General features: G+C 33.3%; 2 protein-coding genes across 3 annotated transcripts; one reads left to right on the forward strand and one right to left on the reverse strand.

Annotated features, from left to right (window-relative positions):
- Positions 1–14,211: 14,211 nt before the first annotated feature.
- Positions 14,212–27,106, forward strand: LOC145634883 (CSC1-like protein ERD4). 2 transcript variants are annotated; one of them, XM_081686217.1, is made up of 6 exons: positions 14,212–14,595; positions 22,270–22,433; positions 22,559–22,834; positions 23,968–24,812; positions 24,952–25,207; positions 26,639–27,106. In XM_081686217.1, the coding sequence occupies exons 1-6, from the start codon at positions 14,334–14,336 to the stop codon at positions 26,981–26,983; spliced, it is 2,148 nt and encodes a 715-aa protein (XP_081542343.1). In that variant the 5' UTR covers positions 14,212–14,333; the 3' UTR covers positions 26,984–27,106. The 2 variants fall into 2 exon arrangements, with proteins under 2 accessions (XP_081542343.1, XP_081542344.1); XM_081686218.1 differs by lacking the exon at positions 14,212–14,595 and adding an exon at positions 15,590–15,860.
- A 23,395-nt stretch (positions 27,107–50,501) lies between these two features.
- On the reverse strand, positions 50,502–52,657 carry LOC145636938 (protein FAR1-RELATED SEQUENCE 5-like). Its single transcript, XM_081688470.1, has 3 exons — positions 52,138–52,657; positions 51,913–52,062; positions 50,502–51,568 (listed from the first exon to the last, which is right to left on the reverse strand). Exons 1-3 carry the CDS (start codon positions 52,655–52,657, stop codon positions 50,502–50,504), a joined length of 1,737 nt encoding a protein of 578 aa, XP_081544596.1.
- Positions 52,658–72,089: the final 19,432 nt, after the last annotated feature.

Genomic DNA, 72,089 nt, shown 5'->3' on the forward strand with positions numbered 1-72,089 from the left:
AATAGTAGTGTAGTTGGATAGGGCTTGACAAGAGCTTTCCAACGATATATTATAAGCCCAATTCCGATGAATATTGAGGAAGTTATGGCCAATTTACTAAACTGGGCCCGGTTTGAGCCTTATATGCGGCCCAATGATCTAGGGGAGGGCCTAATATAGATTTATCATTCCTAATGAAATTAGGAATGGTTTTACTCTTCTAGATTCTTCTATAAGGTTCTTTTCATTCCTAATTCAATTAGCATTGATAAATTGACTTTTGTTGACGTTTAGAGTTTTAATTAGAATCAAAGAACATATTTTGAGGAAAATACGATTTTATCCTCCTGTACGCCAATTTTTATCTGATTTTAAGATAACGCGTGGATTTCTGAGTCAGCGCCAAACGCCAGCTGTAGCGCCTAACGCTACGATTGGCGCCTGGCGCTAGCGCCAATCTTAGCATCTGGCGCTAAGGTCAGCGTTTGGCGCCAACTCGGTTTTTTGCGTCAGAACTCTGTTTTTGATATTTTATCTTTGGCTGATTTTCTTTATAAATAACGTCGTAAAAACTCCGTTTTGATCATCAACATTCATCAACAATCACCTACATTCATCGATTCTCTCTATTTTCACCAACTCTCATCAAGATTCTCTTGATTACTCTCTTTCTCTTTCTTTTCTAAACTAGCTTCTCTCAAATACAAAATTCCGCATTCATTAGATCTAGATACACCTAGCCATATTCGAAGTTGCATTCGCCCTTGACGTGAAAGAAAGAAATACGAGGCATCAAAGTAAGTGCTTTAATGGTTTTTATTGATATTATGATGTTATTATATATTCCTAGTATCATGTTTAGGGTAAAGAATAAGTTCCTTAAATTAAATATGATTGTTACGATGCCTTTTATGTTCTTCCTAATATTTATGATTGTTAGTATCATGTTAGGGTTAAATATTTTATTTTTATTGCTTAGTGACATGTTAGGGTTTGTTATTAATCTTATTAGTATCATGCCTAGGATCTTGCTAATATTATGCTTTAACATGATTATTATGATTATTTTTATGATTTATGATTATAATTATTATTTTGTTTATTATTTTTATCTTTATGTTGCTTGTTATTCATTGTTATTGCTTGATCACACCTTTTTATGCACGTTTAAAGGGAATTTGTACTTGTAATGACGCTTAATAAGATATTTAATAATCTTGTTTAGGGTTAATTTGATTATAATTCAAGTGATCGCCAATAATAGTTTTATTTGTGCATTAATATTCAACCAACATAGATTAATATTCAACCATCCCTGCCTTTTAGGTATGCAGTTTTAGGAGATGAATTATTGGTAAACGAGCGATTTTATCAAAAGAATTTTAACATGAGAAGTAGAATATATAAGGTTAGGTATAAAGTGTAAAAATCATTTTGAATAATTTATCTGTTTACATTATATAATCTCTGAAAGGAATGGTGTCCTTCGAACAAGTGTATTATTCTGATAACGGGTTCAGAATTATTAGAAAGCTAATATATTCAGTAAGGTCAAGTGATCGGAATGCCTGGGTGAAGGTCGCTTCCGATCAGTAATATTAATATAATTAATATTACAGCTTAATCTTGACTGAACCCTTTGGGTCACACCCAAGAAAAATATACGAACCGACTCGACGAATTAATTCGGAATAAATTAATTCGTTGCCCGAGTGATAAATATTTAGACGTCGGTAATTCGATCTTGGAGCGTCGAAACCGATCGTCGGAAGTCGAGTCAAAAATAATAAAAAGACGAGACGCGCAAAATAATAATAAATTGGCCATATTCCCAAAATACCCCGAGCATCCGAATGTTAGGGGAAAAAATGTCCAAGCATAGGTGGCTAGCAAGCGCACCAAGCCGAGCCTAGCATGGCTAGCTAGGTGCGTGCTAGCGCACCGTGCTAGCAGCCACGCACAATAGCAGCTAGCAGTCCAGTGCACGTGGTGCGTGCAGCAGCTAGCTGCCGCAAGCTAGGCGTGCTAGCAGCGCACGCACTAGCAGCCACGCACAGCAGCAAGCCCGCACCAAGTGCGTGGCTTGCGCGCACAGCAGCGGCCCGCATCTTGGTGCGGGGCTAGGCTCGTGGCTGGGCTCGTTGCTGGGCCATAGGGCCGGTCACTATGGGGAAGCTTGAGGAATATGGGAGCAAGTGGGTAAGGACATGTGGCACAAGGAGAGTATTGAGTAGGGAGCAAGTATGGTCCCCTACTCTCCATGTGGTCCTCACCAACCCATTTCACATGCTAATGCCACTTGTAGATTTATTATTAGTTTGCAATTTTAATTTAATTTAGCTTTAAATTAATTTGTGGAATTTCATGATCCCACATTGATGGGATAGAAATTCCCACTCATACTTTCCTCTATAAATACCAACCTTGGGATTTGGAGTAAAGTGCTTGAGTGGGAGTTAGAAAGAGCATTCCATATTTTGGAAAAGCTCTTAAACTCCATTAACACTTGGGTTTTGGTCGGATCTTGCTAACTCCAAGGTAGCTGACCTAAAAAGCCGTGTTCGTCCTTTGTGGGTGGATACCGTTAGAGGCACGGCATTTGCGGTGCTCAAGGCTTTCAAGTAAGAGCCCGTTTTGAGAGGGCGAAGCTCGCTTCAAGGGTATGATTCGTTCTTCCTTTTCTTGTGTTTATTTATTTATGCTTTATGGTTTTATTAATTACGAGTGGTTCCTTGGGTCGGGGTTGTTTCCGCGGTGAGTCGGACTCACCAAACCCCAACAGCGGTATCGGAGCCCCGCTCGTTTATTTTTATAATCATGTTTTTCAAGGTTTATTTTGGCTTATTTTTCTAGTTTAAGGTACTAATTAGATTAGTAGCTCGGTTTTATTTATTTTAATCCCGTTTTAATGTTGAATTTGGCCCAGAACCTGTATTTTCGCCCAAAAATAGTGAATTTTGGGTGGAAAAGGTGTTCTGGAAAGGTTTTTATCCCGTTGGGACTGCGATTTTAGCCAAATTCTGACCAGAAATGCCTTTTTTGAGGGATTTTTCGTTTTTTGACGAAAAATTTTAAGTCGTTTCTAACCTTGAAATTAATGGCATAACTTGTTGATTATGTGGTTGATTATTCGCATTATTTTCTGCATTTTAAAGTCCCCTTAAAGCACACTTACTTGGTAGTAATTGATGCTTAAAGGTTGATTTATTTTCACATAATTGCAAACTAATTGCTTTTTAGTGTGAAAATTTTTGTTTTGAGGCTTCCTAAGTGTTGAAGGTTCAATCTTTATTTGTGATAAGTGATTGAAACTTTAAAAACCACTAAATTCCATGTTATTTTGTGTTAAACTTTGTTGTTTTAATTATTTAGAGTTGATTGGAAACATAAAGTTTCAATTTTTGTGATAGAAATTTGGTTATCTTCATGTTGGAAGATATAATTTTCAAGGATTCACAAAATTTAGATGTTGGAATTTTCATTTGAACATTAAAGTTCATATTTTTCCAACTTCCCCTTACTTTGTCAAATTCTCAAGTTTAATTTAAATTGATTAAATTAAAAGTGAGAAATTACCTCAACTTTGTTATTGCACCAAGCTAAACCAATTTAATTAAGAATGGTTCTTGGAATTATTTTGGATATTTGCACTTTGAAATTTTATTAAGTTAGACTTATTTAAAATTTTATTTTTTTTTTGCTCATTGAGTAAGTTCTAAAAATAATTTAGAATTAATTAATTATGTCTCGCGAAATGGGATCAAATCCCGAGGCCATGGCACGCAAAACGAGGCAAAGAACCACCCTTGGCTGCCAAGGTGGCTGCCCCGCCTTGCGTGCGGCCACACGCGCGGCAGCAGCACACAGCTGCAACAGCCACGCACCAGTAGCCATGGCTGTGCGTGCGCGTGCGTGCGGCAGTGGCAGCAGCCTATGGCTGCTTGCCGCGGGCCGTGTGTGCGGAGTTTTTTGTGTGTGCATATGCTTGGTGCGGTGAGGTGAATAGCCGTAGTATGCTTGGTTTGCATGAGCCGCGATTATTCGAGTTTCCTTGGCAAAACGCTTAAAGCGAAAGCCACTTGAAATGCGGTTGGCTTAATATTGCTTTTTTTGCCATTTTATTTATTTTAATTAATTTTGTTTATTTTAATTAAAATTTTGGGAGGCTAGGCCTCGGTTTTGAGCGGCATTGGCAAAATTTTATTTTGACAAGTTTGGGTGCTACCGACTTAATTAATTGGATTAATTAAGGGAAATGCGGAATTTAGTGGGAGCTTCAATTATTAATGACGTCAATTACATAATCGGTTAAACAACTTTGACTAGTTTTAATTAGGCGTGTTAATCGGATTAACCACCTAGATTAGTTACTAGTGCGCGCATTGTTTAAATGCATTTTACTTGTTTGATATTGTAAATTGCATGGGCCATTCACAAATAGTGAATGGATGAATGGAATATATATTCTCTCTCACAGGTTTTATGAAATGGCAACTAATGGGACCCGATTAGGATAGAAAATACGGACTACGTGCCGTTATGTATTTTTGTAAATCCAAATACGGTCTACGCACCGTTAAGTATTTTTGTACCTTAATATTTAGGTTACTCCTAGTCGTAGACACTAGTATTTGCATAGTTTGGTTAAGTCTTGAAGACGGCATATCTTGGAAGACAAAGCCTTGAATTGCAAATGAAGACCTTTTGAAGATTTGAAGAATTCAAGGTGTCATGCTAGTTGCCAATATGCATCTATAATTTCGCTTTATATTTTATGCTTATATGCATGTGAATTATTCGATAGATGCATGTTTAGCTTTTCTTTATGTTGCGATGATTAGTTAAGTTCACTTAAATCAACCAACATAGAAATCATAGGTCCCTAATAATATTGAGTCAAACTTGCCTTTCTAAAACAACACTTACCAACCGAACGAGGGTGATGGTAGGCTACGCCAAAGCGAGGTGCCATCACTTCTCCAAGGCTCATAAGGCACACCAGGTGTGCAAGTTGGTTTTGGTTTAACTCATCGGTATGAGTGAGGAATCCTCACATACCGTGGCAAAAGAGATACATCGTCAAAGATGCATTAGATGCGACGATTGTCTAACCAAGAGTGGCTTAGAGCCATTAGCAAGGCAATGCTTACCCTAGAAGATTGAGTGTTAAGACAAGCCAAAGCATGCTTAACCACTCTTTGTTTCTTCGGATCTTGGAATCGCCTTATTTTCATAAAATAGGGACAATTTTACGTGTAAATAAGACGTTAAATAAGTATTGAAAATTTGCATGAATAAAATTCAATTTGAATGGTTTTTCATTAAAATTCTTTCAATTGTAGAATCATGTCTTCAACCTCAAACAACAAGTTTTCATTACGCTCAATTCTCGACAAGGAGAAGTTGAGTGGTACCAATTTCCTTGATTGGCAAAGGAATTTGTGCATCGTTCTTATGCAAGAACAGAAAGAGTATGTCCTTGATGAGGAAATGCCCGAGGCTCCCAATGAGGAGGTAACTCAAGCAGCCCTTAACCGATGGCAAGTAGCCGATCGGGATGTCAAGTGCGTAATGCTAGCCACTATGTCTCCTGAACTTCAGAAAACCTTCTTCGAGAAGGAATCGGCCTATGAGATCATTTCTGAGTTACAAAATATGGTTCAAGAACAGGCTCGAACTGAAAGATTTGAAACCCACAGGCAGATCCTTGAGACTAAGCTCAAGAAAGGAGATCCAGTCAGCCCACATGTGCTCAAAATGATCGAATTATTTGAGAACATGGGAAGGCTTGATGCGGGGTATTCAACTGAAATGGCTATTGACATCATTCTCCATTCCCTTCACAAAGGCTATGACCAGTTCAAGATGAACTACAACATGCATAACATGGAGAAAACCCTCACCGAGCTTCATGGGATGTTAAAGCAAGCTGAGCAGACGCTCAAGGATGAGGGAAGGCATGATATGCTAATGATTAAGAAGGGAAAGCCATTCAAAAGGGCGGGCAAAAAGAAGAAGGGCTTCAGGGGGAAAGGAAAGAAGAAATTTCCGCCTAAGCCGAAATCTACCAAAGACAACAAGGAGAAAAAGGTAGCATCTTCTAAGTCTGATTCCGAATGCTTCTATTGTAAGAAGAAGGGACATTGGAAGAGAAACTGCCTCAAATTCAAGACAGATAAGAAGAACGGAACTGTTGCTTCTACATCAGGTATTTACGTTATAGAATTTAACTTCACTAGCTCGGCTTCATGGGTATTAGATACCGGATGTGGCTCACACCTTTGTTCCGATTCACAGGCACTAAGGAACACTAGGAGGCTAGAGAAGGGAGAGATCGAGCTCCGGGTAGGAAATGGAGCAAGGATTGGTGCTATATCCGCAGGATCTCTTAGTTTGTCTTTGCCCACAGGGCTAGTTTTGGAACTTGACAATGTTTATTGTGTTCCCAACATTACCAAAAACATCATTTCAATTTCGGCGTTGGACGCCAAAGGTTTTGAATTTCGAGTTAAGGACCAATCATGTTCATTTTATCTCGATAATGTTTTATATGGTACGGCACATTCAGAAAATGGTCTTTATGTGTTATCTCTAGACAAAGAAATTTATAACGTTAATAATCCTGCAAAGAAAGCTAAGACTACATCGTCTAGTCAAACTTACTTGTGGCATTGTCGTCTTGGCCACATTAACATCAAACGCATCAAGAAGCTTCTTCAAGAAGGTATTCTTGACTCATTTGATTTAAAATCCTTTGAGAATTGCGAAGGATGTTTATTAGGCAAGATGATAAAGCAACCATTCTCCAAGTTGGGAGAAAGGGCCGGTGACTTGTTGGGACTAATACACACCGATGTATGTGGGCCAATGAGTACACCCGCAAGGAGTGGTTATCGGTATTTCATAACCTTGACGGACGACTATAGTAGATATGGTTATGTCTATCTAATGTCGCACAAATCTGAATCGTTTGATAAATTCAAGGAATTTCAGAACGAAGTTGAAAACCAACTCGGCAAGAAAATCACAGCGCTTCGATCGGATCGAGGTGGCGAATATCTAAGCAAAGAATTCGATGACCATCTGAAAGAACATGGAATACTTTCAGAGTTGACACCTCCGGGAACTCCTCAATGGAATGGAGTATCTGAAAGGAGGAATCGAACCCTGTTAGACATGGTCCGATCGACTATGGGTCTTAGTGAACTTCCAATCTCTTTCTAGGGACATGCACTTTTAACTGCAACACTTACATTGAATCGTGCTCCGTCAAAGGCAGTGGAAAAGACTCCATATGAATTATGGACAAATAAACCTCCAAGGTTGTCTTTTCTCAAGATTTGTGGATGCGAAGCATATGTCAAGAAACTCATTTTTGACAAACTTCATCCAAAATCTGACAAGGTTTACTTTGTGGGATATCCAAAAGAAACCAAAGGGTATTACTTCTACAACAAATCCGAGAACAAAGTGTTTGTTGCTCGTGATGGTGTCTTTTTGGATAAGGAGCATCTCTCCAAAATGACAAGTGGGAGGAAAATCGAACTCGACGAAGTTCGAGAGGACGAGCAACAAGGACAAGTTAACAATCAAAGTGCTCACGAAGCATCTGTTGACATTGGTCAAAGTCAAAATATGCAAAGTCAAACCGACAATGCAAATGCTCAGTCCATTACCCTACGTAGGTCAACTCGGCCAAGATCTCAATCTTACAGATATCTCGGTGTTGTATTAACCGAAGATCAGGACATCCTAGTAGTGGATGGAGATGAGCCGGCAACCTACAAGCAAGCTATGACGAGCCCCGACTCTGCAAAATGGCAAGAGGCCATGAAATCCGAAATGGACTCCATGTTTGAAAATCAAGTATGGGACTTGGTTGATTTACCCGTAGGTTACAGACCTATCTGATGTAAATGGATTTTCAAGATGAAAACCGACAAAGATGGAAATGTATTCATTTACAAAGCAAGGCTGGTAGCAAAAGGTTACAGGCAAATTCACGGCGTTGATTATGATGAAACCTTTTCTCCAGTAGCTATGCTTAAGTCCGTTCGAATTCTTCTAGCGATTGCTGCATATTACAATTATGAAATATGGCAGATGGACGTCAAAACTGCCTTCCTCAATGGAATTTTGGAAGAAACTGTGTACATGACACAACTTGAAGGTTTTGTCGACCAGAACAATCCTAAGAAGGTATGCAAGCTTAAGAAGTCCATTTATGGATTAAAACAAGAAAGCAGAGGTTAGAATCTGCGATTTGATGAAGCCATCAGTAAGTTTGGTTTTATCAAGAATCCAGATGAGTCTTGTGTTTACAAGAAGGTCAGTGGGAGTGACATCGCCTTCCTAGTCTTATATGTCGATGACATTTTGCTCATTGGAAATAGCATTCCGTTGTTAGAGTCTGTAAAGGCTTGGCTCGGGAAATGTTTTTCAATGAAAGACTTGGGAGAGGCTCAGTACATACTAGGCATCAAGATCTATAGGGATAGATCAAAGAGGATGATAGGAATGAGTCAAAGTACTTACATCGATAAGGTACTAGCTCGATTCCAAATGGAAGGAGCCAATAGAGGGCACCTACCCATGTCACATGGCATAAACTTAAGCAAGAAGCAGTGTCCAAAGACACCTGATGAGCGAGAAAGGATGAGTCGTATTCCATATGCTTCGCTTATTGGATCGATCATGTATGCCATGATATGTACTAGGACGGATGTATCGTATGCCTTGAGTGCTACGAGCCGATACCAATCAGACCCAGGAGAGGCGCATTGGACTGCGGCTAAGAATATTCTGAAGTACCTGAAAAGGAACAAGGATAAATTCCTGGTCTATGGCGGTAAAGATGAATTGGTTGTTGAGGGATACACCAACGTAAGCTTCCAGACAGACAGAGACGACTCCAAGTCACAATCCGGATACATATTCTGTCTCAATGGAGGAGCGTTTAGTTGGAAGAGTGCAAAGCAAAGCACAACCGCTGATTCTACAACTGAAGCCGAGTACTTGGCAGCGTCTGAGGCAGCCAAGGAGGCAGTTTGGATTCGTAAGTTCATTGATGAACTTGGTGTTGTACCCTCCATCAAGGGTCCAATAGACCTCCATTGTGACAATAATGGAGCTATTGCTCAGGCTAGAGAGCCACGAGAACATCATAAGGTAAAACATGTTAAGAGGCGATTTCACATGATTCGAGAATGGAAGACATAGGGTGAAATAAGAATTTGCAAAGTGGGAACGGATGACAATGTAGCCGATCCACTTACTAAACCCTTGTCTCAAGTGAAGCACAACAAACACATTGAGGCAATGGGAATGAAGCATGTCGTGAACTGGCTTTGATTTCCATATTATAGTGTTTTAATTAAATTTTGGACAATGTTAATGTAAAGCACTATGATGAACCATTCAGCTTTTGGAGTAATTAAAAATTTTCATGCAATTTAATTCACTCTTTCTCTATTTAATTATGGTTTAGAATTAAATAATGAGTCCATTCGATTTTAATAAATATTAAAAATAGGGTATCAAGTCAATGGCTTGGATAAAGAAACATCTATTAAGTGAACATTGAATATTTTAATCGAAAATTATCCCTAATCAAGGTCATATTTTTTGTGGACGATTAATGACCATTAGAGATTAGTGTGTAGTATGATTTATAGCACCATGTCTTGTGCTATGAGGATATAAATCATTTTCACAGGTATTGGTTTAGAACCATACTGGATCGACCTATGAGAATACTTTAAGAGATTTAAAAATCGTCATAAGTATTTTTCTCATTATTACTACCGGAACTCTTTTCCTTGACCATGAGTAGTGGGAGGTCTCTTGTTTGAGTACTAGTCCGCTTTGGTATCCGCCAAACGTCTGCCGTAACTGGGGATTATAACGACAGATATCGGGCGGCTAGGTCCTCTTAGTAAGAGAAGCTACATTACAAGATTGGAAATGTCCCCCTACTAACAATAGGGAACATGTCTTGTTGTTTACAAGGCCTCTCGAAGAGCGAGACTGTGAAAATGCATGGCCGTGCTCAGATGGATTTTAGAAATCATCTGCTTATTGACAGTCAAACTCGGATTTCGAGAAACACTTCTGGACGTAACAGAGATGACGAGTAATCTTACTTTGTAGTTCATGAAGAGACATAGGAAAGGGGCTATATACTAAATGCACACTTGTCCGGAAGGACAAGTGGGAGATTGAAAGGAATGGTGTCCTTCGAACAAGTGTATTATTCTGATAACGGGTTCAGAATTATTAGAAAGCTAATATATTCAGTAAGGTCAAGTGATCGGAATGCCTGGGTGGAGGCCGCTTCCGATCAGTAATATTAATATAATTAATATTACAGCTTAATCTTGACTGAACCCTTCGGGTCACACCCAAGAAAAATATACGAACCGACTCGACGAATTAATTCGGAAGAAATTAATTCGTCGCCCGAGTGTTAAATATTTAGACGTCGGTAATTTGAGCTTGGAGCGTCGAAACCGATCGTCGGAAATCGAGTCAAAAATAATTAAAAGACGAGACGCGCAAAATAATAATAAATCGACCATATTCCCAAAATACCCCGAGCATCCGAATGCTAGGGGCAAAAATGTCCAAGCATAGGTGGCTAGCAAGCGCACCAAGCCGAGCCTAGCATGGTTGGCTAGGTGCGTGCTAGCGCACCGTGCTAGCAGCCACGCACAGCAGCAGCTAGCAGCCGCGTGCACATGGTGCGTGCAGCAGCTAGCTGCCGCAAGCTAGGCGTGCTAGCAGCGCACGCACTAGCAGCCACGCACAGCAGCAAGCCCGCACCAAGTGCGTGGCTTTCGCGCACAGCAGCAGGCCGCATCTTAGTGCGGGGCTGGGCTCGTTGCTGGGCCATAGGGCCGGTCACTATGGGGAAGCTTGAGGAATATGGGAGCTAGTGGGTAAGGACATGTGGCACAAGGACAGTATTGAGTGGGGAGCAAGTATGGTCCCCTACTCTCCATGTGGTCCTCACCAACCCATTTCACATGGTAATGCCACTTGTAGATTTATTATTAATTTGCAATTTTAATTTAATTTAGCTTTAAATTAATTTGTGGAATTCATGATCCCACATTGATGGGATAGAAATTCCCACTCATACTTTCCTCTATAAATACCAACCTTGGGATTTGGAGTAAAGTGCTTGAGTGGGAGTTAGAAAGAGCATTCCATATTTTGGGAAAAACTCTTAAACTCCATTAACACTTGGGTTTTGGTCGGACCTTGCTAACTCCAAGGTAGCGGACCTAAAAAGTCGTGTTCGTCCTTTGTGGGTGGATACCGTTGGAGGCACGGCATTTGCGGTGCTCAAGGCTTTCAAGTAAGAGCCCGTTATGAGAGGGTGAAGCTCGCTTCAAGGGTATGATTCGTTCTTCCTTTTCTTGTGTTTATTTATTTATGCTTTATGGTTTTATTAATTACGAGTGGTTCCTTGGGTCGGGGTTGTTTCCGCGGTGAGTCGGACTCACCAAACCCCAACAATCTCGACCTCTAAACACGTGGCATAAGGCTATGTTACAAGTAATAAAAATGGAGGAAGTATTTGACTATCCGTATTTCTTTGCCCCATTGAAGTTTTCATGGTTCAAGCTAAGACTTCTTAAAACGAATATAATTTTATTTTCATGTGCGTAAAAATTAAAAATTGAACAATGAGATGAATCCAACTAAATCATACGTGACTATATAATTCATTATAGATTAGATCAATAATAATTAATGGTCAAAGTTTAAAACTTTAACCCATATTTTAGCAATAGGGAAAAAAGTTAGGGAACTAGGGAGTATCTTTTAATACATTGCTGGATCGATACAATGAAAATTGTCATAATGTTAACATTTTGAATTTTATATTAATGAAAAAATATAAAAACTATTAATTTTTCTTTTGTTATATTAATATTGCACTACTTGCCTTTTTAATTTTTTTTTTCATTAATTTGGAAAATTGGTAAAAATAATCCTACATTTTCCTGTTCATTCAAAATAATTCCAAATATAGATTATTTATAATTAATTCAAACTTTGGGCCGAGGATTATTCACTTTTATTATTGGTCACAACCGGTCTCCCAATATGCATTAATAGGTTGAGAGGACATGTGTCACCACGTAATTAGTTGAAAAATAATAAATTAATGAAATAATTGGTTGAACAAAAAAACTAAAAAAATAGCCCCACCTTCTCTACCATCGCCACCCATGACATCCCATCCCCCACCCCTGCAAACGGTTTAGCGGTTGGGGAAGGGTTTTTAAGGATTTCGAGGGAAGGGAGGGGATTTTGGGGTAAGGGCAAGGGCAACAATATAGGGTAGGGGGGAAGGGTGGTACCGACGCAGGAGGGAAGGGGGGTTGGAGTTGTGTGGGTTGGGTTGTTTTTTTCAACCAATCACGTGGTGACACATTTTCCTTAAACAAAAACAAAATGCATCGTTTACAGGTTCTGTTCATTTGGGACCAATTAAAGCGAGTGACTATCAAAATTCGGATTATTTTTAAAAAATTCATAGCTGCATTATTTTGAGCAAACAGGTAAAAGATGATATTATTTTTACCAAATTTTCCTATTAATATTGTACTATACCAATATTTGGAAAACAAATAAACACATTTATTCACACACAAAAAAATCCCGGTTTAACACTTGTTTATTTAGTTTATGCTTACAAATTACAATCATATAGATAATTTTGTATTTTCCTTTCCATCTCTTCCTTCATCTCGCTACTAAAAAGAAAAAAAAAAATGTGCCCTCCCTTGTGGTGTAGACGTGTAATACTAAAAAAAAAAAAAAAAAAAAAAAAAAAAAAAAAAAAAAAAAAAAAAAAACCAACAGATGAGCTAGTTAAAGTTGAAATATTGTGAAACGTATAACTCCTTGTTCCTCAATAACTGGTACAGTCAAACTTGACACATATGTCAATATAATAGTTTAATCTTAGATATATATGATTAAATTAAATTCTTAAAAAAAGTTAATGTTATGAAATTTATATTAATGTCTATCTATCATTATTTTATGATAAAATTTGATTTTTATATGTGATTAAAAAATGAGGGTTCCTTGTCAAAAAAAAAAAGGGTTATATTAAGTATATAAATAGTGAAATAGGGTAAACCACGCTAATGTATTTTGGAATAATATGAGTAGTTAACTTAAGGTTATTTTGACTTTTGATACAATCAAAATAACCTACTTTGATTTTTAATACTTATCTAATTTTTTTTTTTTCCCTTTTGCTACCACAAAAAATCTATAACAATAGATTTTGGTACCACTTAGTTGTTTTATATATTGTTTTGCATGCTAAAAAAATTATGTATTACACCTTTCATTTTTAAATACTTGCTCAATTTCATTATGTGCGGAGTTTTAGGAGAATTTGGAGAAAGTAATAAAATATGAAGGTAATGGGGTAAGTGGAAGAATAAAAAAATGTAAAAAGTAAAATTAGTTGAGAGAATTAGAGGAAAGAATATGAAATTAATAAACATTTTTTATGTTGGGTCCACTAAGTGAGAGAAATGAATCAAATATTGTAAAAGCTTTTTAAATAAGAAAACGGAGCATGTATTAAAAAATGGCCAGAAATAAAAAGTGAAGCAAGTATTTAAAAACGAAGGGAGTACGTATTTGCCTAAGATTTTAGGGATTAGCCCTAAAGGATACAAATTGAGCTCGAAATTGGCAGAAAAATAACATTAAGGTCTCGTTATATGTGTTTAAAATGCATTGCTGGTTTGCCTGTCAATAATTGTTTTACCTACGAAAATTGTTCGAGTAAGATTTTGGGGGGTCATTTTAGCATTTAAAGGTCTAAATTAAGCTCGAAATTCAGCAAAAAATCACGTAAATCTTTAATTTTGGATTTATGGTGGTAGCAAAATAAAATAAAATTTTAAAAAGGTATCAAAAATTAAGTGAGGGTATTTTAATGGTATCAAAAGTCAAATTTCTTTAATTAAGTATAGATAAAAAAAATAAGCGGAAAATAACAAAATGGATTATTTGTGGACGCGGAAAATAATTAAGATAACAAAGTATGTCGGCACATATCATTATCACATTTGATATACAAATACGAATGAGGTGGTGGACTCAAGTAGGCCATCATCACCTTTTGGTAGTTTGGCCAAAAGTGTGAGGATCTTAAAATGAGTTTATATTGGCTCTAAAGACCTTCCTTTCCTTTCCTTTTCTCTTCTCTATCTACAACTACTACACTGAACTACTAGAAACAACAAATAAATCTATCAAAATTACAAAACATTGCAAATCCCAATAATTATATTGTTCCAGTGTAAAAAAAAAATATGGAATTGCGGTCATTTCTTACATCTTTTGGAACTTCTTTCATAATATTTGTGGTTTTGATGTTTCTTTTCACTTGGCTCTCAAGAAAACCTGGTAACCAAGTTATATATTACCCGAATCGAATTCTTAATGGTATGGATCCTAGTTCGAAGACCCGAAACCCAATTTATTGGATTAAAGAAGCTTTTTTTTCCTCCGAAGATGATATTATCTCTGCTTCTGGTGTTGATACTGCTGTTTATTTCGTCTTCCTTTCCACAGGTATTGATTTTCTCTGTTTTTTACTCTGTTTCATAAAATATATGAAGTAAATATTATCATTTGTACACTTTAAATAAAGCTGCTCTTCAAATAAATAAATAAATAAAGCTTGTCAAATGTCAACTGTTGGAAATTTTGATTAGCTTCGATTAGTGGGCTTTTAATACTGTATTTGATTAATGAACACAAAAACAAGCTAATTGAATATAATGAGTCTCTAATCTAAGATACATTTTTTTTTTTTTTGAACCATATCGATATACTCATATACATTTAAGTAATCATGTCTAGCGGCAAAAATGGAAAAAACTCGTATATTGCACATTAAAAGATTCATGTTCTGATCTAGCAAGATGAACATTGAATATTAAAAGATACGTGCATCAATTGTACACTAGTAGGTCCATCGATTTTCTCATCAATCTAATGATAATGATATTTATTTGTGATTACATTGTCGTTTAAAAAAAAAAAAATTGTGCTGTTAAAAAAGAATGTTGTTGCATGAGATATATAAGCATATCTCAAAATAAGATAAGGAAGTCCCATCTCCAAGTATCAAGCACATGGTAGGAATCATTCCAATGAACATTGTGGCCATATATAATTATTTGTTTTTAATAAAGAATGTTTAGCTTATTCGTCAATATTAGAGATTTGACCAATCTAAACAACTAATTTAGGTATTTGGTAAAAAACTTATTGAAAGATTATTTTGATATCAAAAAGCACTTTTAGGAAAAGCTTATTATAAAAGCTTCTTAAATTAGTTTTTATGAAATTAGTTTGTTAAACAACTAGTGTTTAAGATATTAAATAAACTTAAATAACTAATAATTAACAATTATTTATGAACTATTTTTTATATAGTCACCACTCAGCTATTTATTACCAGCTACTCAAACTAGCTAATATAATTAGCTAGTCAAATAAGTTAATATAGGGCCAAAATCTATAACAATGCTTTATATATTTTTTTAGTGTTTAGAGAGCCACAAGGGGGGTGATGAGTTTCGATCCCAGTATCACCTGAAATCGGGAGGGAAGCTCTAACCACTTGTCAGAAAACCTAGGTTGTTTTCATTTATAAAATCCCCAATTATCCCTCCTAGAATATACACAAGTATTACCACAAAAATACGGAAAGTTCGTGAGGCTTAGTAGAGCACGAATTGATCCAAGGTTGATCGATTGGGTGGTATTGGAAGGCGAAGGGACGAATTTGACGGTGGATTCGAGCAGCGGTTGTTTGTTTTCTTGGCTCAGTTAATAAGTTCTTTTTAATTTACTCCTCATCTTTTATTTTTGTGATTAATTTGGTTGCTTCTACTTGGTGAATTAGATGTAATTTGATATTTAATTTCCTGATTTATGTTTCGTCGTTAAACGATGAGTATAATCGTATTTCAATATTCAAGTTGGTATTTAATTGATTCACATATTCTTCCTTGTTTTTATATGAACGTTTAATTTATTTATGCTAGTAATAGTATAAAATTGCTAGTATGAAGTAATTAGACTATGCTAAATTTATTACTTGATGCGGCATTATTTGATAATTTAGAGTGAATGACTCGATATTACTAGTTTGAGCGGCTCAATCGTAGTTTTGTTGAGTTTGTGGGTTGATCTAATAAATCAAGTTTATTGGGGTAGAAAGTGTATTAGTAAGATTATGATTTCTAGTGAGCTATACATGTCAAATCGACTGCAGTGGTAATTTGACTACCTAAATATTAAGTTGAATATTGAAGGAGATTATATGAAAGGAAGTTGGGAATTAAGTTATGTTGTTTTAATCTATGATCGAATTGGTTGCACAATGGTGGTTTGCTTGTCGTCTATTTTTAAACAATAGATTAGTATATTATTTTTATCTTGTTTGGCTTAGTTACTCGTTCGATTAAACCCCCCAATCTCATGTATATAGTGTGAATAATACTCTTTTAAGTATATAGTTTATGTTTCGAGTTGATTTTGGGTTTATAAAGTTAATTAATCTCCTCGTGGATTCGACCCTTACTTACCCTTTCTACTAGTTGTTAATATTTTTAAAGGTTTAATTTAGATAATTTATTAATTAATTTTATACGGTAAGCGGCTACCCTCACACTCACAATGCTTTATATATTAGTGATGATATACTCCATCTTATCCTCAAAACAGCTAGTCTGGGACTAAATAAATTGATACCGCTTGTCTCAAGCAATGTGGCCCACCCTTTTTTTTTTTTTCTTCAAACCTCAAATACGTCTTAAATAAAATATACAAACTCAAATACGGTTGTCGGCTTGAACCTCAAATACTTCGTATATGTGTTCCATAAGTTCTTTATAAACTTCTAAAAAAAAGGGGTGGGGGGGAGGGCTTTACCTTCCTGTTTACGATTTGATTTTTGTTACTAATTGTAAATCATAATGATTAAGGCAGTGTAATTTTCAATTGAGTTTTACTTATATTATAGGAAAAATGTAAACTAATAATCCCACCTTTAGTCGGTCTTTCACAAACAATCCCACCTTTTGAGATTCCAGAAATAATCCCACCTTTGATAGGGATCTTCCACTAACAATCCCTTTGACCTACAACCTGTTAAACAAGTTAAAAAAAAATTCCCTTTGTTTTTAAAACTTAATCTCTTCTACGACCACCAGCCACCACCGTGGTCACCCCAACCCTCACCCTTTACTGCCACCTCCACCCATTAGGCCACTACGAAACCTCCAACCACGCCGGAATACCATCACCACCCCCAAAACCCGAGCCTCACTCAAATTACACCACCCACAACCTCGAAAACACCACTTACTGCCCCCGAAAACACCATCCACAGCCCCAAAAACACCATCGAAAGCCCCCCAAAACACCACCCACAGCCCCCCAAAACACCACCCACAGCCCCGAAAACACCACCCACAACCCCAAAAACACCACTGACTGCCCCGAAAACACCATCCATAGCCCCGAAAACACCCACAGCCCCGAAAACACCACTGACAGCCCCAAAATAAACACCATCCACAGCCCCCCAAAACCACTAACACCCCCGAAAACACCGCCCACAGCCCCAAAAACACCACCCACAACCCCAAAAACACCACTGACTGCCCTGAAAACACCATCCACAGCCCCGAAAACACCCACAGCCCCGAAAACACCATTGACAGCCCCAAAATAAACACCATCCACAGCCCCCAAAACCACTAACACCCCCGAAAACACCGCCCACAGCCCCAAAAACACCAATGATAACCCCGAAAACACCACCCACAGCCCCAAATAACTCCTCTTGGCCCTAAAAACTCAACCCTTAGCCTGAAAAACTCCACAAAAACCACCCCATGAAACCCACTGATACAAAACCCACCACCCCCACAAAACCCACGCCTACAGCCCCACAAAACCCAAGTACCACCCCGGCGAAATCCCACCCCCACGAAAAATCTCAAAACTCCGTGTGTTCGAATTACATCATCGTTGAACTCCGGGATTGTGCGAAATTGATGGTTGTGGAAGGGGTGTGCGACTGGTGCTGTTTTCAGGGTGGTGGCTGCCGGAGAATGCAAGGGAGGGGATGGGGAGAGGAGTGCAGTAGCAGGCTGGGCTAGTGGCGGGGCTGGGGGTTTTCTTCTTTATTTTTTTTTAATTAGATTTGTTTTTTTTAATTATTAAAAATCGGACTAAACCTATTAAATACCTACACGTGTCTTTTAACTTAAGAAAATCGGTTACCAAATCAATCCAACCGGTCAGGGATTGTTAATGGAAGATAGGGGCAAAAGGTGGGATTATTTCTGGAATTTCAAAAGGTGGGATTGTTTGTGGAAGACCGACTAAAGGTGGGATTATTAGTTTACATTTTTCCTATATTATATTATCTTAATTAATTTATGTGAACTAATTTGAACTAATACTCCATCGGTTTTTTAACACATTTTGATTTTTGCACTATTCATAAACTATACTTTTAACTAGCTTTGTGGATTTTGATTCATCAAAATTTAAACTAAGTGATTCTTCTTAACTTAATTGTTTACACTGAGCAGAAAATCATATAACTAATATATAAAGCTAAACTTTTAGCCAGGTGACGAGATAGCGACACTTGGCGTTCCAATTTTTCGCCAAGTGTCGCACCACGCAGGATTGAGTTATATAGAATTAAATTGTAAGATAAAAAAGTTAGTTTAGAATTCTATTTTCAATCAAATTTGGATAGAATTTTAAGATAAAATTTTAAATTAGAGTTTTATTTTCGATAAATTACCAATATTTCATATGTACAAGTTGAATTATAATTTTATTCAAAAAATAATTAGATTTTAACTCTCATAAATTATCAAATAAATTTATTATTTGTATCATAATATTTTTTTTGGAGCGAAGGAATTAGTTCAAAATGTACCACATCCATCATTTATAATATACTTCACAATCTAATGTAATTTTATTACTGTGTGTAGACCTGTCAATCGGGTCGGGTCACGAGTCATTTCGGACATGGTCATTATTTCCGGTTACGGGTCAAAAAATGTTTTTCACCAATATTATTATTAGTAGTCCTACTACATTACACATCAATTCTTAAGTAATTTTGTATCAATGATATGTTTTAAAATTTGACATATAGATTAAAAATTTATCTTAAAATTCAATAAACAACCCGGGCATCGCACGGGCACAAAACTAGTCTATAAATAAACTAAAGTAGCAACCGTTGACGTCATCTTTTCCCCAAAACCGTTGACGTCGACTTATTATGAAAAATTTTCCCGCCCAATTGTATGGCTTATTTTAGAAAAAAATAATAAAAAAAATTATCATTTAAAGTTACAGCAATAAACTGTTATTTCCTAAAATAATGGGATTTGAATTAGTATAATTTTTTTTGTATTTATCCCAAGTTAGGCCCTGTTCTCTTCACCTTAAAAAAATAATATTGAGTAAAAATAATTTCAGTTCAGTAAAAATAATTCCAGTTCAGTAAAATTCAGTTTTCTTAAAGAAGAAATATAATAGAAAATCAGTAAAAAATAATTTCAGTTCAGTAAAAATAATTTCAGTTCAGTAAAATTAAGTTTAGTTCAATAAAAATAAGTTCATTTCAGTAAAAATAATTTCAGTTCAGCAAAATTAAGGTGAATCAAACAAGGTCTTACTATACATTTTACATAAATCAATAATTTAAATTACAAGTAATAAAATAAACTGACTACTATTTTCCTAAAAGGTAGGGATATTAACGGATACTTGTTTTTCTACTTCTAATTCAAATTAATGATTGACTTGCTTTTAAATAATGATTAATTATATTGTTGGGGTTGCTTCTTAATACAAGAATTTTGATTTTTTCAAATCAGAATATTTTCTTAATACAATTTTTTTTTTTTTTTTTTTTTTTTTTTTTTTTTTTTTTTTTAATAAAAAAAAAATAAAAATCATCCACCTTAATATTTTGACATACTATTGAACATGTTGTTGATGATACTTTTTTTTTTCTTTAAAGATTGATAAATTGAACTTTGTAGTATTTCTCTGTATTCGATAATTTGGGTGTTGTTTCATTTAATTTTAAGTTGTCCACTATAGGTCAATTATATTGAAAGAGTTGATTGTATTATTAGTAATATATCACTTAGGGTCTGTTCTCATTGACTGAACTCAGCTAAACTGAATATTTTATAAGAGATGAAAATTAGGAGCTGAACTGAACTGAGCTGAACTGAATTGAACTGAATTTCAACGTATGAGAACAGACCCTTAATATAACAACATAGGCTTATGATATTATCTATGGCAAAAATGTGGAAATATTAAAGTAAAATTAATATTAATTATCCGATTGATGTGTGATTTTGTCATGCATTACAAACTTAATACGGAGTACTATTTTAAGTAATATATTAATTAGTTATCTAATGCCTTACTCGAGAAGATTATTTGTAGAGTATATGCGAGTTCAACACTACGGAGTACAATTTTATTTGTAAAAACCGTGCATCGCACGGGGCTAATCTAGTAAATTAACAAATTTTCTCCCTCAACATAATGTGACAATGTGTCAATGTGAGAACCTTGCAGATATATGCCTTTTATAAAATCAATAAAATGGTGTTTTTTTTTCCAATCCAATGTTTACAAACAAATTATATGTCCTTCAGCAATGAATATAATATTACCATAATTATATAAATCAAACTAGTATAATTCTCATCACGATTCAAACCTTAAAGTGATGAGATACAATATGAAAGCTTTTTAGAAATTTACTCATGAATATTTTGTTGAAGTATATATGATTCCAAAAACATATACATGTAGATGTCTCATATTGAGATATGAGAAAAGAATGGAGAGTTAAATACTTTAAAAGGCAAATGGGCTACTTCTCATATTGTAACATGGTTTTCCTATGAAACCACCTTAGACTTATAAGTGAACTTCCTCTTGGTGACCAGTGCGGCTAGATTCGTATTTAACATGATATCGGAAGCCCTACCTATATATGGTTGGGACCTTTAATGATGAAATTAAAGCGACCTTACATGTGAGGGAGAGTGTTGAAATATAGACTATAGAAACATAACACTCTATAATAGGATACATCAATCAATAACAATATACTAAAAGACACACCAGACACGTGTCATCTTGTGGTCTGTCCTTAGTCTATATATATATATATATATTATTTTTTTTTTTTAAAAAAAAAGGGAAAATACAAGTTAATCTGCCAGATAAACGAATTTTTGTTAATCTGATGGCATTTTTGTAAATATATTGAAAATGCAGGGTCATTTATTGTTTGGTGAGGAAATTACACATGTACCCCTCAACTAGTACATGAAAAAACGCATATACCCCTCCACTGATACTTGAAAAGACAATTATACGCAAAATATTTACTTCCAAAATTTAGGAAAAAAAAATCGTATAATAATATATTTATAAACTTAAAAATCTAACCATATCTTTGTATAAACAAATTCCTATATTAGTGATTTTTTTTTTTTTTTGATAAGAATAATTTTTTTTTGATAAGAATTAGTGATTACTTTTTAATGTATTATGATTATTTATATATAGTTAAAAAAAAAAAAAAACCATGAATATATATTTCTCAACTTAACATAGTTGGTGAATGAAAAATTATCATATTTTAAATAGCTTGATTTGAGATAAAATAAAATAAAAAAAATTAAATTGATACTCCGTGACAAAGGTTGAAAAAGCGTGAATACGGGATCTAACCGAGTATTTAACATATAAATGAGCTGGTAATTACATTTCTGCAATCTAATTCATTAGATTTTTTTTAGTAACAACGTATATGTATGAACTTATTTCCCCAAGTTTTCAAAATTCGACAGTTCTTAACTTGATAAATTAATTTCCCGTGTTTGTCTTACTGTAAAAAAATGTAAAAGTTTCTTTGATTTACAAGACACTACTTGAAAAAAGTACGATAGATTTAAAAGGATCAGCATGATGGAGAACATAAACAAGACATTAGACTTGACCGTTGTATTAGATCGTTGCATTTTCTTTGAAATGTATTAGTGTACTCTAAGGAGTCTACACTCTACTCCTGTACTCCATTTGTAGTGTGAAGTTCCCTTGTCAAAAATGATAACTGCAACTGCTGGGCTAATTATATTAATGGTTTATTTACAGCATTCAGACTGTTTGTTATGGCTGGCATTGTGCTACTTCCGATTCTATTGCCTGTTTCTGCCACTGATCACAGTGTGATCAAACTGAATAAAAACGCTAACAATTCAACCTCAACCAATTCAACCATCAACGAGTTCAATAAGTTCTCCATGGAACATATTGCGGTAAGTATCATATTTTTAAAGTACCGTTCAACTCTAAAATATTGTGTCGTTTGAGTATTGCAACTATAGAATTTATTTATTTAAATTTCTAAAAACAACTGATTTAACTATCACTTGCATTGCAGCAACGAAGTCCAAGGTTGTGGGCATACATGATTGCTGTCTACTGGGTTTCTTTGGTTACGTATTTCCTCCTGTGGAAGGCGTATAAACATGTATCCGATATAAGGGCTACAGCTCTGAGGTCTTCTGAGCCAAGGGCTGAGCAATTTGCAATTCTTGTTAGAGACATACCTCATGCGCGAGAAGGGGAGACCAAGAAGGAACAAGTTGATTCGTATTTCAAAGCTATTTATCCTGATACATTCTACAGGGCAATGATAGTTACAGACAATAAGGAGGTAATGCTTTAATCTGATACGTTCTACTAATTTTTGCATCTCAATAAAATTTAGAGTCTGTTCTATTAAGCTTAATTTCAGTTTAGCTCAGCTCAACTCCAATCAATTCAGTTCAGTTCCTAATTTTCTTCTCTCATAGATAATTCTTTTCAGCTCTATTCAGTTCAATTCAGTTCAGCCCCAATCAGTTTTGTTCAGTTTATCTGTTTTCAATGAATTCGAACATGCCCTTAGGGCCTGTTCTCTTCCGTTGAAATTCAGTTCAGCTCAGCTCAGTTCAGTTCAGTTCAGTTCAGTTCAGTTCAGCTCTTAATTTATGTCTAATGATATTGCTAATGATATAAAGCCAAATTTCATTCTTTTAAGATCTTATTACGACGACGACGACGACAACAACAACAATAATAATAATAATAATAATAATAATACTCAATAAGTAATAAATAATAATAATAATAATAATAATAATAATAATAATAATAATAATAATAATAATAATAATAATAATAATAATAAAGAGAGTGGGTTAGGGTGTTGGGCCGTAGCAAATTTTAGTTTTTCTTGTTTTTTTTTTTTAAATATTTTTTTTTAAAATTTGTTTAAAAGGGTTAGATACATGTAAGTGTTTTGTGTTCTTTTGTCATAATACTATTTTATTTTAAAATTAGATAGTATATGTGTTTTAAGTTTTTAATATATTTTCCATAAATTTTATAATTATATAGTATATTTTTCGTAAATATTTTAATGTGTACATTTGTATATACACATATGTATAGTAATAAATATTCAAAGATCACTAATCCGTAGTTAAAAATCACTAATTAATAAGTTCAGTTCAGTTCAGCTGAGTTCAGTCAATCGGAACAGGCCCTTAGTCTTATATGGTGCCATTAAAAGAAGTCACCTATTAATGTTGGCCAGATAGAGTTGTAACTTGTAAGCAATAGATAATCATTCTAAGATGAGGCGTAATATAGATATATACCATTATTTAAAGTTAGAAGGCGTATGTCTAAGACTTAATTCGATATTTTTGTAATTAAAGACAATAATTCAATTGGATGATTATGTTTCAGTTAATTATTTATCAGTCACTTGTTATAGGAAACTGTACATTTTTCATGTAACAGGTTAACAAAATCTGGGAGGAATTAGAGAAAAATAGGAAGAAATTGCTGCGCGCCGAAACAATTTATGCAGAATCTAGATCAATTGGTAGTCCTGAGGGGGTCAGACCCACAACTCGGACTGGCTTCCTCGGTCTTTATGGAACGAAGGTTGATAGCATAGAATATTACACTGAAAAGATAAATGAAATCACCCCAAAGTTAGAAGCAGAGCAAAAAATCACCTTAAGAGATCGTCAACTTTCTTCTGCACTCGTTTTCTTTACAAGCAGAGTGGCTGCTGCTTCTGCTGCTCAGAGTTTACATGCTCGAATGGTTGACAGTTGGGTCGTAGTGGATGCTCCTGAACCGCGTCAAGTTATTTGGACTAACCTTTCTCTCAGTTATTATTCCAGGACAATACGCAAGTACGTTGTGTACACCATTGTTTCATTAACAATACTCTTTTTCATGATTCCTATCACTTTTATAACTGCATTTACGACATTGGAGAATCTCGAGATGCTTCTGCCTTTCTTAAGACCCATTATCGAAATAAAATCTGTTCGAACATTGCTGGAGGCTTTTATTCCTCAACTTGTTCTTATAATATTTTTGGCTTTGTTGCCTATGTTGTTGAGATATCTGTCTAAAGCGGAAGGAATTCCTTCAGAGAGTCATGTAACGAGGGCTGCTTCTGGCAAATATTTCTACTTCACAGTTTTGAATGTTTTTATTGGAGTGAGCCTTGGTGGAAGCCTGTTTTATAATATCAAGCGATTGGAGGGCAAACCCGATGCTATTATTGAAGTACTTGCAGCGAGTATTCCCTACAGCGCGACCTTCTTCTTGACATATGTGGCTCTCAGGTTTGATCTTTACATCTTTCATAACTATTCCACCCATTTTTCTGTTTTAGCCATCATCAGTAATAGTTGAGACGTATATCATGTATAATTATAATATAATTCACAATCTTATTTGGTTTTGTATAACATTGTAATGTAGGTTTTTTATAGGGTACGGCTTAGAGTTGTCCAGAGTGATTCCGTTTGCCATATTCCATTGCAAAAGGAAGCTTTTGTGCAAGACCGAAGCTGAAGTGAAAGAAGCATGGGCTCCTGGAGATTTTAGATACGCGACAAGGTTTCCAAGTGACATGCTTATTCTCACAATCACCCTCTGTTACTCTGTTATTGCACCATTGATCATTCCATTTGGTGTTATCTACTTCGGCATGGGATGGCTAGTCATCAGGAATCAAGTAATGCCTTCTATCTCTTCCTAATATAAGTCTCTAACATTTATGTTCTTAATTATCTTGACATTACAAATCTAGTAAAAAAATAATTTTGTATGATACCCATTAAATTAGAAGAAATCATTCACCTATATAATGCTAATACTAGGGCTTCAACGGCATGGATTTTCAACACTGACATGGATATGAACACGTTATAGTAACTCATTTTGCACCATAATCATGAAAGTTGTTTATTATAGATGACACACAAACACATTACCCATCACTCTGTCATAAGTCTCATAACACATCAATCTATAACTAATACTAAAGTAGCAACCGTTGATGTCATCTTTTTCCAAAAGTTGTACACGTGGCGCTACCTTATGAAAAATTTTCCCGCTCAAATGTTAAGCTCATCTATCTAATATCTATATACCTAAACTACATAAAAGTTTATTTTGGAGGGAATTTTCCCTCCTAAACTCTATTTTTTCGTTTAGATCTTTAGAAGTATTAATGTGTCTAAAAACTTTACCATATAATTATCTATTATGATGGACTTTTAGACCACATTTTTCATGAGACTTCTATATTTAATTTCAATTACCATTATTAAAAATCAAGCATAGCTCGGGTATTATCTAGTACTATATACTAAAGTAATCACCAGCATTATCCCCCAAAGTACACGTGTCGCGCTCATATTAAAAATCTTCCCGCCAAAATATTTGTTTTTTAAATTTTTTCCTTCAACAATAATAAGATAATTGATTTAAAAGAAAATGAAAGGAGAATACACAACCTAAATATAGAACAATAACAACTACTTTAGGTCTTGTTTGGTATCATTTTTGGTTTTCAGTTTCCTGTTTTTTTTTTTAAACTAAAAACCAAAAACAGGAAACAAGAAAAATGTGTTTCAAATATTCTGTAGTCAGTTTTCAAAATTATCATAATTTTAACAATTCTTAATAATTTTTGATTCAATATGTGATATATATAATATACTTGTAAAAAACAAAAAACCAAAAAACAGAAAACTACAACGATGCCAAACGAACCTTTAATTAAGTAAAATATTTTTTTTTCCAAGGGGAAAATAAAATATTAAAATGTATTCATAATCTATAAATAATACAAAGTAATATATAAATATAATTTTTTTCCTAGGAATATCCGAGCGTTATTCGGGCAAAGAAATAGTATAACATATTTTTAAAAGAATTTTTTCTTAGAAAAGACCTTTTATGTTAGTCATCTTGTGCGAAATGACCTATAAAAAAAGTGGCACTTTGAGACTTTATAGTACGAAGTACTTGTTTTGGTTGGCTAAGATATTTGCTCAAATCTGACCATTGACTTTGATGTTTTTTTTTAATAGAAGTAATGTACGTATGGATTGTGGAGATCTCTAACAGCATAACAAATAATTATTTTCATTTATTACAGGCATTGAATGTGTATGTTCCATCATGTGAAAGCTTTGGGAGGATGTGGCCTCATATTCATACTAGATTTCTTTCAGCACTAGTCTTTTATCAAGTTATTATGTTTGGTTACTTTGGAGTGAAGAAATTCATCTATGCTTTCGCGATCATCCCACTTCTTTTGATGTCCTTGATCTTTGCATACGTTTGTAACAAGAAATTCTATCGCTTCTTCCACCACAGAGCTCTTGAAGTTATGTGCCATGAATTGAAAGAAACTCCCGACATTGATAGTGTGTACAGATCATACCTTCCTCCAAGTTTAAACTCTGATAAGTTAGATGATGATGAGTATGAAATTGTTTGATCTTGCAAATGGTGTTTTTTTGCAATGTTCCCTAATTTTATTTTATACCAATACGGAGTACATTCTGTTGTAAATATATTTTTTGTGTATTGCAAAGGTTGTATGGTGTAGGCCATAAAAGAATGAACTGTTAAATGAGTATTACTTCAAAATCTTTTATGCAAAACAGGTAAAAACTTAAAAAATAAAATTAAAAATGAAAAAAAGTAAATTTGATGTTGATCGTGTTGAAATAATAAATAGAGATAAGAGAAGGGAAAGAATAATAAAAGTTGTATTTCAATCCAAAAAAGTACTCCATAGTATATAGCAACATATATGAGCCTGTCCCTATTGATATCAGTTATTAACAAAAACATGTTAATATCATCAATTTTTTTCTCTCCTCTCCTCCCCTTACATGGCCAATTTTTCCTTCTCTCCTCCATTCCCATGGCCATTACTTCCTTCTCTCTCCTCCATTCCCATGGGTATGCCCAAGACCGACCACCCTCGCGGATCAAAAGCGGCCCACTTCCTTCTCTCATCTCCATTCCCATGGCTATGCCCAAGATCGACCACCTTCGCACATCAAAAGAAGCCGGCCGGCCAAACAATAGATACCTTAGTAGCAAATATGAAAATTGGGCCCATACAAAACCCATAGGGAAGGGATTAGCTTGTACTTGTGGTGTCATGTTGCGAGGGTCGAATGGGGGTGCTCGGTCGGCTGGTGGTGCTAGAGAATGTGTGGAGGTAGACTGTTGAAGGCAAGGGGAGGTCATGCGGTGGTCGACTAGGGTCGACTAGTGAAGCTAAAGGTTGTCGGTGGTCGGTTGGTGAAGCGGCAGGTGGTGCGGTAGGCTGTATGGTGGTGATAGAGGGAAGAGAAATGGGGTGTGGCTGCTAAATTTACAAAATTAGCCTTGATATTAACAAGTTTTGTTGATATCTGATATCAACTTGTATTTTCTCCAACTTATATATAGTGCAAAATAACTAAGCTATAAGTAAGGAACAATGATCCCATGATCATTGATCATGTTAACATTAAACCCATTAAACTAACCCACTACTATTATGACTCTACTAACACAAACTAATAGTTAGTAGAGCATATTTCTATACATTAGGAGTTAACTAACTGTTTATGCCAAATTTCTCCTATGGGCAACCTAAGGCTGAGACATTCGAAGACTAGAAAATTAACTATGGAAAACAAATAGCTTAAATAAAAAAGCGATAAAGACAATGTGTTTTGATGATGCAGAAAACCCGAATGTGGGAACACTGAGGGTGGGTGGAAGACCACCGTTTCACTATGAATAAAAAATAGAAAAAATGAAAAATATAATAAAAAAACACATACCTTCATTCGACCACAAAAAACCTTGAAATTGGGTTTACGAGGCCAAATTCGACCATGAAAACTCTAGATCTAGAGTTTTCATGGTTGAATTTGACCTGAAAACCTATGGTTTCATCACGAGGAGAGAGAAAGTGGGAAAATAAACTCGATCTTGGTGGCAACGGTGGTTAGTGGCGGTGGTGGTGGTGGGCTTTGAGGGGAAAGAAGAGGAGAGAGAGGGGTGAGACGAGAAAGCAGGAGAGATAAGGGAGAGAGGAGAGAGAAGAGAGGCCGAAAAGAGAAGGAGGAGAGGGGAGAGAGGCGTAGAGAGGAGTGTTGAGTTAGGGTTAGGGTTTATAAAGGGAGGTGTTTTAAATATATGTGGCATGATTGGAACCGATTCAAACCGGTGGGATTATTATTTTTCCCACCGGCTCGGTTTGAACCGGTGCCAATATCCTTCCCTCAAAATCTCGCCTATTTTTCCCCACCGGTTTTTAAAAACCAGTGGCCATTGCTCGCTGTCAATCTCTATTTTTCTACTAGAGAAAAAACAAACATTATGCAGCATGCGTATTACAAAAAATACAAAATATGTATGTCAAATATTTAAAAGGCTATATGTATAGGCTTGTTTCTTTCACAAACTTGTATGTCACTAATTGACAAATCACATCAAAAGAGCATTTTACTAAGTTTTAGGACGTATTTTATCCAAAATTGCCCAAATAAGACATATATGACTTTCTACTTTGCCCATTTTCTACATTTCTTATCAAATGAACTAGTGTTTTCTCATAACATGTCAATGTTACGTAGTCTTAGGTGTCTAAGGCTTGAAATCACATGAAAATAGCATTTTAGTAAGTTTTAGGAAGCATTTTACCCAAAATGGCCCAAATAAGGCGTATATGACTTCTATTTTGCCCATTTTCTACATTTCTTATCAAACGAACTATTTATTTCTAATAACATGTCAATATTACCTAGTCTTAGGTGTCTAAGGTTTGAAAGTACATCAAAATAGCATTTTTACTAAGTTTTAGGACACATTTTATTCAAACTGGCCCAAATTATATATGACTTTCTACTTTGCCCATTTTCTACATTTCTCATAATATGTCAATAATACCTAATCTTAGGTGTCTAAGTCTTGAAATCACATCAAAAGAGCATTTTACTAAGTTTGATATATATAATTATTTCATGTCATTATTGTATTATTGTATGTAATACAACCTAAAATGGCTTCAAAATTCACAAACACTTAGTCACCAAAATTCTCTAACACTTAGTCACCAAAATTCACAAACACTTATTTAACAAAATTCGCAAACACTTAGTCACCAAAATTCGCAAACACTTAGGCATCAATATTCACTAACAATTACGCACCAAGCTCACAAAAAATTACCAAATTGACTAAATTCAACAATTTCACCAAAGTTTACCAAAATTATTTCATAATTAATACCCAAATTCACCATGCTTCGGCTACTCCCCGGGCTGCTGCTGTGTTGTTGCAGATGCCTCGGTTGTTGCCTGGGGTGCTGCAGCTGCCTTTACGTGTTTTACCACCATCTTTGCTTCCTTTTTCCTTTTCCTTTGCCTTCCCTACCTTTGGCTTAACCCACAATTTCGGACGAACCCCCCACACTTCCTAATTCAATTGCGCATCCTTTCCATCCTTTGTTTTGCCTTGAATGTTCATAATTGTCCCAAAAATTGCATCACAAACATTCTTCACTATATGCATCACATCGAGACAATGTCAGACATCATGTTCTTTTTAGTACTCAAGCTTCCAAACGATTTATGTGGATATACAGGTTTCGCTGTTTTACCAAAAACAGTTGGTATACCCTTCACTCGAGCATAAACCTCCTTTCCACTTAATGGCCTAGGCGAAACATCCTCTTCCACTTTCCCATTGAAGGCCTTTTTCTACCTACGATATGGGTGATCGTGCCTAAAAAATCTTCGGGTCCTCACGTACACATCTTTGCCATAGTGATCAATGTACACGTTTAGTGTGTCATCAATATAAATGGGACATGCTTTATTCCCTTTTTTCTTGTACGTGAACATGTTTCCATTTGTGGGAAAATCATTAATGGTCCACATATAAGGGCTGCATGCAATAGGAACATCTCGTTCTTATGGGAATAAAAAAGGGAAACTCCTTCGTCCCACATCTTTCTTAAATCTTCAACAAAGGGCTCAAGGTGAAAATCTATGTCATTTCTAAGTTGCCTTGGCCCCATTATCAAAAGTGAAAGCATTATGTATTTTCGTTTCATGCACAACCACGAAGGCATGTTATAGATCATTAAAAGTACTGACCATGTGATATGTTTGGTACTAAGAGTGCCAAATGGATTCATACCGTCCATGCACAACCCAATCCTTAAATTTCTGACTTCATCACCAAATGCCCTAAACTTCATATCGATGTTCTTCCATTGTGGAGAGTCAGCCGGATGCTTCAGCGTACCGTTTTTCTTTCTTCCCTCTACATGCTATCTCAAGTTCTTAGCATCTTTTGGTATTGAAAATAGACGCTTTAACCTTGGAATAATGGGAAGATACCACAACAATTTGGCATGAGGTCCCTTCATCCTAGCACTGCATCTTGTTCGCTTGTAACGCGACTTACCGCAACATGGACACTCCTCAACCTCTTCATATATTCATTTTGATACAGAACACAATCATTAGGACATGTCTGTATCTGCTTATACTCCAAGCCAAATGGACACATGATTTTCTTTGTATAATAGTAGGAATAAGGAAGTGCATTCCCATCTGGCAACATGTCACATAATGTAGTCAACAAAGAAGTAAAACTAGTGTCACTCTAGTTATGCTTTGACTTAATGTAAAAAAGTGTTAGCATGGCTAAGAGTTTTGTATATTTTTTGGAGAGAGGATACAAAGGCTCTTTGGCAGCCTCTGATAATGCCTCAAATACATCAGATCGGTCACGAAATTCACCTTCAACATCATACATCATCTCATCCAAGTGATCAACACCACCATCATTGACCTCATCCCCATCTCCACCATCATCAGTCCCATATTCATCTTTGACATGAATCTTGGCACTCTTATCATGCGTATCATTCCCAACAACATTCTATCTATACGATCCCTTTTCACTGTACTAAACCCATGACATGATATTGAGGCATAAACCCATGACATACCACATGATCCTTGACGATATCAACACTATCGACCAATGTGACATTATTACAATTGACATAAGGGCAATAAAAGGTAATTGACACCCGTTCTGAGCTGATACTATGAAGCACTCTTGCAAAACTCTTGAACCCCATTAAAGAATTCCAATGTATCACATGTACCATACATCCAACCACGATCCATTGACGTTTTAAATTGCCTTTAAGCATACCAAAACATAACAAATAATGTATAAATATAACATATATGATATCAATCAAATTACATAACATATATATAATTCATATCGCGTAAAAATGAATGCTCCCAAAAGGTCCTTATTACTCCAACCTAACCCATACTTGAACGTCTAATCTCACTAGTGAATGTATGTCAACTTTCTAATTTTAAGGAAAATCGGGCAGCATTTCCCCCCAGTTCTCCAAGTACACAATGTAGGTAGTTACTTACGTTACCTACGTATGCACCAAGAAAACATGGTGGGAAAATGATAAGCCGAGAAATTCCTTAAAATCTAAAAAGAGACATACATTCACTACTTAATTGAGATTAAACGTCCTAGAATAGTCCCAACCGGGGACTATTTAATACTTTGTCCTAATGAGAAGGATTCGAACGGGTATCTAGGCAAATGATGACACAAGCATTTAATAATTTGCATTTATTTGACATTCAACAATACACAAGTTCATTTATTCATATAGTGCTAATTAGAGTAACAATCCATTCATTCATAATAATCCATTGATACATTATATTTTACTAACCAAATTTAACAAACTAACAAGTTAACTTATAATTGTTCTTTAAAAAAAGAAATCACTTGGAAGCTACTCAAATTTTATATATATATATATATATATATATATATATATATATATATAATAAACAAACAATTGATAAAACAATTAAGATAATATTGTGTTAACTAAATCTGAACTGTAGGGAATAATTTCAAAGTAACAATTAACAATACGGAATAAACAAACATTTAATAAAACAATTAAGATAAAATTGTGTTAATTAAATTTGAAACTTTAGGGAATAATTTCAAGCATCCCACACTTGATCCCCACTGTGATCATGCATTTAAGCATGGTGGTGTTCAAAGGGAAGGAAGCTAGAGCAAAGTGTCGCCAACAAGTTTTAGGAACTTGTAAACCGTTCACAAGGTGAAGGTTACACCCCTTCACGATCCTAGAGATCGCTAACTCCATAGTGGTCCTGAACCATGACTGGATATTCGGGGATGAAGGTATAAATCCAACCTAAAAGAGATTGAACCTGCCCTAAATATAGGCCTCTACTTTATTTTTCTCATATTCATGTGCGCTTTCGGGCTAACATACAATCATTAGATTAACCCTAAACCTATTTAACCTATGTTGGTTGATTATTAATGCACAAACAAATCTATTATTGGCGATCACTTAAATTAAATTCATATTAGCCCGAATAAAATTATTAATTATCTTATTAACTTATTAAGCGTGATTTCAAGTACTAATTCCCTTTAAACATGCAAGAGAGGGCGTGATCAAGCAAAAACAATATTATCAAGCAACATAAAGTATTGATACAACAAATCATCATCATCATCATCATCACAATATTCTCATTAAAGCATAATTTAGCAAGATCCTAGGCATGATACTAACATAATTAATAACAACTCCTAGCATGTCACTAAATAATAAAAATTAAAGCTTTATCCCTAACATGATACTAACATGATAGAAGAAAAAGGAAGCAACCTAAGCATGATAGTAGAAATCAATAAATAACAGCCTAACATGATACCAGGAATTAAAATAATATAAGCATGCTTTCTGTATAACAATGAAACTACTTACTTTGTTGCCTTGTATCTCTTTCTATCAAAACAATACACACGTTAGTAACTTCAATAAAATATTAAATCAAACAACTAATTTGAATAATTGAAATAGGGATTTTGGACCAAACCCTCATAAATTATCAACCTTTCACGTCTAGAGCGAAGGCAACTTCGAGCTTGGCTATGTGTGTCTAAGACTCGTGATGGACGTATGATGCATGAAAAAGGGAGGTTTAGAAATCAAGAGAGATAGAAAGAAAGAATAAGCTTTAGCTTAATGAGAGAGAGATGCTGATTGCTGGTGAATTGAAAATGGAGAATAACACCCCTATTTATAGAGAAATATCCGGAAATGATAGAAAAGAGTTTGAAATCGACTCGTAGTAAAAATGCTCCCATCTCGATTCAACAGAGCTATAGCGACGTGATGGCTCTATTGCGATGCGATGCGCGGATTTGATAACAATGTTGTACGAGGTCCTTTTCCTAATATAATTAGGTAATTAGAATCTGTAATAGTCACAATTAAAATCAGTTTTATCATTAAAACACTTGTTTTATTCCAAATTAAATTCATTACCTTTTCTAAATAAAATAAAAGTATTATTATTAATCATAATTCCTTAAAAGAACCTTCTAGATTATTCTAGAAGATTAAATTCAATCCTAAAGAACTTAGGAATAACAATTAATGGGCCCTCCAGTTGATCATTGGGTTGTATATAAAATTCATTTTGGGCTCAGTTTAGTATTTTGGTCATAACTTCTTCAATATTCATCGGAATTGGGCTTAAAATATATCGTTAAAAAGCTCTTTTCAAGCCCCATCCAAATACACTACAATTAGACTCATATTAGGGTCCAAACTAAACTAGATTAGACATTTTCATAAATAGGGTACGAAAAGAAATATTTTTATTAAAAATAGTTACATCACGAGACTCTTTCACATTTCACCTCGTTCGATAATATAAATGAAGTGAAAGATATTCAACACTGGGTTTGGTTTTTGGGGAGACATAATCAGGTGTATTTAGAAACCCTAACTTTAAAGTTTGGGAAATTGTTGAAAACATATGGATATGAAAGTAAAATTTAGCAAGATCTCACCCTAATTTGAGAGTAAGAAAGAGAAGGAATTTGGCGTGAGAGAGATAGGTGTGGTGGTGCCTCGCTTTGAAGTAGTTACTGATAGGAATGATGTCCTTCGAACAAGTTTATTATTCCAATAGAGGGTTCAGAGCTATTGAAAAGCTATTTATTCAGTAAGTTCAAGTGATCGGAATGCCTAGATAGAGGCCGCTTTCGATTAGTAATATTAATGCATAATTAATATTACAACTTTATCTTGACTAAACCCTTTGGGTCACACCCAAGCAACTAACGATTCGACACGAATTAATTCGAAATGAATTAATGAGTCGCTCAAGTAATAATATTTAGACGTCGCAAATCGAGCTAGGAGCATCAAAACCGAGTGTAACAAGTCGAATCGAATTAATTAAAGACGAGACGGTAAAATCACTAATTAATCAATAATTTATCGAAATACCCCTAGCATTTGAATTCCCCGAGAAAACCGAGTGCTAGGGGAATTTGGTATAGCCAAGGTGGATAGCATGCGCACCAAGTCGAGCCAAGACTGGATGGTGCATGCTAGCGCACCATGGCTGGCAAGCCATGCTAGAATGTGCGTGGTAGTCGCAGCAAGCTAGCAGCGATGTGCGCATGGTGCGCTAGCCAGCAGCACATGCCGCAACATGATAGCAGAAGGCCAGCATGCATGGCGCTACGGACGACCAGCCATACACAACAACAACATAGCGTGCATGGTTGATATGTCCATTTTATATAGTATTTTACCCCCGTCCCTTGGTCATAATTAGTAGTGTTTTTGGCTCTTTAGGGCCACTTTTATTACTAATATGTGTTTTCTAGTGTTTTCGTAGTTTTGGTTGAGTTTTGCAGGGAATTGCACCTTTGGAGCATTTTCCCGGGATTTTTATGAAGCAACTACGAGCATTGGAGGAACACGACCATTTTTGGAGCCCAAGGCCGGCTAGAGCCATCGAGCAGGTGACTAAGGGCTCGGTGATTTGGATCACGAGACATTTGGACCATGTATTCGAGACCCGAGAGGAAATATGGATTGGGCCGAGAAATCTAGCCCAATCGAAGTCCAAGCCTCGAAGGAGAAGACCGGGCCCGATCGGGCAATCATAGACCCGATCGGGCGGATGTATGCAAGGGCAAGATGCGCAGCAAGCCAAGGCGCGCCCGATCGTGCGAGGCTTAGCACGATCGGGCGGTGCTGCTGAGAAGAGTGTGCTAGCAAAAAGGCGCGCCCGATCGGGCGGCCTCTAACCCGATCGGGCGCGTGTTTCTGGAAGAACTCTTTTGACGAGCAATTAGTTTCTAATTAGGAGTGGTTTGAGTTAGCTTTTAAGTACGTTTTGGAAGACAATTAATTTCACTTATCTTCTCTCTTAGACTTTCTCTCTCTACTTAGTTTTCTCTCTCTTAAACTCTTTCTAAACTTTTGTTCTTAATTCTTTTCATTAATTCCAGATTATTTTGGTAACGATTTCTCTTCCTTTAATCTTGTTTATTTTATTCCTTTCATCATGATTTATTTTATTGCTTTGATTAGTTTAATTTTTAATATGTGTGAGTAGTTTAATTTCTAGGGTTTATGGGGATCCATAAATAATATGAAGGGGTAATTATTGTTGTTCATTATCAATGCTAGATTAATTTCCTATTGATTGGATTAATGCTCTGTGACTAGATTAGGCCTATCTTTTATGCATGAGTTTGACAATATTGATTCAAGAATCGAGAGATGAGAATTAATGTTTAGGTCTAGTTCAATAGGCAAGTTAATTTATAAATGGTTAAGTCAAGATTCGAGAGATGAGATTTAATATCGATAAATTAATTGTGTGATTGTAATAAGTAGCGAGAGCCCTTTACAATCTGGTTAATTGATGCGTTGATGATTGACTATTATTGATTATTGTTGTTGCGTGATGATTTCTTATTAGATTGTTTTAATGTTTTACAATTGCGGCTTGTAAAAGTATAGCAATATTAAATTGATGAATCGAGCAGATGTTAGTTTGATATTAAAGGCTATTTTCAATAAGAACTTAGATCTAGTAAATTGCGAGAGCCTGTTAGGTCTATGTTGATTAATAAATTGCGAGAGCCTGTTAATCACGTTATTTATGCAATGTCAATGATTGATTACTATGTTTTACTCTAAAGTATTATTTATTGGTGAACCTGTGCCCTAGATCCTTTCGTATATTGTTTTCTTCCCATTCTCAACCTTAGTAGTCTAGTCCCTTACTTAATTATAAATATTGGTTACTTAAATAATTTAGATTATAATATTTAATTAGAAGTAAAAAGACTTGTTTCCCTGTGGAGATCGACCCTACTTCCCTATCTACTGTAGTTAGTGATTTAGGTAATTATTTTTTATTAGGGGATACGACTTTACCCTGTCAATGGTGCTGCGCCTAGCCACACAAAAGTGCAGGCAAGTCGTACACCTAGCGCCAGCTGGGCTACTTGGGGTGCTTTGTCTTGGCCTGCCATCTGGCAACAACCTATTGGGGAAAGTGTGAGTGCATGGGAAGTTTATGGGGAAGCCTTGGGGATCTAGTTTAGGTCCCCCCTTCCCTTATGGCCCTTACCTAACCCCTCCTCTCAGTATGCCACTTGTTGATATAGTTGTTTGCTATTTTCTTTTGTTTTTGATTTATAAATAAAAGGAGAAAATTTGTTTTTATCAACTCTCCCACATTGATGGGAGAGTGGATTTCTCACTTAAGTTTCCCTATAAGTATCTCACTTGGGAATTGGGAAAACTCACTTGAATAAGAGCTCAATTAGGCATCTCCACTTGAGAGAAAATCTATAAGCTCATTAATTACTCGAGTAGTCTTTTTGGTCGGACTTAGCTAACCTCCAAGTAGTAGACCGGTCTGGTCGAGTTGTGGGTGGACTTGGTTGGAGGTCCTTTACATTCGTGAGGCTCGACTTTTCTCAAATAAGAGCTCCATCCGATTGAGCAAAGCACGCTAAAAGGGTAGTTTAGTCTTTTCTATATTCTTGTTATTTATGCAGTTTGTTACTTTGTTATATTAATTGTGAGTTTGTTCTTGGGCTCGGGTTTTATTTCTACAGTGAGTCAGGCTCATCGAAACCCAACAGTTACGGCATGGAGAGAGAGGTGTGGTGGTGGGGCACAAAACCTGAACCCATAAACACCACCAGCAACCCACGAACACCACCAACAACCCACGAACACCAGCAGCAACCCACGAGCATCAACCAACAAACAACAGTAGCAACCCGAACCTAGATTAAGCAAAAAAACAGAGAGAAAAGGGAGTAAAGGAGTGGTGGTGGTGGTGGTGGAGTGTCGGAGTTTGAGAGTGGAAATGGAGTGAATTGGGAGGGAACGAAAAATGAAACAGTGAGTACGTGAGAATGAAGGAGGGAGTGCAAAAAATTTCAAGGGTTTGGGTTTAATTGCTGAGCGCGGATTTTTTTTTTTTTAAATGGATGCGTTTGAACCGCTTCCATTTCATTTATGGAAGCAGTTCAACCCAAATTGTTTCCCTTTTCATTTCTATTGTGTTTTTTTTTGTTGTTGGTTTTTGGAAGCGAAATTGAATCATTGCTTCCCATTTAGAGCTTCCCAATTACTTTTTTCTACTAGTGCATTGACTACCTTAGTGACCGTCGGTCCTTTAGGAGGTTGTTGGGATTGTTGAGACTGCTCAAGCGATGCCTCTTTATTGTTCGATTTGCCTTTTCCCATTAGCTCTTTCATATGGCCTTTCTTCAAGAGGAAGGCTACTTCTTTTCTTAGGGAATTGCAATCTTCAGTACGATGACCATGATCGCTATAATAGTCGCACCACTTGGATTTATCGTTGCTCTCGTCCAGCTTGTCCCTCTTTTGGGCCAACGGGCAACATTAACTAAGAATTGCAATGCATTCAACACGCCCCCAATGTCAACACATAATCCGTACTCAACAATGTCGAGGGTATCCGTCGGCATCTTGCTTTTGGGGCCTATCGACATAACTTTGTGCATTGTTAGTGTTAACAACGTTATCGACATTGCTTACCTGACCTGGCCTGTCATAAGGTCTATGATGCTAATTTTACTTGTTATTGGATCGTCTGTCGATTCTGTCACTGCTAGGAGCGGGCGAGGGCTTGACGCCTCTTATGATAGTTAGATCACCCTCCAGTCGCATCTGAGTTAGGGCACGAGTCCTGACTTCCTCGAAGGTCGTACAAGAATATTTGGTCAATTCTTTGTAAAGCTCCGATTTGTCTAACATTCCTCTTTTGAAGGCTTTAATGGCTGTTTGGATGTTGTATCCTTTGATGCCGATCATCTCCTTATTGAATCTGCTGAAGTACGACTTGATGGACTCGCCATTTGCTTGGGCGATGCGATAGAGAGGTCGCTTGTCTACTTTTCAACTGCTATTAAACCTATTACACAAAGTTTAAAAAATAGTAATGGAGCCACATTTAATATCACACATCCATTGAAGGGCAGGCCATATAAAGGTAGCTCTAAAAGATTTGTAGAGGACTAGCTCGAGCACCTTGCGGGAGATGGAATAGTTTCACATCCTTTGGTTGTAATGATTGACATGCTCCAACGAACTGGTGCTTCTATCACTAAGCGATCATGGAGGAGGGATGTTAAGCCTTCTTGGGATATCTTCCATAGCTATTCACTCCACAAAGGGCAACGCCACAAAACCATCAAGGTCTTCCGTCATGGTTGAGACTGGCGCACCGGGCAACCTTTTCAGTAGATAGAGTAGCTTGGTGTTCTGAGCTTCGATATTGTTCAGTCTTTAAGCCGTCGGATCTGCTTTGTCGTCACCCCCCTATTAGATCGGTGCGCTGGACATATTCTTCTTCTCCATCACCGCCTGAATAATCTTTGGAGTCCAGGTCCATCATAGCAGGGATGTCATTGGTGTACGACTCTTTCCTAAGGTTGTCGACGGTATTCTGGCTTTTCTATGCAAGTTGTGTGTTCTCCGCTTTCTAATGTGCGAGCTCCTCTTGAGTCTTACGGATCTCTTCCATGGGCTGATCGATGGTCATTTTTCCTTCTAAAGAACCCACATGAGAGCCGATTGACCTTTGTTAATTAAAGGTTTTTTGGGATTTTTGAGTGGAAATCTAGTTGTCGGCTCCACGATGGGTGCCAAATTGTTTATGCCAAATTTTGCCTAAGGGCGACCTAAGGCTGGGACGTTCGACGACTAAAGAATTCACTATGGAAAACAAATAAACTTAAAGAAAAAAGCTATAAGATAAGGTGTTTTGATGACGTAGAAAACCTTAATGTGGGAAAAACTACAGGTGGGTGCAAGACCACATTTTCACTGTGAATATATTTTAGTATACTAAGTATGAGAGTTCTTAAATGAGAGTAGAGAGAGTAGGAATGATCATGATAGTGAGTATAGGTGCTACCCTAATTATAATGTTAGATAAGAGGCCTAACCTTAGCTAATAATCATATTAGAAGCAACTAACCACTTCCCTAAACTGTAGGATGGTCGTTGCTTGGACTGATTCTTAAGCTTATCTTCTCGTTAAAGACCTTTCTGGATAGATTTCAAATATACTAGGTTAATTATGTTGCTGGGAAATAGTTGCATTACTATCATGGGCCTTGGTCAATCCACTTCTTTCGCTGAATCGGTTAATAGCTCGTTCGTCATCCCTTACCGTCGTGCGTCAGGACGTGCTTGAAAATTGACCATAACAATAACCATTAACAATTTGAAGCAAATATTCCAACAGGATCAAATGTTACAGAATACAATTAAGTGACGACTACTACTAGATCAAAACAAGAATAAAATGAAGAGCAATACTCAAATTCTCATGTTACTGCTTTTGTACAAGGAGCAAAAATTGAACACAAAAATTAAAATAAATATTAAAAGGAAAAATTAATTAGACAACTTACTTAGGGGAATTCTACAGTGGTCATCTTCAAATATGACCATAGCTATGCTTCAATTTTATTGGTTAACATCTCTTTCATTAAATTGTTGGTCAAACTTACCTTTTCTTATTTTTCTATTTTTATTTCTTTTCTATTTTCTGAAAAATACTTTTTCCTTTTTCGAAATTCTATTTTATATTTCAGAAATTATTTTTCAAAAATCAGCTTTAATTAAATCCGAAAATTAAATTAAATTAAAAAATAAAAAATCAAAAAATATGTTCTTCATTGTTCTTAGTGTTCTTCGTTGTTCTTCGTGTTCTTCATTCTTATTCATTTCCTATGGATGAATTTAACCTCTTCTTAATAATCTTTGAACCACAGGGTTACTTTCGCATCGATTATCATCAAAAATAGGGCCTGATCCAAACATCACACTCGATATTACAAGTTATTAGAATTCCGAGTTTTATTGGCAACGGTATTGGTGAAAAATACTTGAATAATTAGTTTTTATTGGATAAAATCTTTCCATTGATGCGAAATATCCGATTTGATGCAATCGAATTCAATAGTTTTACGTTTTTCAAGAATCTGGGTTCGACATGAAATTCTAAGAAGAAACCGATAACATTTTTTTTTGTGAAACCTGTTTGATCCAAAAAATACGCTTATGTTAATCTAACTTTTGTTTGTGAATACGTAACTAACACAAATAGATATTGGACATTACCTGTATGAAACATCTCTAAAATAAATGGGTTACGACCATACGTAACATTGGACATTACTAATGAATAGAATTGAATGTCATTTAAATGGTACGTATTTTACGCTGAACCTAGCCAAATTATCTAAATGAATCTTACATAATATTCGAATAACAGATTACGATCTCAATATGTTTTAACTAAAGAAATTTTAGTCAAATATTAGGAAATACCTATAATGTGCGGGGATCTCATCAATATCCTTTCCTAAAATATCATCTTTTGAATTTTGAAAAAATTATCTTTCAAATTTTAAGAATCTTTTTAAATATTATCATTAGGTTTTTTTCACTGAATCATTCTGGCATACTATTCAACCGAATTTGTTTCAGAACTTGCATAATTAAAATTACCTTTGGAACTCAAATCATGGTTAAGAAAGCAGAAGTAAGTATTTTCTAAATTGATTTGAATTTTTTGAACAATTTTTCATTTATGAATGTGTTTAAAAGTTTTTATGTTTTGAATGTAGTAATTTAGAATATTAATTTCATCTATATAGGTTTTATGTTGTAATTTTTTGAACAAACTATACAATTTTGTAGCAAATATGCAATCCTCTATTAATGAATAAAAATTGGATATAGGGTTTATGTTGTAAACAATTTAATTCTTATATAATGGTAAAACCCCATCTTTAAATCACTCATGATCTATTCTTTTTCATTGTAGAAAAGTAGTGCAATGGAGAAAGATATTCACTCCAAATTATCAAAAATTGAGTTAAAATTGGATAAACTCATAGCCGAAGTTGCTACTATATCACAGAGTATATCAAAGGTTCCAGAATCAACTGATTGTAAGAGTGACAAAGAAGGCGATACCGTCGGTAAAACTCCGTATCGAAATCGTTCTTATTCTCCTTTCTTAAGCCCTGATGGTGAAATGATGGTTAGCTCACGTGTCTCCACCACTAAACGGAAGCTAGATGTGAATGGCACCGGCGAAGTAGTTGAGGTCGAAGAAAAACACTTTGCAGGATTCGATGTTGATTCCTTCGACGTTAGAAATATTCGCTTCACTGAGCCACAATTTCCCTCAGGTCTGGAAACACTCAAGGACCTTATTGAGGATGAAGAAATAATGAAGGACAAAAAAAAAACAGAGACAGTGAAAAGCCCTGACATCAAAGTGAAAACTCCAAAGTCAAAAACAATAACAACGACTGATAACGTTGAATCAGAATCAAACTCGGAGAAGAGGCCGCTTAGGAGGCCAAGGCAAAGACATTTGAGTCAAATTATAGATAGCACTGTGATTTTGGAAGAGGTAAATAATTGGTTATCTTGCAATATAATGTTTGTTATTACATATATAATCTTCAAAGATTACTGTGTATAAACTTTTGCTCCCCCCATTTACTGTCACAGGTACCGTCATCATCATCAAAGCCAAAAAGGAAAAGAAAAGTAATGCAAAAGCAAAAGGTGCAAAGGTAATTTTACAGTGGTATTTACACGCAACTAAATTTGTGTACTGGCTACAAACCAATAACAAACAATATTATGTATTAATACTTTCTACTAGGTATTCACTAATTATGTTAAATGTAATTACATAATAAGTTGTTACTAATATCATAGCCCTTTTTAAATCATGTACTATAGCAACCTCTTCATTCAAAAGCAATAACACGCTCGGCGGAGAATGAAAACCAAACTATCTCTGAAATGGTAAGGAAATTACCAAAACCTTACTTATTTGACCAATTTTGTGGTGCGAGTTACAACGTTTAACAATAGTATCTGTAGGCAAAATCAACAAATTCAAGGAGGCTTAAGAAATGCACGTCTAAAGAAATCGCTGAGGAGGTTATATGTTATTAATTTGATAACTTTATTTGGCAAAGACATATAAAATAATTTGATATTACCTATATGAAATGTATATATAGTTATATGTGTGCTAAAGTCTTTTGCATAATCCTCAGGGACAAAAAACTGCGATCGAAGTACATAACGGTGATGATAATGGGGGAGTGTGTCCGTTACAGGAAGAGTGTTTACAACAACCATTATATCTTAATTATGTGTCACAGCTATCACCCTTGGAGAAACAGATATGTATACAGGTTGAGAAAGCGGAAGAATTTGATGAATTCTATTGTAAAAAAGATCACTCGCTTATTAGGTTGTCTGTTGGTGAATCTTGGTGTTTGTATCCAGATATGTGGTTAAGTAATCAGGTATACTACTATTCAATATTCCTCATTGACTTTGTTTTGGGGAACATGATACTTACTTATTTTCAATTGCAGCTCATAAATGTCTATCTGTATGATATCCTAATGGGGTTAAATGACAAATCTAAGCTCATTTTGCCAGCATCATTCCAGGTACTGCCTAAGATTAACGTAGGACATTTCAAGTACATAGTGTTTATTTTTCACTGTTGATATGATTTCGGATTATATATGTTGCTTGTAGACTTTAGTACTGAAGTCAGATCCACGATGCGAACATTACATAACTCCATCCATTCTCGGTTACTGTTCCAAAATTTATGAAGCTTTTTTAAAGCTTGTGGATCTCAACAAGATTGAACAGGTTGGAGATATTTGAGATATGCAATCTAAGTTCTGTACAACCTAAAATTGTAATGTCTTTGATGCTATGACTGTTCCAAATGTTTTTGGTCATCAGATATTCATACCCGTTACAGAATCTTTTGTGAATCATTGGTTCCTATTGGTATATCATGTCTCTATCAGAAAGGTATACATTGTTGATTCGCTAGAGATCACTGACAAACGAAACCGTCTTGCTATGGATATGGTAACTATTTGACTTTATAGTTTATTAATATGGTAACTATCACTAACAGAAGATAACAGATTCCTATTCTGAAATTGATTGTGTTTCTGAATTTGTGATTAGATTAACTTTGCTGATATTACAATGCGGAGAAATCCCTTGGGTCGATTTTTCAAAAACTCCAAAAGTATTGTGTTTGAAGTTTTAGATAATTAGAAACAATCGAATGGGTATATCTAACATCTTTCCATTTACCTAAGTGTTTTCATTATTTTCCTTCTTTAGCTAATTTAAACTTTTTGTTATTCAGTCATGATTGTGGAATGTATGTTTTGAAATATATCGAGTGTGGTGATATTAGGGCCATGAAGGAAATTACCTACACGGTATGGATGAAACTTTATTACTTGTTAAACATAACATTTACTATTATCGCAAATTATATAAATCTCTTTAATTTATTTTATTTATTATTTTTTTTTTTTTGGATTTGACCAGACAACTGACATGCGTGTTGAACGATTAAAGTGCTTGGCAAGGCTTCTTCTTAGCAAGCACAATATTGAAAGTAACATCGAGAGGTTGATTGGTAATTCTTCCGTCTGAATATGAAAAACTATAGCAGACACTGTTCAGTCTATGATTATGTTTTCAAGTCTTTACTAATATTCATATTGTAACTTCTACTTTGACAAGTTATTAAATAATGATTCAAGTCTTCACCACTATGTATGGGTAGAGCACTAATACTCTAATAAAATTATAGTTTATATTATGACTGGAAATATACTGTAACAATATTACACAATACATTTTATATTTTCTATAATGAATAATGACTTTTTTAAAATGTTCGTGTATTGGAAATTTCATACTCTACTTTTAGTCATTACATTGATTAGATACCATTTCTCTTAAAAAAAATACAAGTTCACAGCATGAGGAAAAAATTGTTATTAGGTTATGTCATTATGTACTGACAAGCAATACATAAGATAATTTCTATTATAAACATTGACTTTATAATTTAAAAACAATTTTGGATTAAAAAGAATATCTATATAGTATTAAAGTTAGAGGAAAAAAAGTTTATGTTCGGTTATTGAATAGGTCACAAAATTCAATGTTGGTTATTGATATGTCCTACTTTAGATTTAGGAATTACATTATATAAAATATACGATATAATATCCTTTCTAATAAAAAAAAATGCAAGTTGGCAACAGAAGGTACAAACTCAACGTAGGTAATGTCCTGTTGCAATTATGTGCAAATCATAATATTATTAATTTTCAAAATTATAGTAACTATCGTTAAATAAAAAAATTCAATGTTAGTTTGTTTGAATTGACCTACTTTACCTTTATGCATTGCATTATCGAAAATATACAATAAAATATTCTTTTTGAAAAATAAAAAGTACAGTTCAGGGAGGGAAAAAGGTATAAATTGTTAATAGGTAAGGTCCTGCTCTAATTATAGGTAATACATAATCAATTTTCTATTTTGAATATATGACTTTTTCTAAATTAAAAACAAGTGAATATTTAATTAATTTATCTATATTGTGACAAACGTTAAAGAAAAAATTCTACGCTTGTGTATTGGAATTATCCTAATTTAATTTTAGGCATTGCATTGTCCAAAATATACAATAATATATCCTTCCGTAGAACAAAAATAACAAGTTCAAAGATTAATAACACTATTTTATTATACATTGGTAATGTCTTGTTTCAATTATGTGCAAATCATAATATAATTACTTTTCTAAATTATATAGCTATTGTTAAATAAAGAAATTCAATGTTAGTTTGTGGGAATTGACCTAATTTACCTTTATGGATTGTATTATCGAAAATATACAATAAAATATCCTTTTCAAAAATAAAAAGTACAGTTCAGGGAAAAAGGTATAAATTTTTAATAGGTAACGTCCTGCTCTAATTATAGGTAATACATAATCAATTTTCTATTTTGAATATATGACTTTTCTAAATTAAAAACAAGTGAATATTTAGTTTTTTAATTTAAAAAAGTTATGTTAAAACGAGTATTTGACATAATTATTTTTTCCAAATTAGTATTTTAAAAACAATTTAAAGCATTTAACACCTTCATACATACATAAATAACATATAGAATTACATAAACTGAGATAAAGCATACCTTGTCCATATTAATTTACAGAAGACATAAAAAAAAAATAAAAAAAAACGAAAGAAAATAAAGTTGTCCATACAATACACCAGACAAAAGATAATATGTAATATCCTTACTGGCAAAATGATAAAGCCAAACTGAAAAAAACAGGGGTAACATCAGCATCTTCACTAATCAGCAACATCAGCATCTTCACTGCCACCTTCCACCACACTTTTTCCTTCTTCATTGGTGGCTTTCTTCTCAGAGTTAGTAGGCTCATTTGAAACTTCAGGTGGAACTTCATCTTTCTCAAGTGCATTGTCCTCGGCTTTGTCAACCTCGAGGCTCTCAATTTCCTTTTCAGGTACTTCTTCTGCTGGAACTTCAATTGATGATGTTACCCGGGAAATGACATATTCAATGCTCGTCTGATTTATTACATCTCCTTCCCCCATCAGTACAACATCAGGGAGTTTCCCTTTTTCTTCACTGTCATCCTTCTTCCCCTTCTGTTTTTTCCCCTCGGTTTCCCCAGTGTTTTTTCCTTCACACTCTTTGATTTTTTTTTTGTTTGTTTTTCATCAACTTCATCCCCAACTCCACTGTCTTCATACAATGTCCTCTTTCTCACCTTCCTTCTTGTTTCAGGCACTGTTTTTTGAACTTCTTTAACATTTTTATTTGTCCTTCCTTTCGACACAGTCTTCTTCTCTTTTTCAGCCTCCTCTTCAACCTCGTCATCTTCACTTTCTTCATCTGCCTCCTTCACGACCTTCTTCCCCTTGCCCTTTTTTTTTTGTTGCTCTTCTTCCTCACTCTCATCATCAACTGCCTCCTTAATGGCCTTCTTCCCCTTTCCTTTTTTTTTTGATTTTTTTTCTTCCTCACTTTCATCATCATCATCTGCAAAATCATCCGCACCGGTATCCTCCTCATCTTCATAATCACTTTCACTTTCACTTTCTGCATTTTTTCCTTTCCCCCTCCCTTTCTTTTTCAACTTCTTTTCATCAACAGGTTCTTCTCTTGCCTCGTGCAAATCTGCTATATAACTCCCCAACAACCTCCACATTTGATTCGTGGCTGAACCCCATCTATCAATCTTATCCTAAATTAAGTGAAACCCCTTCTCGACAATCTCTTGAAATTGTGGTGGAACCTTTCCAACAATTTCTGCTTTGTCCCTGTCGATCACCCCCATTAACTGCATTGCACACAAAAATTAGTGTACAATATAAACAAACATAATATAAACAAACATGTTATAAACAAAGATATTAGAACTTACTTTATTTGTCTTGTAGCCATCCTTCAAACCGCTGATTAAGTCATGCAGTTTCTTCATGTTTGCATCACTCCAATCCCTAATCCGAGGTAAATCATACTTCCAAATGTTATAAAGTTACAAAATATTTCCTGCATCAAGAATAACAATCACACTTTGATTTGGGGTTTACACAAGAGATCTATTGAAATTCATTACATATGTAATCACCAAAACTTACTTATGGCAATACATGATATCAGACAGTACATGCTATACTAGGATTTTTAAATAATAATGTTACTGGTAATCATTTAAGTCAGAAAGTGGCATTACCTAACGCTGTGAATACAGGACATTCAAAATTTATTTACTTTGGTAATCATCAACTACAACATAGGTGTGTACACAACAAATATTTCACATAGTGCACCAGTAATCCTCAAAACAAATTTAAATTGTGTTACTGGTAATCAAATAAATGTATCATTTGTCATTACCTAAAACATAATTTACATTACTCTAAAGGTTAATATTTACTCTGGAAACAACAGCTACAACATAAGTGTAAACAATGAATATTTTATGCAGGGCATAGGTAATACCTATATATATATAATATGTAAATACAATTTATACATATATTATATGGAATAGTGCGCTTTACAGCAAAATAATCTTTAAGTAACCAACATATTTATCATTTGTCATTACCTAACATATAAAATACAAGCCAATATACCTATATTTACTATTATAATCTTTGACTATAACATTTGACATAACCTAACTACACATTTGGTGCGAAACAGAACAAGAACAATTTGATATATTTTTTTTAATTTGAAAAAAATATGATAAAGATAAATGTTAACAATTAAAAGTAGCTTACCATCAAGAGCAAGGAACACCCTCCCAAATGTGTAGGTTTCTCCTCGGCCTTGAATTCAGATATAGCATCAACCAAACTATCAAGCACAAACTTTGCGAAATTCCAATGCTTTATACAATCAAGTTCGACAACAAGATGAAGCCATCCCATTTTTGGCTTTTCCTCAATGCTTGGGCATATTAGTGCAGTCATGACAAAAACCACAAACATACGTTCAAATTGTGGATCGTCATACGCAATTTTCCTTAATTCGGATGCCATGCCTTGGACTTTCAGTTCTGTAAAACTCAAAAGCTTTTCATCAATGGCATTCACATCGGCTAACTCCGCACTATCAATATCAAAGCCATGATCTTTAAAACCCAACAGGTACTCAACATGGGTGTCTGTGATCTGTATTTTATCCCCATAAACCCCTAATGTTCTTGTTGACGGATCAAAGTGGTCTATAACCCACTTGCACATAGTCTTTCTCGTTGTCTTAGTGATGTAGTGCAACAGAAACCCAAAACCCATAGCCTCTATTTTATCTTTTTTCTCTCTTGGAAATCCTTTTACTAATGACACAAATGCTTCTAGTTGACACAATGGATTCCAAGGTACCTACATACATATAATTTTAACTTCGAAATTTTAACTTTGAAATTAATGAACATTATAAAAATAACAACATTAAACCAAAAGTATATAAATTTATACCGTCGTTGTTGTTGTTGAACCTCGTTTGGGGAATGGCCTCAAGGTTTTTTCTGCAGGTGCAGATGGTTCTGACTTCTTTTTCCTTGTAGACATGTTTGCCTTAACTAATGTTCCACAAACAAATTTTTCACATAATCATTCACTAACATCTAATTAGCATACAAACAGAGTGATGAACTGCACAATTAAGTATCATATCACAATTACGAAAATCAATTTCATACTTATAGTTGTCAAAATAACCAATTGCATGTAAATTTAAATCTTCACAAACGCAATTTTAACCAATTGTGATTATAATTTTACAAAAAAAAATTAAAAAATAAATACGGAGTACGAAATAAATAAAACAGATCAACCCCTAAAAAAAAATCCAAAAGAATCAATAATTAAACTAGTTTGCAAATTATATATAAACATAAAAATAGAACAACCCCACAAAAAAACCCAAATGGAATGATAATAAAAAATCCTAGAACCCAATTAACAGGCGGTAATTAAATTCGTTCTACAAAAAAACAAAGTTGTTATATGTTAAATTACTCTAGTTTTCAAAATGTGTAGTAAAAAAAAATTAAAAAAAAAATTTCAAAAACAAAAATTATAGACACAAAATAAACAAATTTCCATCAAAATGTATACAAAAATTAGAGTAAAATTAGTCACTGTCACTCACAATGTAAACGAGTGTAGTTCCTTAGTTATTATTGATGTCGCAATCGCTGCCTTCTTCACCGAGTTTAGACTTGTAGTGTGAAGTTGTGTGTTTTTTTAGAGGGAATTCTAGAGAGAGAAAGATATTAATGGAGAGAGATATATTAGAATGAATAGTAACCGACATATTTACTTGATTAAAGGTAAAAAAGTGACGGTTGAAATTGATTTTGTTTTAAATTTTTTTTTTTATTTGGCAACTACATGCACGAAAAAACCGGAATACCCTTTTATGTATTTGTGCACTTCAATATTTTTTGTTATTTGTTTTTTTAATTAATTAATTTATTTTTTTTTGGGTAAAGATTTAGTTGTAATTCTAGTTTTTTGGAAATATTACCAACAAATAAAGATTCTTTAATATTTTTATTTCAAATATACAGTAAGTACATTCAAGTAATCCATAATACTATTCCTTAAAAAATATTTTCACATAATACTATTTATTTATTTTTCTATAAATAATTTCATATTATACTTTATTTTATCTAACTCTGTGCTTTGTTAAAAAAGTGTTAAAAACAAAGGGAAAATTTACAGTGGAAGACATAGGTAATACAACACCCATATATATGTCATTACCAATATGATAAAAAAAAAAGTTGTAACAGTAATGCGATACTGAATTGATTAAGTAAAGATTGATGATAATGTAATAACATTTAAATCTTAATGTCAATGCCAAATGTGCTATATAAGGTATTCAAACAGTAAAATTATAAATAATAGCATCCAAAAGCAATTCCCAGTGTTATTACCAAAAAAAATAAAGCTCACAGTTTGCAATATCATATAATCTAATAGGTAAATACCTATTATAACTTCATTACATTAAACACCTCAACCACCTTTTCAAAAACTACAAAGTCTTAATTCAAAATTAAAACGAACTATGGCATCTAAAAATCCGTATTTGGGTCCCAATCGAAGATGGTGGGAAACTTTTCAAATGCACTGACTTCATAACAATCGGTCGCGTTTGCTGCATCGCCAGTATTGTATGTCCTTGGCATGAAGTTTTTCAATAGCTCAACGAAACCACCACTTTTGACCGGTGACGTTTTTGTTTTAGAAGTTGTTGCAGCTTTATGAACCACGTGAGTGATATCATGAACATCACGACCAATTTGAATGCCCTGGACTATATTATCATTCCCAGTGGTTTTGACTTCACTCTTTTTTGGTCTACCCCTTCCTTTTCCTTTATTAACCTTTTGGTCTTTTATGATGTCCTTTTCCTTGGGATTTATTTTCTCATTTTCAATTTCCAATAGCATTTTTGCTAACTTGTCTCTCACCCAAGTTGATCGATCATACGATGAAGAAACCATTCTACAAAGTTGTGCACTTAATCCAGTGAGGAATGCATAACGTCCATTTGTTGATGCCTGGTCGTTTCTCTTCTGAAAATCATGCTCCTTGTATGTATTCTGCAGATGCACCTTGGCTCTAATTGTCCACCTACGAAGAATACAACCGGATGGTATCTCAACCATTCCTTTGAACTTCATTACTGCAAACATATGTCGACATGGTAAACCAATGGAGTTGTACTTCATACAACAACAAACCATTTGTTGCAGTTTCTGGTTGTAACACACAACGTAATTGCAATCTTTGTTCATACAGTCGATTAACCAAAAAGTGGTTGGAGCCCCATCACGATGTCCTTTTTCTTCCTTAGTCTTGGTCATAATGTGTCCTGATTCAAAACTTAATTCCTTCAAAAACAAATTGTACACGTTTCTTGTGCAGGTTCGTGCTGCTTGTGTCTTAATTTCAGGCAAGACCCCAGTTATTACTGGAAATGTATGTGTTGAGATGTAATCATCTTTATCTTCTTCAAATCGTATATGCTCAAGGACTTGGTCATACAACTCCACAAAACAATACAACATTATTTTTGATGTTATAACCGTTTTCAATGTACTATTCATGGACTCACATATTTGGGTGCTTCTCATGCCTGCATACAAATGTGGATTAACCAATACTGTAATCAATAATATCACATATATATTCGATTACAATTAAATATTTGGAATACCACTTAGGTTTACTAAGGATTACCTATGCAACTAATGATCGGAAAATATTTAATGTAATGATCCATTACTGTACTATAGATTACATTAAACACAACAATTAATACTTATTTGCTTATTCAGATGAATTCATATAACCAAAGTGTTATTTGGGTGATATAGGTAATGAACAAACACTGATAAACATAATAAGCGCTATCAAATTTAAATATGTAATGATAGAATATGATATATGTAATTACATTAATATCTAAAATGTACTTACCTGCATAAAATTGTCCCACCATGAAAGCCTCCGCCCATTTTTCCTTATTACTGTACAGCTCTTGTGCCCACTTTTTATCTCTCACTGCATCGTATGCTTTCATTAAGTCTTCCCAAGCCTCTTCAAACTCAGCCGGTGTACGAGCACCGTCTACACATTTCATAAAACCACTACAAAACCGTTTGTTTGTGTGGCCCTTGATGTTGCGCATAAGATGCTACAGACATAACCTATGATGTGCATGTGGGAAAACCGCTTTAATAGCTAAAGCCATAGCCTTGTCCCCATCTGTGACAATGGTATATGGAGCAACATTGCCACCTGCCTCTTTTAATTGTTCTAACACCCATATGTATGTGTCAGTTGTTTCGTTTGCAATCAACGCAACACCTAAGGGTACAGTCTTCCTATGATGATTTACTCCAACAACAACAACGAATGGTTTCTGGTATGCGTTGACTTTGTAAGTTGTGTCAAACGCTATTACCTTCCCGAAAGCCTTGTAATCTGCTTGGCATATTCCATCACGCCAAAACATTTTGTCAATCCCATCGTGGACATCTCGTGTGTATCTAAGAAAAAAAGATGGGTCCGAGGCTGTTTTTCCAAGTAAATAAGCCAACACGGTTTCTGTATCTCCGTCCTTTATTTCTTCTCTTTTAAACTTCTCACAGGTGTTGTACAAGTCTTTCTTTAGGAATCCTACTTCCCGTATTCCCCCAGCACTCTGTGCCAAATTCCTCATTGTGATGGACGGTTTCACTCCAGAGTTCATTAAGGCTTTAATACGAATCTTATCACCATCGGTGACCTTTTGAAATACATCTGATTCATAGGAATCAGGTCATGGCCATTGTGCTCAGGTACAAAATCCTTCACGTACCATGAATCAGATCTGTGATCCCATTTGAAACTGATTGATGTGTTGCAACCACACTGTGTTACAGCCTTTTCCCTACGCTTCCTATCTGGTCTATTCAAATGTTTGTCTTCTCGAAACCCTTCCCTATTACACCAAAGCTTTTGTGAAGTTGGATGACCGTCAATTTTGCTTCTTGTTGTATGCTTACGACGGATTCCAAACCCTTTCACCTTAGCGTACATCCTATAGAATTGAATACACGTGCGGTGGCTTCTAAAGGACAGTTGTTTCATTTCTGATAAAGTAAAGTCTTCTAGCTTCTTCCCAAGTTTTTCCCAAACGTCAGGGTCTAGAAAATTTGAAGGAATCTCATCAGTGTCAGTGTCCGTGTCAACATCACTTTCAATTCCGTTGTCACTATCCTGTACCAAACGAAATATTTGGAAATGTAACTCTTTATATGTAATGTCCTATTTGAGATAATTATAATACCAATAAATTAGACAAGTTAGTACCTCTCTATCATCCTTAGTTTCCGCTTGATTTTTAAGCTTGTCATATGAGCAATGTCAAAAAAAAAAAAAAAAAACATTTAACAATAATAAATCATTAAACTCTATAAATTAATAAAAAATAATAATAATGTTTATATAAATTGAAATTGTTTAACAAATAAACATTGAAAAAATGTTACCAACCTCAGATTCAACACATTCAGTTTGTTCCAGATTATTAATTTGTCTATCTACCACTTCTTCTCCTCCGGACTCCATTTTTTTCGATTACAGAAAGCCCTTATGTGATAAAAAAAATATATTTATATTCTATGGTGGAATAAAGAATAAAATATTTAGATATTCTTTTTTTAAAGAATAATAATAATATATAGATACAATTTTAGTTTATTTTAAAAATATTGTTACCTAATCTTTCGTTTGATAAGTTATGGAATTAAAGATATGGAATTACACAGTTACCTTATTACTTTGAGTATGTCTCCTAATATATCACATTTTTTGGAAACCTTCTTAGTTTTGTTAACGTAAAATTAGGAAATTTCAGTACATAATCTCAATTTTTTAAAAAAAAAAAACTGTTTGTTAAGTCATGACTCTTTTTTTTTCGGATAACAAGAACTAACTACATTGATTAAATAAAAAGTTATTGTACTGAATATACGTTATTTACTAGACTACAATTTAGGGCTATGTATCTTATTGACATAGTAGTAATTGTCAGGTCAAGAAAAAATAATTAATACTCCGTAATAAATTAGATGAACTATGTGACATTGTAATTTAGGTAATAACACATAAAAATTTTGGTCATCACCAAAATTTATATATTTTGTTGTTTTAAAAAAAAAATAATTAATATATATTTTACAATTTTAGTTTATTTCAAAATGATTGTTACGAAATCTTTAGTTTGATAAGTCAAAGGATTAAAAATATGGAATCACATAGTTATCTTATTTATTCTGCGCATTACTCCTAATATATCACATTTTTTGGAAACCTTCTTAGTTTTGTTAACGTAAAATTAGGAAATTTTAGTACATAATCTCAAAAACATTTTTTTAAAAAAACTGTTTGTTAAGTCATGACTCTTTTTTCGGATAACAAGAACTAACTACATTGATTAAATAAAAACTTATTGTGCTGAATATACGTTATTTACTAGACTACAATTTAGGGCTATGTATCTTTTTGACATAATAGTAATTGTCAGGTCAAGAAAAAATAATTAATACTCCGTAATAAATTAGATGAGCTATGTGACATTGTAATTTAGGTAATAATACATAAAGATTTTGGTCATCACCAAAATTTATATATTATGTTTTTTTACCAAAAAAATAATTAATATATATTTTACAATTTTAGTTTATTTCAAAATGATTGTTACAAAATCTTTAGTTTGATAAGTCAAAGGATTAAAGATATGGAATCACATAGTTATCTTATTTATTCTGCGCATTACTCCTAATATATAGCATGTTATGGAACCTTATTAGCTTTGTTAACTTAAAATTAGGATATATCATTATAGAATCTCAAATTTTTGACTTTAAAAAAAATAACGGAAATAAAACTGTTTGATAAGTCATGAAACCTTATTTTTCGGATAATAAAAACTAACTACATTGATTACATAAAAAGTTAAAAGTTATTGCACTTAACATTCGATACTGAATAGACTTCAATTTAAGGTTATTTATATAGTTGACATAGTACTTTAGGTAATAACACATAAAATTTTTGGTCATAACCAATAATTCATTAAAAAAATTATTATTCATTAATAAAATTACATACACTTTGAAACCCTAAATAAATAGCACCAAAAAAGTTAAAGGTCACTAAGTTGTAAAAGAAAATTTAATCCTCCAACGTAAGATCAACAAAGTCAATGAATTTCGTTATCTTGGGGACTTTTTCAGGACGCTTGGTGAAGGATGTAGGTGTCCATGTTTCTTCATTTGAAACCAAATCATCAAGCGTTTCAGCAACCTCAAGAACACGCTTTCCGTTCTCATTCAATGGCATGTATTCGAACATAAAATGTTCTCTGTAGTAGGAATTGCGCTCAAGATAGAATATTTTTTTAAGAAACTCTGGCTGACCAACAACCAAACGCTAAGTTGGTGTTATACCACATTCGGCAATTAGTCTTTTCATAAATATTCTAAATTGAATGAAATCTTTGGCTTGGCTGACAGCATCACCAAGTATTCCTGGAGGAGGCCCACCAACCAGATTGTCATCGTATGGCAACCCGTTGTCCATACCATAGACATTAACTTCATCGGTAAAAACCATTTCAACTGTAGGTATTTGCCCACAAGCATGCAATGTATCCCTAACTTTTTTTTTTCCCCAATACTATAAAGTAAGTGGGAAATGAATAAACTAAAATGAATAATGTCAAACAAATGATCAAACACTGCATCAGGATTAGGTGCCATTTTAGAATAAACTGAAAAGATAAGGGTTTTTAAAAGACAAATTTAAACCCTGGAAAGAAATATTGAAAGAGAATTTGATTGCGAGATTATGAGGCTTTGCAGTGGTTAATTAGCTATGAATATATAGCATACAAATGGCGCCAAAAGGTACAAGTTTTCCCACCAAAATGTGTCACCATAATTGTAATATTTATTTCCCTCCAAATATGAACTAGTCATATATTACATTGATATGAAATTAAATAGAATAAATTGATTTACTAATAACCGAACTTCATAATTTATATTACACATACAGAATAAATTCTTGTTATAATTTTGTAAACAGTATTTTATATCTTAATTTACTCTTTATCTATTATTCATAGAAATCTGTTTATTTATGTTAAATATCTACTCTTTCTTTTTTTTTCCTTTATGTTTATATAAATAAAGCTCCTCTCATGGAGCAACCAATGTATTTGGTATTAATCTGTAATGTATTTGGTAATTCATGACATAATTTAAGCCGAAATACAGTTAATAACTCAAGACAATGTTGTAAATTTAAATAATTAATTACCTGAAACAAGATGAATAAGTAAAAACAATGGTGTATTCAATAGTTTTATGTAATGTCATACATCATTTTATGTTATAACCTATTTTGTTTGTTTCATTTTGTTGTGGGTTATCTGGTATATTTAATTAATTTTTTATCATTCATGTTTGTTTTAGTATTTTAAAATTATATAAAATTAAAAAATAAAACTATATCAAAGTTTCAAATTTGATTAGTAATGGTAGTATGAAATTTACTTTAATAAACAATTCTTTTTCTCTTTTTTTTATTTTCTACTTGATGTATTCCGTTTTAACTCAAATAAATCTAATATTGAATCACTTGATATATTGAATTAAATCGGTTTCACATTTTGGCGCCAAAAATGGTGTGAAAATCGATCATTTTAGCGCCATTTTTCTTATTTTATATACGTAGCTAAACCTCCAATTTAAAGCGTCACATTTACTCTCTCTCAATCTTTTACTCTTTTAGTGAATACCTCCAAGATTTCTCATTATCATTTCTTTTTTTTTTTTCCCAGAAATGCCTCCAAGTGCGGAAGCAGTCTTTGATCATGAGTTTGACCTATTTGAATCTAGGTTATTTATCACTCATTTACTTTATTGTATTGGGGAAAAAGAGATAAGTGACATATTGATTGCATGTGGGCAATTACCTACTGTTGAAATGATTTTTGCCGATGAAGTTACGGTGTATCGTATGGATAACGGAATGCCCTACGATGAAAACCCTGATGATGGGCCTCTTCCCGGAATATTGGGTGATGATGTAAGTCATGCAAAAGATTTAATCGAATTCCGCATATTTATGAAAAGACTAATCATCGTTTGTGGTGTTACACAAGCCGAGTCTTTGATTGATGATGTAACCATTTCCAAATTTCTTAAAAATATCTTTCGACTCGAGCTAAACTCTTATTACAGAGAGCAATTCATGTTCAACAAGTTGCCATTGAATGATAATGGGAAACGTGTTCTTGAGGTGGCGGAAACGCTATATGATATTGTGTTAAATGAAGAAACATGGTCGGTCGATTCCTTCACCAAACGTCCAGAAAAAGTCCCCAAGATTACCAAATGTATTGATTTTGTTGATCTTACGTTGGAGGATTAGCTATATTTAATCACTTTCATTGTCGTTAATTATGGTTATGTTTTTTTTTTTTTTTATAATGTGCGTAGTTTATTTTGTTAAACCATTAGGGTTTTTAATGGTTGATGTTTTTATCCTATTCAATAAGTGATTACCTACTTAATTTCACTCATCTATGTCTTAATATTTTCGTAATAACATATTGTACATTTTTATGTTGTTATCTAATAATAATTCTTATTTAAAAAATAAAATTAACAATGAAATAAAAATGTGCTCTTCAAGATTGTTTTCAATGAAAGTAAATACAATTGTGATAGTTAGCCCTTAAAGTGTGTCATGTATCATTAAACTAGGAGAAATTTTAGGAGTACATTATCATCTATTTTTATGTTAATATTTTATCTTTCAATTTATTTACTATACATAATATATCAGTTATATTGCTCATTATATTTTGAAATATTATCTTCCCATATTAATATGTAAATTGCTATAATTTTAATATTTATTTCCTTCCAAATATGAAATAGTCATATATTACATTGATATGAAATTAAATACAATAAATTGATTTACTAATAACCGAACTACGTAATTTATATTACACATTCAGAATAAATTGATTTATAATCTATGTTTTATTATTTTCGTAATAGCATAGTGTACATTTTTTATGTTGTTATCTAAAAATAATTCTAATTTAAAAAATAAAAATAGCAATGGAATAAATAAGTAACCTTCAAAATTGTTTTCAATGAAAGTAAATACAATTGCCGTCAAAAAACAAATGTAAGTAAATACAAATATGATAGTTATCCCTTAACGTGTGCCATGTATCACTAAATTAGGCGAAAATTTAGGAGTACATTATCATCTATTTTTTTGTTAAGATTTTATCTTCCAATTTATTTACTATAAATAATCTAGCAGTTATATTGCTCATTATATTATGAAAGATTATCTTCCCATATAAATATGTAAATCGCCATACTTTTACTTTTTATAAAATAAGAAAGGATCATATCACAGCACAAAATTATAGCGAAGGTGAATCAAATTCGAGAAATAGCAATATATATAAAGATGTTATTTTGTGAATATATTTCGAATATCATATAATTTTTTTTAATAGGTAATACCATATATTTGTAAAATTGGTAAATCAAATAATGGTACTTGTAAAAGTTATTTAAAAAATGTTTACAGCTATTTTTTTAAGAGATTTTATCTTTTAATTTTATTACTATAAAAAATCTGGCAGTTATAAAAATTAAGTTGGTTATATTGGTCATTATATTTTAAAGGATTGTCTTCCCAAATTAATAATATAAACTTTTGGTGATATAATAAAAACTGATAACTATATACTACAAAAAATTTGAAATATCATATTAATGGTTAGAATACTCAGTTAAAATAATTGCTTAACAAGGCATAGGTAATTACAAAAGAACCTGTAAGTGACTGCATGTACTTCACTTAGGTATTTTACTATGAACGAATTCTCTAACAAAAACTTTACTTTTATAATTATTGGAATTGACATACACATACATAGGTGATTACCGACATTATCTGAGTTATATATGTACTTTTTTTTCTGTTATTAAATTATGAACGTTTTTTTAACGTCGTTGTCTAATAATAACTCTAATTTAATAATTAAATATAATAATGGAATAAAACAGTTGTATGCAAGATTATTTCCAATTTATTTAAAAAAAAAAACTAATTGAATTACCTTTTTTTTAAAAAAAAGATTTTTAATTTCAAATTATTTACTATATTCAAGCAGTTATTTAAACTGAGTTTAATTTATATAGGTCATTATATTTTGAAGGATTATCTTCCAAAATAAATAAGTTTAAGGGATAGGTAAAAATAAAGATCTTATCTAATAACAATATTATATAAAAGTAGAATTATATGATGTTAGTTTTGGATATAACTCAAATATAATTTTTTGTGATTCAGCATTATCAATATAAGTAATGTCAATACAATGCATAGATCGTTGCACATTAATAGGATATTACAACTACATAACAGAAAATGACTTATAGTAATGTCATTATATTGCAATACACGTTACATATTAAAAACAATATCACAACTTCATAAAGAGAAATTCCTTTTAGACATAAACAAAGTAAAGATTAATTGACATTAAGGATAGTACATCTAATTGTTACGTAGATGTTGTAAATTCAGAAGCCTGACGTAATTAGGCTTTGGCCTCTTGATTCTGTGTTCAGCGCGGTTGTCATTAAACCAAGTCCATTTACGACGTACTGCGGAATCGTTCACAAAGAAAGGTATTGCCCTACCCCATTCTCGGCAGACAAGCATGCATTGAGCAACCCTTTTTTCACTCATTTTTGACCAAATTAACTCCATCACGGACTTCACTCCACCAATGCAAGGACTTTTAGCATCTATGGGATGCACCTCATGAAATGTGCACAATTGAAACCCCAATGCTTTTGGCAATGGAGGAAATGACCACTGACGCTCTCTCATTTTATCTTCCATTATATTCTGTAGGCAATTGCAAACTTTTGTGTCTATTGGTCGGTTTTGTTCATCTATTATCCTCTTTCTTCTCAAAAGCCATTCCTCGTGAAGTGAGACATCATTTGCCTTTTGTTTTTTGTCAGGTAAGGTATTGATTCCTTCATCGGACGTTGGCCTTTTGCGTTTGTTACTAACATCCTGTCAATTACATTATGTAGAAACCAAAGTCAATGTGTTCAATGTGTGTCCACACACATTTTACAAGAGTATAAATTATGCGGCTTCACTACAATAACTCTACAATATTGGATAAATACAAATATTAATTAATTTTTTTTAAATAAAAGATATAGAAAACAGATGATGATTTAAAAATAAAAATTAGTGCTTTACAATTTAAGACATGATTATGTGATCTACTCTTACATATGCTCTAATAAATGAATCAAATATAGGAAGTGCAGTAATTTTGAACTTTACTAAATAAAAGATATTGTATAGAACTCTAATAAATAAAGTGAAATAATTAAGAATAAAATATATATAGACACATACAATTTCTTGATCAGCCTCCATGTTGCGTGGATTACTCTCTTCAAACTCCATTTCCAAATGTGATGAATATTACTAGAGTTATGTGAAAATAAATTAAAACAGGGTGATGCACAATGCAATGCTTTATATATAAGGTAATTGTAACCGTTTTTTTTTTTTTTTTTTTTTTTTTTGGATAAGGGAATGTATAGTTTTTTCCTTTTTTAAAAAAATAAAAAATAAAAATAACTTCTCTCAACCAAAAAAAGAAACCGTTTTGTCTTTTTTCTTTTTATTTTTTTTTTTATTTTTGAAGCAATAACCGTTTTTTTCCAATAATAAATTAAAAATAAAAAATAATTATTAATGTTATATCATTGTAGTGTAACCGTTTTTTTAACCCCACTACAGTATGAAAGTACAGTTTTTTTTTTGTCAACTATAAGGGAATTTATAGTTTTTTCCTTTTTCTAAAAATAGAAAATAAAAATAACTTCCCTCAACAAAAAAAATTATAAAATAACTGTTACTTTATTGGTTTATTAACTTTATTTATGAACGTTTATATAGAATGTAAAAATATATTATTTTTAATAAAAAAGAGTAACCTAACATATATTTAATAAAACCTAGCTTCGTAGCAGCTACTCAATATTGGACCTGTAGTGAATAATAGCAGGTTTTTTGTATATTAATGTAAACAATTTATACCCTGACATATATTAATTTAAAATAAGTAATTCATTAACAAAAATGGTAATTTTAAATAAAACAAAACCACTATATATTAATGCCTTGTATTCTCACTACAAGAAAATAACCTTTTTGTAGCGATTATTTTAACCTTTAGAATCGATTGTAATTGCAACATAAAGCTTTCCCAACGAATGGTCATTCAATACAATATCCCCCGTTGCCTTAGCCTTTAGTAGTGGTTTTCAATATCGCTGGGGTTAGCCTCAATAATCGATACGAAAAACTACATCCAATCGTGGTGATTATTGTAGCGATTACAATCGCTATAAATGTTTAACTCATTTTCTTCAAAAAAAAAAAAACATGCGTATGATCTTTACAAGATTCGAACATGCAACCTCAAACTCTTATATTAAATGTTTCACCAATAAGCTATGACATATTTTATGTATTCTTTGTCAAACAATATTTATACATCTAGTGTTGAAAAGGCTTTCGTATCGATTTTTAGGATTTAGTGGCGATTGTAAATGATATGATTTCTCAAAATTATATAAATGTGTAAAATTAGTGTGGATATGTATTATTATGGTTTCCGTATCGATTTTATATGTGAAAACCATGGCGACTGTAAAATGATACGACTTCCTTAATTATTTCACAAACATACTTGCATATTGTAGCGAATGTACAATCGCTACGAAATAATCGCTACGAAAAGACATTTTTTATTGTAGTGTCTATACAAGATATTGCATAATGGCAGGTGTATCCAATATAAAATATTGCCTCGGGTTGTTATTAATGGTGATTGATTACTTATAGGAAAAATGATCCCTTATATTAAAATTTTTTGTTAAATCAATATATAGGTAAATATAACACAAAACACATTAATAGAAGGAAATACGTACAATTAACATAAAACAATGGCATGACCACGCATATGCTTCATGTGCCACGCTCAACTAATTATTGTAGTATAAAATTACCCGTGTTTTTAAAAATTTGGATATGAAAGTTTTGTATACAATATATGTCCTTCATTTAGATTTAGAACACCTAATTTAGATTGCCAAATTAAGTAATGTGTGAATGGACGGTATTAACCTATATGATAATGAACAATTACAGGAAACATTGAGTACAGTTTACTTAGGCGAGTCCGAGCAAGATCTCGAGCTTTCAATCGAGCTCAAAAATCTGTTCATGATTGGCTCATTGAGTATAATGTATGTTGACAAACAGTTCATGAACAACTCGTTTATTAAACGAGCTGATAAATGAACGAGCTTAATAATGAACGAGTTTAATAAAAAACGAGCTTTTATACTAAACGAGCTCCGTACTTTTGAAATATGAAAATCTCATTAGTAGCATAATAATTACATCTTAATTATACCGTATAAACTTGATAATTAAATAAACAAATGTGAATAAATAAAAAATTCATGCCCATGAATGAACGAGATGTTTGTGAAAATAAATACACGAGTTGATTTAGAAAATAAATAAACGAATCGGATTGCATTTCAAAGGTGTTTGACACAAGTTGCAGTAGGATATTACCAGTTAACAGTGCAAATATTGGAAATACAATTTAGCATCCTCACAAAAAAAAAAAATTTTAAAAGAAAGCATTGTCACATTATTAAAACATCAATTAGATTTTTGTAACAACTTCTAGACAAATAATTATATGTAAAATTTATTAAAATAAATATTTTGCATGTCATCATTACCACATCCACCAAAACACTCAATCAAACCCCAACCACAAACACCCACCTCGGTTAGAGGGAAATTAAAAAAAAAAAAAGAAAAGAAAAGATAAAAAAAATAAAATCATAAGAAAATCGTCAAAATTTAAAATAAAAGGTAAAAAATTTTTCCAATAAACCGCCATTCACAATCCCCAATTTTCCAAAACCACTCTTCTCAACTAAAACCTCTCCAACTTCACCATTCACATTCAACCTTCTTCAAACTCGGGCACAAGGTATGTCAATTCTTTTTTACTTTATTTTAAATGTTGTTAATTATAGCATTTACAAAAATTACGGCATTATTATTCCTTAAAAATGAAAAATTATGTACAAAATTTTGTCAAAAATGTGAATTAAAACATTCTTGTGAAATTTATTACTAGAATTGCCGTCGTCGATTTTATGTATATGTTGTGCATAAATGGTGTATTTAGATTTGATTTTAATTTATAATTCAATTCCGTTGTTTTAGAGTGATTGAATTAACTCTTTTTTTTTATCCTTAAATAAATTGCCAATTATTTTTTTTTCCGGTTCCAATTATAGGTTACTTTTGTAGTTCATATCTCTAATTGCTTTAGTATAATATTGTCATGTCGATTGAAAAAGTATAGTGTCCAAATTTACACCTTTTAACATAAATAGATTAAGTGTTGTCATGTTCAAATTTGCATTTTTTTTTATTTTGTTACGGTATATGTTTTTCAATTTAGAAAGAAAGGATTCATATGTTGTTAATTTTGCTGTATTTCCAACAATATGTATATTATATTGTCTTGAAAAGTGTACTTTATTGACTTGAAAATTTGTATCTTTGGGTATACACATCTTATGTTTATGTTTGAAATGACCTTTTGGTATTTTAGTGAATACTAGTTTGTTGACCTCTTAATTTTTACATCTGTGGGTATATACACTTCATCCATGTTGTTTTTGGCACTGACCATTTAGAATTATGGTGACTACCAGTTTACCAATGACACACTTTTTTTGTTTTTGTTTTTTTTTTTTTTTTTTTTTTTTTGCAATGATTTAAAATTTTTATATCTTATGTTTTTGTTGGCATTGACATTTGGATATGTTAGTGAATACCTGTTATTCTTTAAAAGTAATGTTAGGGTATATACATATTACATATTGTGTTTGTGTTAGCAATGACCTTTAGGCATATTGGTCAATACATGTCTTTATTTAAGAGGATGATATAATCTTAATTTATTGTTGGCAATGACCTTTGTGTGTAATGGTGATTACCTTTCATTCTTTAAAAATTTTGTCAACATGTTTGGCCCTTTTTTTTCCCCTTTATGTGTTTCGGTTCTTATTATGCTACACTTATTTATTTATTTATTTATTTATTTTCAGTAAAATGGCTAGAGTGAAGCAAACAGCAAGGCGACAAAACCCGCGTAACAGAACAGGGCCACATACAATCATTGGCATTCAACCAACCAACTCACCAAACACAAGGTCAAGAAGCCAAGCTTCTGCCTCTACTACCCCACCCTCTACTGCTCCCGAGGGCAGTAACAGAGACCAAACATCAACTGGTGATGAAAGGTTCAAGTCCTCCCTGTACCGTGAATTGTACTTTAAGACATTTGCGAAACGAAAAATTTGTGAAGGGAAACATGTAGACTTTGACTCCCTTGACTTAGCACATGCTGATTTTTTACGAAAGTGGTTTAAATACCAAGGATGGGAGAAATTGCTTACAGAAAATTACCCCATATACCCCGAGCTTGTTAGACAGTTCTACACCCACTTCGATCATGCAAACAAACAAGATGGAGTAATATACACTTGGGTGAAGGGGAAGGAGATAAAGTTGGATGAAGCTACCTTGAGCCACATCTTGAATATTCCCAGACAAGGGGTGCAAGCTAAGCTCCCGGGGAAAAAATGGAGTACACAAAAAGAATTTAATGTTGAGAAATGCCTCAATCTTGTGCTTATGGAAGATGAATCTGGCAGAGATAAAAAGCCAGAAGTGTATGAACTGCCGCTACAAACTCGACTTCTGCATTTGATTCTCTTCAAGTCCTTCCTTATGCGAAAGGGGAGACTGTCCTCCTTAGCATACCTAGACATGTTGGTCATGTACTTTGTCCTCGACAATGTGAAGATGAATATGCCGAGGATGATGATTGATTACATGATTACCGTTCAAAAGGGAACAAAGGTAGGGTTGTTCCTTCCTTATGGTATGTGGTTGACCAAGGTGTTTGAGAGTTTTGAGGTCGATTTATCCGATGAAGTGAGTGAAATTGGACCAAAACAACCATTCAACTCAACTACAATTCATAATGCTTTGGGTTATATATATGATGGCAACAATGAAAGGTGGGTAAATAAAGAGGTGCCGCGTGCTCCTGTTCGAAAGCGGCAGCGAGTTGAGGAAGAAGAGGGTAAAGATTTATCTGAGGAAAATGGTAAAGGAAACCGTTATGCGGCATCCTTTGAAGCTGTCATACGTGAAAGCATGACTGTGCAAGAAATGTTAAAGCGCATTAGGCCGGATATCTTCACTGATGCTGTTATGCTTGAGGTCCAAGAGACTGTACAATCTCGAATAGATGGCCTTAATGAGAACTCAGGTATCTACTGTCCTCATGTTTCATTTTCTGTTGAATTTCTGGCATTGTTAACCTTAATCTCATGTCTAATTACATATGTAATTACATTTTATGCTATTGTACGTTGCCAATTATGTATTGTGATGTTAAGGTTTTATCTGCTTTTTCATTTGATATATATTTTATAATGATAGGTTATAACCTATATTAATGAATGCATGTTACATTTCTATTTTGTAAAACCATGGGGAATGACTAACTATATTTCATGTTATAGCCTTTTTTATATTGTCCTTGCGCTTAATTTTCTATGGACATTCTGGTCATGTCGACCTTAAAATCATATATGATCCTATATGTAATGACCTTATATGTTATTTTACATTGCCTATTAGTTTTTGATCTGTTGTTCTCTGTTTTGTCAATGGTGATTACTTGATTTTGGAAATTATTTTATATTGATGAATGCCTGATAAAAATACTATGTTTTAATATTAAACAGGTAATTACTAATAATTTTTTGGGTTATTACCTGACATTTTTTTTATGTTAATTTCAGTTCCAGTGACTCACTGGTATTGTTTTATTTATAATTTAATGCACTTATTCAATCTCATGTAATGAACTTACACATAGTTGTATATTGTACCATTCATAAATTAAAAATAATTGTAGTGTACACCTATTTTGTCATTTATATAATTGAATAACTGCATTTTGTAGTGACTTGTATTGCTGAATTTTACATAACAAGTATGTTTTATATAAATGGGTAATAACCATATGTTTTTAGTGTTATTACCCTTTTTTTCCAGTATCAATTACTGACATTTAACCGAATTACATTTGTTCTTTGTTGGGAAGATGAAGATATTGCTGACGATGAAGATGTTGGTGATGGTGAGGGCGACCGCTCTAGGAGAGTACAAAAGGCTCCTTCTACGCCTGTTGAAGAAGATGATGATTCTGGAAATGAAGACTTCTATGATACTTAGGCTTCGTCTATGTATCGATCTATGTATGCGAGGGAGCTATATACTATTATGGTTGTATTTCTGTTTTCTCAACTATGATCCTAAGACATTTTAAGTAGTAAATTATTACGTGGGTACAAGCATGTATTTTGGTCCAATGTGGCGAAACTGTTATGGTGGCATGTAGACAATTTAAAGTATGGTAACTACTAATTTCATTTTATGTTAATCTACTTTATATATGTTCATACTTTGAATTTTGAATTAGAAAGCTCCCTATTTTGACAACCTTAACATAATTAAAGGGTCTATATTAGGTGTTTATTCTTAATATTAAAGGGTCTCTATCTGTACATGAAAATATTATTCTTTCTAAATTGTTTTAAATTGTTAATTTTGAAAAGGTAGTTACCAATTAAATTTAATTAACATGTGTTACAATTGGAAACATATCAATTGATATGCCCGCTTTATATAATAATACAAGTGTTGATTGACATAATAAGCCATTTTTCCTTTGATAATTCTATGTTTCAAGGCAATCAAGGCATATTTTTAAAAAAATTGTCATGATTTGGATTGATGTATTTTTTATTTTTTAAATAAATTTTAATTTATGTATGAAATGATACGGTGAATTTTTGTTTACTATTATAACATAAATAAAAAAAAAAAACGGAGAATGATATTAAGCAATTAACAAATCCTCAACTAGTAATTCTGCAATGCATTTTATACAATTATGTTTACCACAAACATAGCCCATGAAATAACCAATGCAAACAAAGTCATAGATGTGTGTGCGATATATCTATTCTTCTCCATGGTTGATTGACATAATTGGCTTTTCAAGTCACATATTTGTCCCTCAAACTGTGATTTTTTTATCTTCAATTTGTTTAGCTTCATAGTCAGAAATTCAACTTCTTTCTCAATTGCATCAAATCTCTTTGACATCATCTCACACTCGACGCATCCACCAACACCATCATACAACCATTTGAAAAATCCACAGTCCGTCTCTTGCAATTTATAAAAATTAAGTAAACCCAAATTGTTACTTGGATCTCTTAGGACAGATTATTATATTTACTCATAAACATTATAATTGAACCGTAAATTACAAATGGGTTTAGAATAAAGTACCGGATATTTACCACAACCACGAAATTTCCTTCCCTTATTATGGTTAGGCTTGTTCACAGTTCGAATCTTAGAGGGAACGCCACATCCACATTTCACCATGCCCCCTCCAAAACTAGAAGATGAACCTCGAGAAATGGAATTTTGTGAATCCCCCAATTTTTTTTTTTTTGGGTGTGTGTGTGTGTGTGTGTTTTTTTTTTTTTTTTTTTTTTTTTGTGTTAATTAAAAGGTTGAGAGTAGGTCAAGGATATAATTCAGCCTTTAAATACTAACCTACGAAAAACAAGGGCGGTGAATTGACAAATTTTGAATTTAATTTGAAAATTTCAACGAATAATTTAATTAAAAAGGATACCGCGTCAGTAGTCTATTGATATACATGTAATATGTTTTATCCTAAACGAATTTGAGTCATTACCCGTGCGTATTAAAACCTTTTTGGTACAGCTTAAGTCTATTTTTGCACAACCACATTTCACCATGCCCCCTCCAAAACTAGAAGATGAACCTCGAAATATGAAATTTTGTGAATCCCCCATTATTTAATTTCTTTGGGTGTGTGTGTGTGTGTGTTTTTTTTTTTTTTTTTTTGGGAAAATTAAAAGGTTGAGAGTAGGTCAATGATATAATTGATCTTTTAAAAACTAACCTACGAAAAACAAGGGCGGTGAATTGAAATTTTTTGAATTTAATCAGAAAATTTCAACGACTAAATTATTTAAAAGAGATACCGCGTCACTGTTGTCTATTGATGTACATATAATAAGCTTTATCCTAAATCAATTTGAGTCATTACCCGTGTGTATAAAAGCTATTTTTGTACAGCTAAAGTCTATGTGTATAATAGGCTTTGGGTATTAAACAACATATAAATAGCATTAGGTATAAATCAAATGTGGAAAATTTATCGATGTAACACTTTAAAGTATGACTAAATTTTTATTTACAAAAATCTAAAATGATTATGCTCATGGAATTGAATTTTCTAAAGGTTAATATTTTAATTACTTATGTTGAAGATATATAGGCGGATGTTTTAATTACTTATATTGAAGTATATGCTTAAAGAATTAAAACCGCTAAAGTAGATGTATAAGTCACCATTTATATAAAACCTTAACTTGTTAACATACGAAATGTGATTCGTCTATTGAAGTCCAAATTCATATTCACTATCAATTAATAATATAACAATATATATATGAATTTAAAAGCATTATTTGGTAATGTCCAATGTTATGTATGGTCGTAACCAATAGATTACATAGTTGTTTCATATAGGTAATGTCCAATACGTTGTTTGTGTTAATTAAAAAACAAAGAAAAAAAATTAGATTGTCTAGTGAAGACCAAAGTTATATACTCATATTCACTATCAATTAATGATATAACAAATTATTAATAAATTTTAAAAAGTGTTTGGTAATGTCCAATGTTACGTATGATCGTAACCAAATATATTATAGAGATCATTTATACAGGTAATGCCCAATATGTATTTGTGTTACTTATGTATACTCAAACAAAATTTAGATTAACATAAGCGTTATTTTGGATCAAACAGGTTTCGCAAAAAAAATGTTATCGGTTTCTTCTTAGAATTTCAAGTCGAACCCAGATTCTTGAAAAACGTAAAACTATTGGATTCGATTGCATCAAATCGGATATTTCGCATCACTGGAAGGATTTTATCCAATAAAAACTAATTATTCAAGGATTAAAAATCAATCCCAATTGCGTTCAATATCGAAATACGGATAAATATAAATTTCAAGTATGGTGTTTGAATCTGGCCATGTCTTTGATTTCAACCGTTGCGTAATTGAGACTAAAGGCCACATAACATTAATTAGATGTTAAATTGAACTACAGTTGAAGGACATAGAATTAGCATGAAGAACACGAAGAACAATGAAGAACATATTTTTTGATTTTTTACTTTTTTTTTTTAATTTAATTTTGGGATTTAATTAAATATGATTTTTGTAAAATAATGTTGAAAATATAAAATATAGAAAAAGAAATGAATTTAAAATAGGAAAAATTTAAAAAGGGTTTGACCAACTATTTTAGGAGAGATAAGATTAGCCAATCAAATTTAAGAATAGTGATGGTCATATTTGAAGAATGACCACATTAGAATTTTTAACTTACTTAATTGGATTGGGGAAAATAAGATTTCCATTGAAGATGGAAGAAGTTGTAAAACCCTAGAGTGTTTATATAGTATAAATATATATCGTATACGTGTCTGAAAGATTGAAATCAGACATAACATAGTATACATAGTGTTTCCCCTCGTGAGGAGGGCTTCCTAATGTTTATTTCTTATTATCTTCTCAATATATATAAGAACTAGGAACTAATCTAGGCTCTTATATCATGTTAATCGGACGGCTCACATGCTTGCCGTGTCATTAATGACATTTTTGTAATATTTTAACTTTATAAAGTAGTTTCCAGTTTCGTTTCTCAAAAGTAAATGGAAATTTAGTAAAAGTAAATGAAATCAGTCTTAAAGTAAAATGAAATTACCTTAAAAGTTAAAAAAAAAAAAAAAAAAAAAAAAAAAAAAAAAAAAAACCGGGAAAAAGCTTGAATATGAGAATGCCATTAATGAGAGCGGGTGCAATGTGAGCCATTAGATGGAGTGCGATCAATGGTTGAGATTAGTTCCTAGTTCCTATTATTATATATATATATATATATATATATGGCACATGATCATACGAGTAATATCAATTCCAAATTCCAAATTTCCAAAAAAAAATTCTCAAATTTCTCAGTTCCCACAATGTAGTGTATTGTTTGTTCCTAAACTCTGAGGAACTAATCTCAAATTTCTCAGTTCCCAAATTTCCAAAAACTGTTTTTTAGCACCTAAACTTTTAAAAGATTTATTTTACCACCAAACAAATAAATAAAAAATTATTTTTTACCAACTGCCACCAAAAACCTAACGAAATCTTTTAAATTCTTTGATTTTCGTGCGAAAAACATGTTTTTTTTATAAGCTTAGGGGGACATTATGGTCCAAAGGGTCCAATTTGAGGTCAAAATAGACAAAAAATGATCAAAAATGCCTCGTTTAGGGTGTTTTAAAATACCTCAATTTGCCTGAACACGCAAAATGAGGCATTTTTTATTATTTTTTGTCAATTCTGACCTGAAATTGGATCCTTAACTTCGAAGAACATGTTTTGCACACGAAAAATCCAAGAACTTTTTTTAAAAGCGTTAGATTTAACGGTAATCTTAACGGTAGGTGGTAAAAAACGATTTTTAGAATTTTTTTTATGGTAAAATAAAACTTATAAAAGTTTCGATGGTAATTTTTTTTTTTTTTTTTTTTTTGTGGTAAAATTTAAAAAAATTCCTCAAAAAATTACTTCAGAAATATTTAAAGCATAGCTCATATTAGTCGTATATTCTTTAATACTTTGCTTTTTATATAAGATAGTCTCTACATTAGACACATTTTTTTTCTAAAATTTACCTCAGTAAAGGGGATTGGCTATAACAGTGGGGAAATTTCTTCGTATTGCTAATTGTTTGCTCTTATAACTGCCCATAATTATATCTGACAATTTAGTTCAGCAACATTATCGATTTATTGAATTATACATATCATGCCACTAACTCGATCCTTATCAGTTAGTTTATTCTACGAGTTTTATCACTACTCAACCAACAATAATCTATGGGATTAAGCAACTGTACTACTATACTACTAGAAAGATTACTCATATAAGAATAGGTCAACCGATCAAGACCCTTAGAAAGATAAATTCTTCATCAATATTAGATTAGCAAAAGGGTAATTGATGATGAATGAGAGATTGAGCTAGCAGCAAAGTCATAGAAAAAGGAAAAGAGTATTATACTAAATAAGGTTGTAAAACTCTTTCGGGCATCGTTCTGTAAAGGATATTCGAATCATTATTAGTTAGGAAAATTTTCAAGAAAGTTCCTTTTAAGTGGTCGACTTTGTGAGGAAGGTTCTTTTATTAAAAAGATGGCATAAAAGGTCCTTATATGAACAATGGGTTGTGAGGAGGATCCATTATTTTTCTCATTCCCTCTTCTTCCTAATTTTCTGGCAAAAAAAGTCACGTACTAATGATGACAACCCCTTTATTTTTTTCCCTTTCCCTCTTCTTCCTCAATTTTGTCATTTTCCCCCATTTTCCCATTCAACTCTTCTGATGTGACTAGTAGCTACCCCATTAATGGCAAAACACTGCAGAAGGAATTGTAATTTCTAGCCTGGATTAGAATTGAAGTTTGGGATTCATGTTATTCTCAAATTAGGATTCAATAAGGTAGCTAGGGAAAATGGGGAAAAATTGAGGAAGAAGAGGGAAAGGGAAAAAAAGTTATTAAAGTGGTCACGTGCTGTGCACGTGACTTTTTTTTGCCAGAAAATTTTGGTCAATGCCGGAATTCAGTCAACGGACCCTCCTCACAACCCAATGTTCATA

The sequence above is a fragment of the Chenopodium album genome, chromosome 6 (assembly GCF_948465745.1).
Source record: "Chenopodium album chromosome 6, dcCheAlbu1.1, whole genome shotgun sequence".
In the NCBI taxonomy this organism is placed as follows: Eukaryota; Viridiplantae; Streptophyta; class Magnoliopsida; order Caryophyllales; family Amaranthaceae; genus Chenopodium; species Chenopodium album.

What these genes read in the sequence shown, in the direction of transcription:
- LOC145634883 (XM_081686217.1), top strand. Translation starts at nt 14,334, where the DNA reads ATGGAATTGCGGTCATTTCTTACATCTTTTGGAACTTCTTTCATAATA. An exon ending in TAGTTACAGACAATAAGGAG is followed by an intron (nt 22,835 to 23,967) that starts GTAATGCTTTAA and finishes TTCATGTAACAG; the next exon opens with GTTAACAAAATCTGGGAGGA. An exon ending in GGCTAGTCATCAGGAATCAA is followed by an intron (nt 25,208 to 26,638) that starts GTAATGCCTTCT and finishes CATTTATTACAG; the next exon opens with GCATTGAATGTGTATGTTCC.
- LOC145636938 (XM_081688470.1), bottom strand. Translation starts at nt 52,657, where the DNA reads ATGAGGAATTTGGCACAGAGTGCTGGGGGAATACGGGAAGTAGGATTC. An exon ending in ACATGCACATCATAGGTTAT is followed by an intron (nt 52,063 to 52,137) that starts GTCTGTAGCATC and finishes TGAAATGTGTAG; the next exon opens with ACGGTGCTCGTACACCGGCT. An exon ending in GGTGGGACAATTTTATGCAG is followed by an intron (nt 51,569 to 51,912) that starts GTAAGTACATTT and finishes ATTTGTATGCAG; the next exon opens with GCATGAGAAGCACCCAAATA.